Below are 72,089 nucleotides of genomic sequence, written 5' to 3'. Positions count from 1 at the left end.
TAGTGTTTGCGAGGTGGGAGCGCGGCGGTTTAGGGGTTAATATGTTTATTAGAGTGGCAGCGATGTCCGGAGTGGCAGATTAGGGGTTAATAATTTTATTATAGTGTTTGCGATGCGGGAGGGCCTCGGTTTAGGGGTTAATAGGTAGTTTATGGGTGTTAGTGTACTTCTTAGCACTTTAGTTATGAGTTTTATGCTACGGCGTTGTAGTGTAAAACTCATAACTACTGACTTTAGAATGCGTTACGGATCTTGGAGGTAGAGGGTGTACCGCTCACTTTTTGGCCTCCCAGGACAGACTCTTAATACCGGCGCTATGGAAGTCCCATAGAAAAAAGGGTTTACGAAGTTTACGTAAGTCGGTTTGCGGTAAGGCCAAAGAAGTGTGCGATGCCCCTAAACCTGCAAGACTCGTAATACCAGCGGTAGTGAAAATGCAGCGTTAGCACCTGTTAACGCTGCTTTTTCAGCTTAACGCACAACTCGTAATCTAGCCATATGTGTAATAACAAGGTATAATTAATTAGATTGTATATACAATAGAAAATTGAGATTTTAGTTAGAGTTAGTGTAATGGAGGGCTTAAAGGGACAGTTAACACCTGAATTGTTGCTGTTTAAAAAGAAAGATAATCCCTTTATTACCCATTACCTAGTTTTGCATAACCAACACAGTTATATAAATACACTTTTCACCTCTGTAATTATTTTGTATCTAAGCCTCTGCAGACTGCCCCCTTATTTCAGTTCTTTTGACAGACTTGCTTTTTAGCCAATCAGTGCTCACTCCAGGGTAACTTCACGTGCATGAGCTCAATGTTATTTATATGAAACACATGAACTAATGCCCTCTAGTGGTCAAAATGCATTCAGATTAGAGGCAGTCTTCGAGGTCTAAGAAATTAACATATGAACCTTCTAGAATTAGCTTTCAACTAAGAATACCAAGAGTATAAAGCAAACTTGGTGATAAAAGTAAATTGGAAAGTTGTTTAAAATTACATTCCCTATTTAAATCATGAAAGTTTTTTTTGGACTTGACTGTCAATTTAATAGATTAGAGGTGGTTATATGAATGCAGATTCTGCACCAGGCTAGTAGTCGAGTGATTGGTATATATTTTGATTGTTATTTAATTTCTTATGATGGTATTGTGTTGGTTTGATAGTTAGTGGCAGATTATACTCATTGGTCGATAAATAGAATAGTGCTATAGATAATAGGGGAGGGACATTAGAGTGGAATTAGGTCATAGTAACAGTGATAATTAGGCAGTACTTTAGACACTGCAAGTCAAGCAGGGCATGAGGAGACCAAGCAACAGTCTCAGAAACAGTTGAATCCTGGCACTCAAAGAAAACCGGAACAGTAGTAGGTAAAATATCCAAAATTTTATTGTATCCATTAAAAACATGTAAGGCACTTGCTTGGCACCATAAAAGCAAACATAGGAAAAACTGGCAAAAGTGAGAGAGCCTCGGCCCTCCACATCATAGTGTAGAATTGTGAACAACTATGATTATAAATAACAATAGCAAGACCTATCGAGGTGGAAGTCCTATGGATGATGTTGTAATAGTTGACTACCCTCTCTGTGGAATATAACTTATATTGCCTTCTACCTGGTATTGAGAAAAAAAAGGAAAGGGGAGAATTAGGTAACTCTCAATGTTTTAACCTAAGTGAACTAGGAGAAGTCTACCACTCTGAACTGTCTTTTGTAGTGGAATGTAACCAACAATTGTCATTGGCTACAATGATAGGTTTCTGCTCTCACTCGTGACGGGATATTGTCCTGATTTTTGTAATATAATGTACAAATCGTTATCATTACAGGCAAGTTGCTACAACCTGAAACTAACAGCAGTTAGAGGCACAATGTCAGTAACAGTCTCCAGTATGAATAACCCCCTAACAGGTGTACATGTTGGCATACAAAAATAGGCAAACCGGAGTATTTCAGCACTTTAAGTGTTATTGCTGGATTAACCTAATGTAGATTGGGCATGCATGCTAACATATAATACTCATAGTAGTAAATCATAATATATTGCTGATACAGTCTATATAAATCTACACTTATGCCCAATAATAGATTAATAGTCTGCAGAATAAAATACATAGCACAAACCTAGGTATGTATTACACTTTAGGGAGAGTTAAATGGTGGATATAAGAAGTTAGATTATCACTATTGAGAATAGTATATACATGGAAGGTTAAATACATGGTAATATATATATAATGGTAAACTGAGGGACTTTAAGACATGATGTTGAGCACTTAGTAAGGGATAGGCCGTGCTGAATAGAATCGTTCCAACTAGCGAGGATAAGTGCTGTTCATTAATTATTACTAGTTGGGGACAAGGGAAGATGAGCTCTCCTCGCAAGATCCAGGGAGGCAACATTGTTCAGCCTATGCCGCTTCTAAGAGAGCAAAGGTCCAGCGACTCAGCTAGTACAAAGTTCTGCCAGTCTAGATTGTGTATTTGAGCCAGCAGGGTAATGGAAATGATACTCAGCTCCGGTGGTGGGTAATTCAAGAGACTAGCTAATGATTGAGGTGCCACCAAGCTCATAGCACAGATCAGGACTATATCCTTGCCAGATCTCTCATTGATGAAATAGGGAGCCATGAGTACAGGCTCAGAAATCGAGGTCTCTGGTATGATTTTGGGACTTGCTAATATTTGAATACGCTCCATTGTAGTCATTGTCCCTGGACCTTCCACCGGGCGACTGACTGCATCGCACCAAGTGGCAGCCATAAGTTTTAGCTTTCCAGAGATATGCTGTGCTGTTTGAAGTTGTCCCTTGCTGTGCCTTATTGTTACTTGCTGTGGTGTCCCCTCTTTCAGGTCTAAGCAGTATGAGGGCGGCCCAGATTGCCCAGGTACATCCCGTTCTTTTTCCACTTTTAGTAGGTGGTTTTTCAATAGGCCATATGGTGTGGTTGCTGCTTGAAGTTTGGCATAGTGTGGAGCGGTCAGTAAATGTGCTGACCATCTTAGTCTTAAAGTTTTCAAGCAGGGACTGCAAAACGATGTGGAACTCCTCCATATTTTTGATGTTATATGGTAATGTGTCAGCAGATCGTGAGCTGTTATATCCAGGATACCAGGAGGGGTGCCGTGACCTTCAATGTAGGCCGTCGTCTTGAGTAACTTCGGGCTAGCAAAAAAGATTTGTTCCAGCCACCAATAGTTAAAAAACCTTTATTTCTTCATATGGGGTCTTTTGACAAACATACAACGTTTCAGACCTGCTATAGGACCTATAGCAGGTCTGAAACGTTGTATGTTTGTCAAAAGACCCCATATGAAGAAATAAAGGTTTTTTAACTATTGGTGGCTGGAACAAATCTTTTTTGCTACTTGAAGTATTTGCAGGATAAGGCAGATCCTGGGTTCCGTGCCCCACAAGCCACATATCTGTTGGTGCTGTTTTCCACACTTTGCTTTGAGGATTTAACTTCGGGCTAGATCAGGTCCCAGATATGCTATTTAGACGAGCTTGGTACTGTTCGAGGCAGAAAAGACTTAGTAAGATAAATCACATAGTTATAGAGTGGAATGATGTTGTTCATCTGAAATAAGTGGCAGATTATTAGCGGAATACTGGGAGCTTCATTTATTGCGACCAATCATGGCTGCTTCCTAGCCACGCCCCATGGAAAAATATTTTAACTCCAGCTGTAATACAAACACATGCCTGATGAAACAGCGAGTATACACTGAGAAATGCATAGCATGAGGCATTTTGAAAGCTGCAGCCACAAGAAAAAAGGTGAGTCGGGGCCACAGGTAAAGAAATAATACTTAGCTTTTATTGCCATACAGTGATAAAAACACTCTCAGTGTGTTAAAAACAAAAAGAGCTAGGACCGCTGCTGTCCTAGATCTTTTTGTTTTTAACACACTGAGAGTGTTTTTATCACTGTATGGCAATAAAAGCTAAGTATTATTTCTTTACCTGTGGCCCCGACTCGCCTTTTTTCTTGTGGCTGCTGTTGATTTTGCAGACTTACGGAGGTCTGCAGGCGGTTTGTGGGGAGCGCCTTTGTGGTTGCTGTGTTTGGAGCCATTCTATTGGTCACTTCAGGTAGTGACGAAGAAGCCAAGGGGAGGAGATTCTCATGCACATCAAGGAACTGAAGAGACCATGGAGGTTCATTGAGTAGTTGCGGTTGGCGACCGGAGCCCCTAAAGGTACTGTGTTCCTACATTAGTATGAATGTTTATGCTGTGATACCTCCACTGCAGGCGTTGGAATTACAAGTTTGTGTCCGGCTATATTGAGCGCTATTTCAGGACTTATTTGCTTTTGGCATTTTGAAAGCTAGTTATAAAATGCTTTTTAATTGTTTTTAATAACGTATTAATTTTTTTTTAGCTTTTTAAACATTACCGCTTGGAGTCTATATATAGCTTGTGAGAGAAGACTTGTTACAAAGACCACACCACTGGAAAGTGAATTTAGGGACATGTAGTGGTGGGAGTGAATCATGACATACAGTAGATTATCATCCGGAGGTTTGTGTCAGATTATAGTATACGGGTGGATGTCGTCAATGTGCAGAGTATCAGGATAGACGCTAACCAGTGAGCTGAGACACTGGGGGATCTCAGCACACTCTACTTAGCACATTCTGGTGCTAATTGTCTTGTGAATATTATTCTGTGGGTGTTAATGGTGGAGGAGACTTTGATTAAGTTTGCACCAAGAGGCGCACTTTTGTTTTTCACATAAACTTTAGCTGACCTAGCAAAGACAAACTATATTTCCTGGCAAATTAATGGAGTATTTTTGATATAGTTAGTAGCCTTATATTATTATGGTCCATGTTGCTTTTTATTTGGGTGGTGTTATACACTGTATACATTGTAATTAAATGTGGTGGATATATATACATATATTTACAGTGGGGCAAAAAGTATTTAGTCAGCCACCAATTGTGCAAGTTCTCCCACTTAAGAAGATGAGAGAAGCCTGTAATTTTCATCATAGGTATACCTCAACTATGAGAGACAAAATGTGGAAACAAATCCAGACAATCACATTGTCTGATTTGGAAAGAATTTATTTGCATATTATGGTGGAAAATAAGTATTTGGTCAATATCAAAAGTTCATCTCAATACTTTGTTATATATCCTTTGTTGGCAATGACAGAGGTCAATCGTTTTCTGGAAGTCTTCACAAGGTTGTCACACACTGTTGCTGGTATGTTGGCCCATTGCTGCATGCAGATCTCCTCTATAGCAGTGATGTTTTGGGGCTGTTGCTGGGCAACACGGACTTTCAACTCCCTCCAAAGGTTTTCTATGGGGTTGAGATCTGGAGACTGGCTAGGCCACTCCAGGACCTTGAAATGCTTCTTACGAAGCCACTCCTTCGTTGCCCGGGCAGTGTGTTTGGGATCATTGTCATGCTGAAAGACCCAGCCACGTTTCATCTTCAATGCCCTTGCTGATGGAAGGAGGTTTGCACTCAAAATCTCACGATACATGGCCCCATTCATTCTTTCATGTACACAGATCAGTCGTCCTGTTCCCTTTGCAGAGAAACAGCCCCAAAGCATGATGTTGCCACCCCCATGTTTCACAGTAGGTATGGTGTTGTTTGGTTGCAACTCAGTATTCTCTCTCCTCCAAACACGAGTTGTGTTTCTACCAAACAGTTCTACTTTGGTTTCATCTGACCATATGACATTCTCCCAATCCACTTCTGGATCATCCAAATGCTCCCTAGCATACTTCAGACGGGCCCGGATATGTACTGGCTTAAGCAGGGGGACACGTCTGGCACTGCAGGATCTGAGTCCCTGGTGGCGTAGTGTTACTGATGGTAGCCTTTGTTACGTTGGTCCCAGCTCTCTGCAGGTCATTCACTAGGTCTCCCCGTGTGGTTCTGGGATGTTTTTTCACCGTTCTTGTGATCATTTTGACCCCACGGGGTGAGATCTTGCGTGGAGCCCCAAATCAAGGGAGATTATCAGTGGTCTTGTATGTCTTCCATTTTCTAATTATTGCTCCCACAGTTGATTTCTTCACACCAAGCTGCTTGCCTATTGCAGATTCAGTCTTCCCAGCCTGGTGCAGGTCTACAATTTTGTTTCTGGTGTCCTTCGACAGCTCTTTGGTCTTCACCATAGTGGAGTTTGGAGTGTGACTGTTTGAGGTTGTGGACAGGTGTCTTTTATACTGATAACAAGTTCAAACAGATGCCATTAATACAGGTAATGAGTGGAGGACAGCGGAGCCTCTTAAAGAAGAAGATACAGGTCTGTGAGAGCCAGAAATCTTGCTTATTTGTAGGTGACCAAATACTTATTTTCCACCATAATATGCAAATAAATTCTTTCCAAATCAGACAATGTGATTGTCTGGATTTGTTTCCACATTTTGTCTCTCATAGTTGAGGTATACCTATGATGAAAATTACAGGCCTCTCTCATCTTCTTAAGCGGGAGAACTTGCACAATTGGTGGCTGACTAAATACTTTTTTGCCCCACTATATATATATATATTCAATACTGACTGGTCCTAAATAGGCGCCTTCTAATAGTGAGTGTCACAGCTGTAGAATAGTGACATTGGGGCCTATTTACCATGATGCGAGCGAACATGATCCGATATTGCGGATCATGTCCACTGCACATCAATAAAGGCAGACAGCATACGCTCTCAGCATTTATCATTGCTCCGGCAGTTCTGGTGAACTGCTAGTGCAATACCGCCCCCTGCAGATTCGTGGCCAATTGGCCGCTAGCAGGGGGTGTCAATCAACCCGATCGTATTGGATCGGGTTGATTTTCAGCAATGTCTGTCCGCCGTCTCAGAGCAGGCGGACAGGTTATGGAGCAGCGGTCTTTAGACCGCTGCTTCATAACTTGTGTTTCTGGTGAGCCTGAAGGCTTGCCAGAAACACGGGGCATTAAGTTCCATATGGAGCTTGATAAATAGGTCCCTTTGTGTCATTTATTACAAAAAGAGCCTTCTGTTTTCTTGAAAATAATATAAAAGTGCCTTGAAATATCTCAGTTATGCACAAAACATAACATATTGAGCAGATGTGCTTTTAAGCACTATGAAAAAATAAGTTAAATGGCCATTTCCTCATTACTTTTTTAATGCACTTTAAACTGTATGTTGGGCTCTACAGCACCAGCTTAGTATTGACTTCCATCTCATTTTAAAGGGACATAATACTTATATGCTAAATCAGTAAAAAGCTGACATGAAAATATCACCTGAGCATCTCTATGTAAAAAATGAAGATATTTTACCTCACAATTTCCTCAGCTCACCAGAGTAAGTTCTGTGTAAAAAGTTATACTTCAGCTGCTGTCCAGCTGCAGGTAAAAAAATAAAAATAAATTAAGAAATGGACTGCAGCCAATCCGCATCAACAGTGCTGATGTCATGAACTCTTTTACTGTGATCTCATGAGATTTCACTTAATTCTCATGAGATTTCATAGTAAGCTTCCCTAAACTGAATAGGGAAATAACACGAGTGTGCATGAGGCTCACTCCCTTGCAGGTCTCAGGACAGGCAAACTGATTTGCTGCTTAAAGGAACATGAAACCCAATTTTTTTCTTTCATGATTTAGAAAGAGCATACAATTATAAACAACTTTCTAATTTACTTCTATTATCTATTTTGCTTTATTCTCTTGATATTATTTGCTGAAAAACATATCTAGATATGCTTAGTAGCTGCTGATTGGTAGCTGCACATAGATGCCTCCTGGGATTGGTTCACCGTGTGCATTGCTATTTCTTCATTAAAGTATATCTAAAGAATGAAGCAAATTAGGTAATAGAAGTAAATTGGAATGTTGTTTAAAATTGTGTTCTCTACCTTAATCATGAAAGAAAATGTTTGGGTATAGTGTCCCTTTAAAGTCCTTTACAGAGTGGTGTGAATACTTAGGAAATTTTGAGGTAAAATATCATCCTTTTTTACATAGAGATGTTCAGGTGATATTTTCTAGTCAGCTTTTTACAGCTATGCTGCATTACTTTCAAGTGTTTCAAAATTTGGGTAAAATGGCCCTTTAAGTAAATTCATGCTAAGTATTAGAAAGTCAAAAAATTTCAAAAGGAAGACAAACAGTGTATTTTATTTATAAATATGTGCAACTTTATTAGTAATGTGATTATAGAATCCCAATTTAAACTGCAACGTCTGATACTTTTCAATTGCTTGTTGATTCTCTATACAATTTAAGAATAGCTTTACAATAGTGTGCATTTAAGAGTAAAAAAACAAAATTGTTCATACACATTAATATATTAATAAGACAAAGTATGCATGATGATGTAGGACTTAATAAATCTCTTGAAAGCCAAAACTCCTGAAATTTTACTTCTGATCTCTCAGTTTTTGGATGATTTTATCTATTATATAAAAATCTTCTTTGACACCTGAATTTTTTTTTCAATCTATCCTCTATATTCTGGCTCCTATGTGTCATGTAAATTTGTCAAACCCCTGTGATAAGATCTTAAGTTGTTGCGTTGCTAGGCTTAAGATGGACAGTCTACTAAAATGGACACTAATTGACTAGTACAAGATCCTTGCCAAGCATTCACATGTTAAACATACATAATTGTTGTGCTAATAAGCTAATGTAACCACCTCAGGGTACAGATTTTATTTGACATTTTAAAGCTGTGATGTTCAACCTTTTTTTTATAGATCAGGATTAATTCATGAAAAGTAGTCTTTAAAAAGACAAATAGCATTGCTAATAGGCTGGGGCAATAATGCTGCATTTAAAAGGCTACTTTTATTGCCACCGACCCCACACTAAACCAGCCGCGTTAAAAGTTTACTTTGCGTGGAGTTGGCGCGTGAGCGGGGAAAAAAATTGAGCGACCCTTGTAATCTGGCCCATACTGTTTTATATATATACTAGTTGGTAAGCCTGCTTAGAGGGCAGTCTATATGTTGTAAATACAAAAAAATAAAAAATAGAACTACAGAAGAAAAAAAAATACATTATCCAAATTAAAAAAATTAAACCTAATCCCTATGAAAATAAAAAAAAAATAACACTAAAAAAACCTAAACTACCCATTGCCCTGAAAAGTGCATTTGTATGGGCATTGCCCTTAAAAGGGCATTTAATTCTTTTAAGAAAGACCAAAAATACATAATTTATGTAAGAACTTACCTGATAAATTCATTTCTTTCATATTGGCAAGAGTCCATGAGCTAGTGACATATGGGATATACAATCCTACCAGGAGGGGCAAAGTTTCCCAAACCTCAAAATGCCTATAAATACACCCCTCACCACACCCACAATTCAGTTTAACGAATAGCCAAGCAGTGGGGTGATAAAGAAAGGAGTAGAAAGCATCAACAAAGGAAATTTGGAAATAATTGTGCTTTATACAAAAAATCGTAACCACCATAAAAAAGAGGTGGGCCTCATGGACTCTTGCCAATATGAAAGAAATGAATTTATCAGGTAAGTTCTTACATAAATTATGTTTTCTTTCATGTAATTGGCAAGCGTCCATGAGCTAGTGACATATGGGATATCAATACCCAAGATGTGGATCTCCACTCAAGAGTCACTAGAGAGGGAGGGAATAAAATAAAAACAGCCATATTCTGCTGAAAAAATTAGTCCACAACCCAAAAAAATAAGTTTATTTTCATTTTTGAAAGAAAAAAACTTAAAACAAAAGCAGAAGAATCAAACTGAAACAGCTGCCTGAAGAACTTTTCTACCAAAAACTGCTTCCAAAGAAGCAAATACATCAAAACGGTAGAATTTAGTTAATGTATGCAAAGAGGACCAAATCGCTGCTTTGCAAATCTGATCAACTGAAGCTTCATTCTTAAAAGCCCTTGAAGTGGAGACTGATCTAGTAGAATGAGCTGTAATTCTCTGAGGCGGGGCTTGACCCGACTCCAATTAAGCTTGATGAAATAAAAGCTTTAACCAAGATGCCAAGGAAATAGCAGAGGCCTTCTGACCTTTCCTAGGACCAGAAAAGATAACAAATAGACTAGAAGTCTTCCTGAAATCTTTAGTAGCTTCAACATAATATTTCAAAGCTCTCACCACATCCAAAGAATGTAAGGATCTTTCCAAAGGATTCTTAGGATTAGGACACAAGGAAGGGACAACAATTTCTCTACTAATGTTGTTAGAATTCACAACCTTAGGTAAAAATTCAAATGAAGTCCGCAAAACCACCTTATCCTGATGAAAAATCAGAAAAGGAGATTCACAAGAAAGAGCAGATAGCTCAGAAACTCTTCTAGCAGAAGAGATAGCCAAAATGAACAACACCTTCCAAGAAAGTAGTTTAATGTTCAAAGAATGCATAGGTTCAAATGGAGGAGCCTGTAAAGCCTTCAGAACCAAATTAAGACTCCAAGGAGGAGAAATTGATTTAATGACAGGCTTAATACGAACTAAATCCTGTACAAAACAGTGTATATCAGGAAGTATAGCAATATTTCTGTGAAATAAAACAGAAAGAGCTGAGATTTGTCCTTTCAAGGAACTTGCAGACAAAACCTTATCCAAACCATCCTGAAGAAACTGTAAAATTCTAGGAATTCTAAAAGAATGCCAAGAAAATTTATGAGAAGAACACCATGAAATGTAAGTCTTCCAAACTCTATAATAAATCTTTCTAGAGACAGATTTACGAGCTTGTAACATAGTATTAATCACTCAGTCAGAGAAACCTCTATGACTTAGTACTAAGAGTTCAATTTCCATACCTTCAAATTTAATGATTTGAGATCCTGATGGAAAAACAGACCTTGAGATAGTAGGTCTGGCCGTAACGGAAGTGGGCAAGGCGGGCAACTGGACATCCGAACCAGATCCACATACCAAAACCTGTGTGGCCATGCTGGAGCCACCAGCAACACAAATGATTGTTCCATGATGATTTTGGAAATCACTCTTGGAAGGAGAACTAGAGGCGGGAAAATGTAAGCAGGATGATAACACCAAGGAAGGGTCAGTGCATCCACTGCTTCCGCCTGAACATCCCTGGACCTGGACAGGTATCTGGGAAGTTTCTTGTTTAGATGAGAGGCCATGAGATCTATCACTGGAAGACCCCACATCTGAACAATCTGAGAAAAAAACATCTGGATGGAGAGACCACTCCCCTGGATGTAAAGTCTGGCGGCTGAGATAATCCGCCTCCCAATTGTCTACACCTGGGATATGCACCGCAGAGATTAGACAGGGGCTGGATTCCGCCCAAGCAAGTATCTGAGATACTTCTTTCATAGCTTGGGGACTGTGAGTCCCACCCTGATGATTGACATATGCCACTGTTGTGATATTGTCTGTCTGAAAACAAATGAACGGTTCTCTCTTTAACAGAGGCCAAAACTGAAGAGCTCTGAGAATTGCACGGAGTTCTAAAATATTTATTGGTAATCTCGCCTCTTGAGATTTCCAAACCCCTTGTGCTGTCAGAGATCCCCAAACAGCTCCCCAACCTGAAAGACTTGCATCTGTTGTGATCACAGTCCAGGTTGGCCAAACAAAAGAAGCCCCTTGAGCTAAACGATGGTGATCTATCCACCATGTCAGAGAGTGTCGTACATTGGGATTTAAGGATATTAATTGTGATATCTTTGTATAATCCCTGCACCATTGTTTCAGCATACAAAGCTGTAGAGGTCTCATGTGAAAATGAGCAAAGGGGATCGCGTCCGATGCTGCAGTCATGAGACCTAAAACTTCCATGCAAATAGCCACTGAAGGGAATGACTGAGACTGAAGGTGCCGGCAGGCTGCAACCAATTTTAAACGTCTCTTGTCTGTTAGAGACAGAGTCATGGACACTGAATCTATCTGGAAGCCTAAAAAGGTGACCCTTGTCTGAGGAATCAAGAAACTTTTTGGTAAATTGATCCTCCAACCATGTTTCCAAAGAAACAACACTAGTTGATTCGTGTGAGATTCTGCAGAACGTAAAGACTGAGCTAGTACCAAGATATTGTCCAAATAAGGAAACACCGCAATACCCTGTTCTCTGATTACAGAGAGTAGGGCACCCAGAACCTTTGAAAAGATTCTTGGAGCTGTTGCTAGGCCAAATGGAAGAGCAACAAATTGGTAATGCTTGTCTAGAAAAGAGAATCTCAGATAATGTTCTGGATGAATCGGAATATGAAGGTATGCATCCTGCAAGTCTATTGTGGACATATAATGTCCTCGCTGAACAAAAGGCAGAATAGTCCTTATAGTCACCATCTTGAAAGTTGGTACTCTTACATAACGATTCAAAATTTTCAGATCCAGAACTGGTCTGAATAAATTTTCCTTCTTTGGGACAATGAATAGATTTGAATAAAACACCAAACCTTGTTCCAGAAGAGGAACTGGCATGATTACCCCTGAAGACTCCAGGTCTGAAACACACTTCAGGAAAGCCTGAGCTTATACTGGATTTACTGGGATACGTGAGAGTAAAAATCTTCTCACAGGAGGTCTTACTCTGAATCCTATTCGATACCCTTGAGAGACAATGCTCTGAATCCATTGATTTTGGACAGATTTTATCGAAAAATCCTTGAAAAACCTTAATCTGCCCCCTACCAGCTGAGCTGGAATGAGGGCCTCACCTTCATGCGGACTTAGGGGCTGACTTTGGTTTCCTAAAAGGCTTGGATTTATTCCAATTTGAGGAAGGCTTCCAATTGGAAGCAGATTCCTTGGGGAGATGATTGAGTTTTTGTTCCTTATTCTGACGAAAGGAACAAAAACGGTTAGAAGCCTTAGATTTACCCTTAGGTTTTTTATCCTGAGGCAGAAAAACTCCCTTTCCCCCAGTAACAGTTGAAATAATAGAATCCAACTGAGAACCAAATAAATTATTACCTTGGAAAGAAAGAGATAGTAATCTAGATTTAGATGTCATATCAGCATTCCAGGATTTAAGCCACAAAGCTCTTCTAGCTAAAATAGCTAAAGACATGGATCTAACATCAATTTTGATCATATCAAAAATGGCATCACAAATAAAATGATTAGCATATTGCAGTAAGCGAATAATGCTAGATAAGTCAGAATCCAATTCCTGTTGCGCTAAATTCTCCAACCAGAAAGTTGATGCAGCCGCAACATCAGCCAAAGAAATTGCAGGTCTGAGAAGATGACCTGAATATAAATAGGCCTTCCTTAGATAAGATTCAAGCTTCCTATCTAAAGGATCCTTAAAGGAAGTACTATCTTCCATAGGAATAGTGGTACGTTTAGCAAGAGTAGAAATAGCCCCATCAACTTTGGGGATCTTTTCCCAAAACTCTATAGATTTTGCTGGTAAAGGATGCAATTTTTTAAACCTTGAAGAAGGAATAAAAGAAGTACCTGGCTTATTCCATTCCTTAGAAATTATATCAGAAATAGCCTCAGGAATAGGAAAACCCCCTGGAGAAACCATAGGAGGTTTAAAAACAGCATTTAAACGTTTATTAGACTGAACGACAAGAGGACTGGTTACCTCAATATCCAAAGTAATTAACACTTCTTTTAATAAAGAACGCATATACTCAATTTTAAATAAATAAGTAGATTTGTCAGTGTCAATGTCTGAGGAAGGATCTTCTGAATCAGATAGATCCTCATCAGAAGAGGATAAATTATTATGTTGTTGGTCATTTGAAATTTCATCAACTAAATGAGAAGTTTTAAAAGACCTTTTACGTTTATTTGAAGGTGGAAATGCAGACAAAGCCTTCAGAATAGAATCAGAAACAAATTCTTAAAATTTACAGGTATATCATGCACATTAGAAGTTGAAGGACCTGCAACTGGCAATGTACTATTACTGATGGATACACTATCTGCATGTAAAAGTTTATCATGACAACTATTACAAATGACATTCGGCGAGATAATTTCTACAATTTTACAACAAATGCACTTAGCTTTGGTAGAACCGATGTCAGGCAGCAACCAGCAGAAACTTCTGAGGCAGGATCAGATTGAGACATCTTGCAAAATGTAAGAGAAAAAGCAACATATAAAGCAAAATTATCTATTTCCTTATATGACAGTTTCAGGAATGGGAAAAAATGCAAATAGCATAGCCCTCTGATAGAAAAAAGCAAGAGGCAAACAGCAATGGGGTATTGAAATAATGAAAAAGTTTGGCCGGAAATGACCGGAAATGACACATTCGCGTCACTAATGACGCAACAGTGTGAAAGGTATCGGCGTCAAGTATGACGCCGGAAGTGACAAACTTGCGGCAAAAAAATTTTTGCACCAAGAATGACGCAATAAAGTTTAGCATTTGACGCACCCGCGGGCCTAATACCGCCCGCAATTTGTAAGAAGTAGTCAATTGAAAAAAAAAGACTAAACCCCAGATAAGAAATAAATTTCTTTTTAAAAAGTGTTTACATTCCCCAAATATGAAACTGACAGTCTGCAGAAGGAAATACATGAACCTGACTCATGGCAAATATAAGTACAATACATATATTTAGAACTTTATATAAATGCATAAAGTGCCAAACCATAGCTGAGGTGTCTTAAGTAATAAAAAACATACTTACCAAAAAGACACCCATCCACATATAGCAGATAGCCAAAAAAGTACTAAAACAGTTATTAGTAGAGGTAATGGTAAATTGAGAGTATATCGTCGATCTGAAAAGGGAGGTATGAGATGAATCTCTACGACCGATAACAGAGAACCTATGAAAAAGACCCCCGTTAGAGAAATCATCATATTCAATAAGTTATACTCCCTTCATGTTCCTCTGATATCCGCTGTACTCTGAGAGGAATCGGGCTTCAACAATGCTGAGAAGCGCATATCAACGTAGAAATCTTAGCACAAACTTACTTCACCACCTCCATAGGAGGCAAAGTTTGTAAAACTGAATTGTGGGTGTGGTGAGGGGTGTATTTATAGGCATTTTGAGGTTTGGGAAACTTTGCCCCTCCTGGTAGGATTGTATATCCCATATGTCACTAGCTCATGAACTCTTGCCAATTACATGAAAGAAAAACCAAGTTAAAAAATAATATTATTTTTTTTTACCTAACACTAAAGCCCCAAATAGGTACTCACGGTTTCAGAAGTCCGGCGGAGAAGGTCTTCTTCCAGGAGGGTCCATCATCTTCATCCACAGCAAAGGCGGTGCGGAGCGGAAGTCCGGATCGGTCTTCCCAGATGTGGCGATCCTCGGCAGCAGTCCTCGGCAGCGGTGGTCCTCGACAACATGGAGGCTCCTCTTCATCCGATCCTCCGTGGTATACTGAAGAAAGAATGCAAGGTACCACAATCAATTTGGGGTACCTTGCATTCCAATTGGCTGAATTTTTCAAAACAGCCAATAGGATTAGAGCCACTAAAATCCTATTGGCTGTTCAAATAAATATGGGGTACCTTGAATTCTTTCTTCAGTGTGCGGGGGATGATCGCATGAAGAGGAACCTCCACGCCACTGCCAAGGAACACCACCGCCGCCGAGGATCCCCACATCTGGGAAGACCGCTCCGGACCTCTGCTCTGCGCCGCCTTCGCTGTGGATGAAGATGATGGACCCGCCTGGAAGAAGACCTTCTACGCCGCACTTCTGAAACCATGAGTACCTATTTGGGTCTTTAGTGTTAGTTAGTTTTTTTAATTTTGGGGGGTTTGGTGGGTGGGGGGGTTTTACTGTTAGGGGGGACTTTGTTTATTTTTAATGTAAAAGAGCTGTTTAACTTAGGGCAATGCCCTACAAAAAGCCCTTTTAAGGGCTATTGGTAGTTTAGCATTAGATTAGAGGGTGTTTTTATTTTGGGGGAGATTTTTTATTTCATAGGGATTAGGTTTGTTTTATTTTAGATAATGTGTTTATTATTTTTTGTAATGTTAGCCTTTTTTATTTTCTGTAATGTTAGATTAATCTAATGTAATTTTTTTGTATTTTTTATAATGATGTAGTTTATTTTTATTGTAATTAAGGGGTTAATTTAGGGGGTGTTATGTTAGGGGGCTTAGTCACTAAATTAGTTTTTTGAATTGTGGGGGTTGGCGGTGTAGGGGTTAATAGGTCAATTAGGTTTAATGCATTGTGGGGGTTGGCGGTTTAGGGGTTAATAGATGTATTAGGTAGGTTGCAATGTTGGGGTTTGCGGTTTTAGGGGTTAATAATTTTATTAGGTAGTTTTTCTTAATACTTCGTACGGGCGGTTAGGTTTTTTTTTTTAAAATACTTTTTGCGGGCGCTTAGGGTTTTTTTAATACTTATTGCGGGCGGTATTTTTTTTTTAATACTTATTACGTGTGGTTAGGTGTTTTTTTACATACTTATTGCGGGCAGTTTTTTTTTGTTTCTAATGCTCCGTTTGCCTTCGCTGCATCCCGGTGGATTCCGAAAATGGCAGGGTGGTGAAGGAATCCACCCTGTCATTTTCGGAATCCACCTGGATGCAGCTTTGCTGCATCCAGGTGAATTCTTTTGGCTGCGCGCACAGCCAACATTCCTTTGAGGATGCCTGCGCAACTGCCGACGGCGATGGACATTACAAACACAATTATAGTATAGCTATATATGTATACACACATATACATATATACAGTATATACTGTATATATGGAATTGTGGTAGAATACCTTCCTGTTATATACTCAGTGAACATTATTCCCTAATAAAAAAGCTCATTGTTGACACTAAGGGGTTTATGTACTAAATAGCGTAGTGATTGCAAACACTTATAGGACTGGATTCCATGGAATATGACAATACATGAATTAGATTGGTGCTGCTTTAATGAATACAAGCAATAATGTTATAGAAAAATGTTAGTATAATTGTAAATAACGCACAAACTGTTATAAAACAATATTCATTGTTGACTGGATTACATCAAAATATCTTGATATCAGATGTGAAACAGAATATCTATGCACATATACATTGGAAAAAAAATCTTTCACTAAATAAATATTTTAGTATTTAATAGATTTAAATATTAGAATTGCTCCATCTACCTGAGGCATTGAGTTACTGCTTCTGTTGCTCAAGCATAGCTAGGAATGTCAAAGTACAATACCACAATAATGTTACTGATAACTAGAGCTGACAACCACAGGCATGAAAAGTTGAGACATGGCTAATCTCTCTTACTCTCGTTCTTTCTTTCTCTCTCTATATGCCTATATATATTATATACAAAGTGTTTGGAAGGGGTAACACCCCAAAACATTACATACAATAAAGGGTAAAGGCTGCAAAAAGACCTAGGGGCCTATTTATGAAGGCGAGAGCGGACATGAACCGATATTGCGGATCATGTCCGCTGCACATCAATACATGCCGACAGCATACGCTCTCAACATTTATCATTCCACCAGCAGTTCTTGTGAACTGCTGGTGCAATGCCACCACCTGCAGATTTGCGGCCAATCGGCCTCTAGCAGGGGGTGTCAATCAACCCAATTGTATTTGATCGGGTTGATTTCTGTCGATTTCTGTTCACCGCCTCAGAGCAGGCGGACAGGCTATGGAGCAGTGGTCTTTAGACCACTGCTTCATAACTTCAGGCTCGCCGGAAACACGGGGCATCAAGCTCGTACAGAGCTTGATAAATATGCCCCCTAGTGAGTGTTCCCTTGGACAAGAATGATAGATAGATAGATAGATAGATAGATAGATACAATTCTGTATACTGAGGCCATGGTTTATATTCTTATTTGGAATTCAGAGATATATAATTTTTAAATTAAAATATGGGGCATCAAGCTCCATACAGAGCTTGATAAATATGCCCCCTAGTGAGTGTTCCCTTGGACAAGAATGATAGATAGATAGATAGATAGATAGATAGATAGATAGAATTCTGTATACTGAAGCCATGGTTTATATTCTTATTTGGAATTATTATTATTATTATTATCGGTTATTTGTAGAACGCCAACAGATTCCGCTCATTGATGTTTTCAAGAAAAATAAATAAAATGTATGCATTTGTTCTGAATGTGTTGTCATTGTTTTAATATCCAGTATAAAATCCCTTGGTCAGGTTATTCTTTTGGGAGCCTGCAACTTCCCCCACAGAAACAAGAGGACAGGAGTGGTCTGGGTCTGACAGTGACTGACTCAGTCACTAAAATTCTGCCCCTTGTCAAGTGTTACCTGGGTCCATTGGGCCCACTTGGTCCCGTGATTGAGAAGGCCCTCTCCTTGGTTAATAAAAACAAGTGTGACTGAGTCCACATTTTTTGCAATCATTTGAAATAAATAAGGAAAATATTATTTTGAACTATTAGATGCATTTTTGAAAATCCGAAAACGGTGGTTTTGTTTTGTTTTAAAATGACCATGCACTAGTTTTTATTTTGATAATTAATGAGCCCATTTAGACTATTTGTATTGTCACTGTTGTAACTACACTAGATTGACTGTGTATATGTGTATCACTGTGTTAATTATTGAGTGCATAAAGGTCAACGAGTATAAGAGGCTGACATAAGGGGTCAACATCGTTAAATGGCAAACAGTGCTAATGACTTTTAAATAGGGTTTATTAATTCCATTCACTACAAGATTAGTTTGACTTTGTTTGAAATAAAATAGTCAAAATGTTTGTTCTATCAAAATGTCTTGGTTATATTCACCCAAGCTTTCTGAAGCCTTGTCTTTAGTAAACTCAGAATGAATTCACATGAGGTATTGCAACGGCCTAGCGATAGTTTACATTGCAGCTGTAAACTTTACAAACTGGTAGCAACTCCAAATTTGTTATTTATTTAGTTAGGAAACTGAAGACTTTTTATAAAAACTCAAAGTTTAAAAGCATCAAATATTTTGGAAACAGAAACAAAATGTGTAATGTCCACAGTAAAGTCAAAATTAAACTTTCATGATTCAGATAGAGCATGTGATTTAACTCATTTTTCCAATTTACTTCTATTATCACATTTGTTTTGTTCTCTTTTGTATCCTTTGTTGAAGAGTAAACCTAGGTAGGCTGATAGAAACTCGGGAGTGTGCACGTTTCTTTAGCAGTCTATGGCAGCAGTGTTTGTAACTATGTATAACATTGCTATAAACAATGTTACAAACACTGCTGCCAGATGGTTAGAGACACATGCACGCACCTGAGCTCACCTAGGATTACTCTTTAACAAAGGATACCAAAAGAACTAGGCAACATTCATAAAGTAAATTGGAAAGTTGTTTAAAATATCATGCTCTATCCAGTCAATTTAAGCTTAATTTTGCCTTTACTGTCCCTTTAAAATAACAAGCCATATTATACTATTTGCCATTCTGATGGGAAAATGTATTTATTTGTGTGTCACCCTTTTTAAAAATGTTGAAAAATTGTAACATGGTAGATGTCAAGTCAAAATCCAGCACAGTTACCTCCAATACACACACAAAAAAAACAACTTTACAGAGAAATTTGAGTGAATCATAATTGATTTTTTTACAAGTTATATAATTGTGTACATTACAAAATGTCTAAACATTTGTGTATTGCTCAAAACTGAATTCCCTCCATAAATAAGTGCATTAGCCAATTATTTGTGTTCTCTCACTGAATTTAAGCAACACTTAAAGGGACACTGAACCCATTTTTTTTCTTTTGTGATTCAGATAGAGCATGCAATTTTAAGCAACTTTCTAATGTACTCCTATTATCATTTTTTTTTCATTCTCTTGGTATCTTTATTTGAAAATCAAAAATGCAAGTTTAGACACCGGCCCATTTTTGGTGAACAACCTGGGTTGTTCTTGCTGATTGGTGGATAAATTCACCCACCAATAAACATGTGCTGTCCAGTTTATGAATCAAAACTTGGCTGGCTCCTTAGTTTAGATCCTTTCTTTTTCAAATAAAAATAGGAAGAGAACGAAGAAAAATTGATAATAGAAGTAAATACAAAAGTTGCTTAAAATGTCATGCTCTATCTGAATCACAAAAGAAAGAAATTGGGTTCAGTGTCCCTTTAAAGGGACAGTAAAGTAAAAAAAAAATTGTTATGATTTATATATATAGAGCATTCAATTTTAAACTTCCCAATTTAATTCTATTATCAAATTTGTTTCGTTCTTTTGGTATCTTTTATTGAAGAGTAAAACTAGGTAGGCTCATAAAAGCTCAGGAGTATCCATGCATCTTTAGTACTTTATGGCAGCAGTGTTTGGCAACATTGTAATACAAAACTACAAATAATGTTGCCAAACACTGCTGTCATAGAGTACTAAAGACACGTGCACACTCCTGAGCTCTTATGAGCCTACCTAGTTTTACTCTTCAATAAAAGATACCAAGAGAACAAAGCAAATTTGATAACAGAAATAAATTACAAAGTTGTTAAAAATTGCATGCTCTATCTGAATCATGAAAGTTTAATTTTGACTTTACTGTCCCTTTAACCTGTTTTAAAAATAATTTAAAAAGTTTTCTAGTCACTGTTTAAAATATTAACCTATCCATTCCATGTTACTAAACACTAGCAGTTGTCATATGTGATATTAAGAGTCTAACACTTTTTCATACACTACACATTTTCATTTTCTAGAATGTCTTGCGAAACACTTGCAAATTTACCACTTTTTAAAAGCTATAATCTACAAATTCACTGCACAGTGGATTATTTAATTAGTCAGGATTATATTTGGAGCGGATACTAATTTAGAGCTTTTGACTGACACTGGGTAGCTGTGCATAAATATGCTACACTCAGTGTGTAATTGGCAGAAAAAATACAGTACAAGTGTGTGAAAATAAATAGTAGCTTCAAGTGACTTCTTTTTCCTCTTTTAAATGTATTTTCTATTGGTATTTTTGCATTGAGCCTCAGGGAATGCTTAAAGCGAGTTTCCCTGGGCAATTAAGTTTCTTTTTCTCAAACACGATTTTACTCTCGTGTCAGTGCCAATATTTAAGACTATCCACAGTCTGACAGCACTTGCAGCGGATGAGGGAGGGGAAGGCAGTGTGTCTATGTAGCTGTGCACTTTGTGCCCCCCTTGCAGAGCGGGTACTGAACATAAAAAGGCGCCTGTCCCCTGGCGCTACCCCCTCTTCCCCGCCCAGCTGCCCGGCACTGCCGCAGCTACCCCTGGAGGGGGGCAAGAGCGCGTGCGCAGGGCTGGGGGCGCCAGATTTGGCGGGAGGGGGTGTGTCCTATAGGCTTTGTTTGATGGAATCTCTGTTTACACTGACTATTCTTTCATCTCAACCTGTTCCCTCCTACAGGCTCCTCCCCCTGTTTCTTCTCCTCCTTTTCTAGCACTCCTGAAGACAAACTTTTATTCTGGCTGCGCTGGATCACTTAGCGAGAAGCTGAATCACCTTCTTGCATTACCCTCCCCTGACCTTGATCTAAAGATGGCCAGGAGACCCAGGAACAGGTAAAAAAAACATAGATCTTTTTTTTTTTTTTAGTTTTGGTTAAAAAATAAACCTGGATCTTCAGCACACCTGGATTATTCGCTCTGATTCATCTAAAATAACCGGATTTAAAAAAAAAAACCAAAACACTTTGCCTTGTTTCAAAATGATTGCGAGAACTTAATGGAAGTTTTAAAGGTGGCTGATGAAGATAACTGAAGTGGACATCTGGGCACTTAATCGCGTGACTATGACATTTATTTCATTTTTTTTATTTGTGCATTTTATTCTTTATTCTGATCTTGTTTTTTTTTTTGTATATATAATTGTTGTATGTTATAGAGCTGTTTCCAGTGACAGGCAGCATACGTTTGTAATCCTGCACTGGCTGCCGGTGCAATACAAAACCGTAAGCTTGTTTTGGTGGTTTTTTTTAATGTCATTCATTGTGTGATGATGATCTCTGTAATGTGTGTGACAGGGTGCATGGTGCACATTTGTACTTAGATATTACATGTGCTGTCTTGTATATAACTCGATTAGCCAGATCAGAAGAGAGCACTATGTACTGCAGTTTCCTAGCAGCATGGCTTGTAGCTGTCACTTTCTCTGTAGATATATCCGCAGATCAGGTGCACTTGCACACACCACACAGATACAAATGGAACGCTGCATGTTCCATTTTTTGTTTTGCATACCCAAGCATGTCTTTGGCAGATGCCCACATAATCCCACGCGTGGGGTCATGTTATCTGTGCATTGATCTCCATTTACCCATTGCACACGTGGACAATACAGCTTGTCTTTCATTTCACTTGGGACATCTGGGGGACTTTCCTTGCGCTTAAAAATAAACTGATTATGTGTTTTCACTTAGCTTCTCTGTAACAGACATTATAATTGATCATCCCAGGATTCATTTTCTTCATTAACATGAGTGTTCCAGTATCAGGTTGCTATGATCTGGGTACAAATCTGAAGTCTGATACAAATGTATAATTTGCTCGTCAAAGCTGACATGCAATTAAAGCTGACCTTGTGCAGGCACAATGCTTTTTAGCAGACAAAGATGAAATACTGTTTTAGTGCTGTTTAAAAGTTTTATTTCAAATTATTTTTTTTTTTTTAGCTATGAGACAATTGCCAGTCATAATACATTTGTTGATGACCAGCTCCTTTATGACAGATGGGGGGAAAAAAGATACTTTGAATCTAATAATGCACATTTCCAGTTAATGCCTGCAGGAGCTATGGGTGAAATGAGGACAGGTTGCAAATTAAGTTTTTGGGTGGACATAGCCCTATATCTGTTTTGGCTGTTGAGACATTTATAAGGTGTCAGTCTACGGAAATGTCACTTCTGTATGGAAAGATAATGTTTTCATTAAAAAAAAAGTCTCACTTTACAAAGACTGAAATTGAGAAAGTTACACCCAGATTGTAAATGCACTCACGTTATGCTTTTCATAATTTTTGCTTTGAGTAGGTGTTTAAATGTTATTGGTAGAAAAATATATTTATTTTGATTCCATTTATTATTGATTGATTGTGTAGTCTAGATGGACATGCTATAGTTATGTTCCATGAACTCTTGGACGCTGGTAATTATAAGTTAAATACTTTTATAGTTTATTGTTTTAATATCTCAGCAGATACTAGGGAATCACAGGTACCACTGATGTTGAAACATTTTGGCTTCTGTCACAAGTAGTACTGTACTGAAATATTCCTTTAAACTTAAATATATGATTTATAAGCATATTGAAACTGTCACCTAAAACTAATCCACTAACTGTGCCAACCCAGCAATAAGAGTGGTGACAATGCATATAGATAGCTTTGTCTGGTTTGGCTTGTCACTTTAGTTTTTAGCTGGCCGCTGATTCTTTTTTTCACACCTTCAGTAAACTCAGCAGCAACAACATACTCACTTGAACAGTGACATCTCCATATTAGTGTACTTACTGAAAAATGAATTAACTGAGCTCAGGTCAAGTCACAAAGTTCAGACCTTTTTTGAGAGTACTGCTTTTTTTTTTTAACACTGTTGGATTAATTATAAATTTTATATATATATATATATATATATATATATATATATATATATATATATATATATATATATATATATATATATATATATATAATATAAAAAAAATATAACATAAAGTGTAGCCCCAGAATCTGCATAAGTTGGCCTATGGAAAATAGTTGTTGGTTGCCCATCACAGTGGTAGAGATGCTCACACACAAGTGCAATATATATATATATATATATAATATATATATATAATATATATATATATATATATATATATATATATTATATACATACTCTTTGTGTTAGAGGACTCACTGATTGCCAAGCAGTTAAAAAAGGGGTTAATAAAGTGATGGGCAACCAACAACTATTTTCCATAGGCCAACTTATGCAGATTCTGGGGCTACACTTTATATATATATATATATATATATATATATATATATATATATATATATATATATATATATATATATATATATATATATATATATATATATATATATATATATAATTTTTTTATTTTTTTTTTTAAATAAATAATTCCCTTGCAAACCCTTACTCAAGATGTTCAAATCACTGGCTGAGCACCACTGAAGTTCACTGTAAGTCTGTTGTATCCTGTGTGTACAAGTGGCAGAAAAGCTCCTCACCCCTCCCCTTCATTGTAGTATTCTTCCCCTTCACCTCTTAGACCATTGCATAATTGAGTTCCTTCCAAAATTAAAGTTTAGCCCTCACTTCTGCACCTTGTTTAACCACACAATCTTATGAAACACATAGGGTACATTAACCTGCTCCACACTTTTATAGTGGCAATGACTACATTTACATTCTATTGAGTGGCAGAGCCAAAAATCTACTTTCAGTTATCTTTAGTTTGCATCTTTGTAATGATTTTCAAACTATACATTCTCTCTCCTATCAACACAGATGATCTGCTTTTCGTTGAGCAGTTTCATTTAACATCAGCTCTTTCCATACTGGGACATCTGGGTGACTGAGTGTCAAAAAAGTGTAAAAATTGCACAGCCTGAACCAAGTTTCCGGTTGACAGAAAATGCTTTAAGTTCTGTATTATTGATCTGTGCAAAAAACAATTTCTGCATACATCATTAGCATTGTTTTATGCAGAGGAGAATGTTAGGCATTGTATTTTCACTTTATTTTCTTATAGTAAGATACAGATGGTGCCCCCTGACTGCAAAAAATAGTTACAATTAATACTTTCATAAGTTCATATTTGTTCATGTTGTATTTTCAGATTACATATTTTATTAAGACTAATATTTTCCTTTTTACTTGCATGTTTTTATTGGGGAAATCCCTTAGACGTAATTTAGGCTGAGTTAGTAATTTCAAAACAGTAAATGGCGTTTTAGAGTCAGGTCTCAAACAATATTTTGACTATAAAATCAGAGAGCAGTAGCCTGTGTAGAACTTCTGATATCCTAGTAGCCATCCTCATGAATTTGAGATGTTTATAGAGAATGTTTTGTACTAAATGAGTTAATAGCGTCTATCTTGGTTGCTGTGCAGCAGTGTATAGTCAAACTTTCTTTGTCTTTCCTTTTTTTTTTTTTTTTTGACCATGAACTATGGGCGTGTTGGGAATAGTATTTATTTACAAAACAGCATGAGCATTCTGTGGCTTTTGCTCAAATCTATATTAAGGAACATTTAACACCTTCCCTTTTGTTTCTATGGTTGACATTCATCTTAATCTTTAATTCTGTTTCTTCCTAAAAGTAAAGTACTTATTGCAATCTGTTATCATGGCAATACAAAAGATTTTTAACTTGGCTATGGATATTCTTTAGTGCACATATATAGCGGATGTCTCCCTTCTACTCATCTCCTGCCTACACTTTTATTGTATTAGGACATCTTTTTCTGATTCTGTGAAATGTATTTTTTTTTGTCTGCCTGTTGTAGTAACAAATCTCACCATTATGAGTCTCTCTCCTAGTTAGACAGCTTGGTTTACATATATGTAAAGGATATAGTTGGTGATCCATTAAATCTAGCTCTTAATTTGCTTAAACTCATGTATCATCCTTTAAGAAAAGCCACACTAATCAATAAAGTATTGCAGGCTGAAGATATATATAAAGAAATGTCTTTATGAATTAAGAATTATATGTATTTAACTACTCTCACTCACTCACACACACACACACACACACACACACACACACACACTATGTCTGTCTGTGTCTCTCTCTCTCTCACACTCACTCACACACTATGTCTCTGTCTTTCTATGTCACTCACACACACACACTATGTCTCTGTCTTTCTGTGTCTCTCACTCACTCACTCACTCACTCACACACAAACACACACACTATGTCTCTGTCTGTCTGTGTGTCTCTCTCTCTCTCACACTCACTCACTCACACACTATGTCTCTGTCTTTCTATGTCACTCACTCACACACACACACTATGTCTCTGTCTTTCTGTGTCTCTCACTCACTCACACACAAACACACACACTATGTCTCTGTCTGTCTGTGTGTCTCTCTCTCACTCACTCACTCACACACAAACACACACTATCTCTCTCTGTCTCTGTCTGTGTCTCTCACTCACTCACACACACACACACACACACACACACACACACACACACACACACACACACACATAATACAGGGCACACAATTTCCACTCTTTACTAGCCATTAGCGAGTAGAAATTTAATGGTGGCGAGTGAATGTTGTAAGTAGCAAAGGTAGCACATTTGCAAAGTTTGCACTCCTATTGCAGCACTGACAAGCACACATTTCTGGCTATGTGCTAAAAATATTATCTGAAGGGAAATTATATATCCTAGAAAGGGCAAGGATGTTATTCCTCTAGGGCTTTAGGAACACCAGTAGTGCTTAGACTGTTACTTCTAAGAGGGTAAATGGGGCAGGGAGAGAGAGATTGGAGAGGAAAAGTAAAAGTGGGGAAGAAGATAGCTTTACGAGAGAGTTGAGAAAAAAAAATAAAGTAAAAAGATATGAGAGAGGGTAAAGGAAAAAGTGTAAAGAGAAGATATGACCTGAGAGATAAGGGAGAGGGTAAAGATAAAGATTGAAGAGAGGAGGGAGGGGAAAAAGATAGTTAAGAGAGAGAAGTGAAAGATGATGATTATTAAAAGAAAATCTCCCGGTCTGCTATGACCTTCCATGATTATCAGCGCTCTCTCCACTCTCTCTTACTTCAACAACTTCCTATTTCTATCCAGCCATTGTCTTACCCAGAACCACCAAGTTGATGATGCTAACTACTATGCACTTATATTTTTTTTATCTATTACTGTATGTAGCATTATTTAATTTGCTAAGGTATAAAATAATATTAAAAATGTCTGCACAATGTGTTTCACAATTACTAAACATATGCAAAGAGGGGGTGTAGTAGTGGGTGTGGGCAGGTAGTAGGTAGGATCAGAAGTGGCGAGTAACATTTTAGCCTGGCTAGTAGCTTACGACCTGAAATGTTGAGCCCTGTTTATATATATATACACACATACAACACAACCCTTTAATAAACAATTCTAGTATTTCAATTTGCTGTAGGTTTAGCTTTGAACTTGAGTTTTACTGCTTAATTCTAGAGAAAGTGAATAATACAAAAGGCTGGTTTAGCACAAATGTTTTGAGCAGATAAGGTATCTCAGTGCCTGATCATTTAAATGACACACAATATCAAGTTCTTTTCACTCTCCTCAGAAGTTCAGGTTTATTTTGACTTTATTGGTGGAAAGGTTGCCAAATGTGCAATTTGCCACTCATCTGACAGCAGGAGCAGGTCTTAACTTGCACAGTGTTGAGCAGGCTGCCAGGCCCTCGCTGTTGTATCTGTGGATACCAAAAACAGTATAACCTGTTCACAATATCAGGGCAGCAGAATGTCACAGAAAATCTTGTTGTGCAAGATTTTCTGTAAGATCCATGTCTTTTCTTTTTCTTGATGTGCTTTGTAACCAGATAGTTTGAAGAGCTACTCTTCCCCCCCCCCTTATTCATTGTTTCTTTGTTTATAGTCTATACAGCTCAGAGGATGAAGATGATGACATAGAAATGTATGAGCATGACTATGATGGTATACTGTCCAAGGGAAAACGACACCTTGGAAAAACCCGCTGGACACGTGAAGAGGTAAACATTACTGCTGATCATGTACACATGTGCTTTATATGTACCAATCTCATTGTTCGGTGCAGTACTTGAGTTACTTATGTTTGCACAATGATTTCTTAAGGAGCTATAACTTCCTCTGGGTACTCTTAAGTATCCTGGATATTAGTTTGTTTTAGGAAGGTTGCTTGGAGAAAAGGAGGAGTGACTTGTTTCTTAATGTCAGCTGATAAATAACCCATTTGTCTGCATATTTTGTCATGGAATCTGCAATTACGTCTGCAGCAGAGGGGTCATGGTTTATAGCGGTTAATTGGTTATTAAAACCCAGAGGTGACTAGATAGGATAGGGTTTTTAGCTCTGGTTCCAATTGAATTTCCAGCTTCTGTTTCTAGCTATTCTTAAAGTGCACAAAATTGTATGTTCAGCACACTCATCATATACACACACACACGTGTGTGTATGTATATGTGTATATATATATATATGTATATGTGTGTGTGTGTGTGTATATATATATATATATATATATATATATATATATATATATATATATATATATATATATATATATATATATATATATATATATATATATATATATATATATATATATATATATATATATATACGGGCATGGGATAGTTCGCTAGGAAATCCACAGAACAGACACAAACAGGATTTTTTTCAACATCTTTTAATGGTCAAGAAATAGCCAAAATCCATGAAAACATTCATGTTTGTGCCTGCCCTGTGGATTTTCTAGGAGTTACGGATGCCATCCATGGGAATTATCCCATGTCCGTTTATATTTACTTATTGGTGGAGCACCTGGTGACTGATTCATTTGTAGTGTGCCGTTTCCCATACAATCTTATATATATATATATATATAATGTGTATGTATGTGTGTTGCTATGAAGCAACTGATTAAGTTTAATTAATGTCTGCAGCATCTAAGGTAAGTTTATTCTATAACCCTAGCCCAAAGGAATGTAGTAATACTTGCTAACACATTCTGACATTTCAGATCTATTGGGTTTTATTCTGAAGGCAAATATTAATTAATATGGCATTTTTATGTGTTTATTGTTTATATAATTAGCTAGCCTATAACTACTGTAGTTTCAATAATGTAAAACTTTCAAAGATAAAATATTAACTTTGCACAGAGTAAAAAGTATACATAAGACCATAAATGTTACTGAGTGAGTATATTTAGAACAAGGCATACATGAAAAGACAACAGATAAGTGTTACAAACTATACTTGTACTTATGCAGTGGATCCTGCAGTGTTTTAAAAAAACTGGTTAACTTTTTGTTGCAGTGGAATTTATAATAAACGTACAGGTTTACCCCGCTCATACAGCGGGTTAGGGACCGGAGCCCCGCTGTAAAGTGAAAACCGCCTTAAAGTGAAACAAGGCAGTTTTAGCTTTCTTTTCAGTGTTCAAAATCTTAAAAACATGTTTGAACTAACATATACTAGGGGTGCAATAGTGCTACGTTCAGTTTAACACTAGCACAGCAAGTATTCAATAAATGCTGTACCTGTAAAGTAGTGACAATTACTGTAGTAAAATTTGCCAGACTATAGCACTGAGACACAGATTGCACTGCAATGCAGTTAACATAGTGAACTAAGCATAACTAAATGGTGCCAGTCACTTTTCTCGCAATCTCACAATGATTTACAGCACTGTTTCAAAATGCTTGGAGGTTGAACAAAGCGCTGTATTAGCGAATCGCTGTAAAGTGAGGTATACCTGTATACTGTTTAGTAATCTGTGCTAGTTTTATTTTGAAGCAGACCTGGCTTGAACCTGCTTCTCCTCAAGGTGCCTTGTTAGGATAAAATTCACTTATTTAGCATCTCCATAGGATACATGTATGTTTATATCCCTCTCTGTAATAATAGTGTCCAGAACATGTTTCTGGCTCCTGTTTTTTGTCTACTGATTCTTAGATTTGAATGAAATTGTCAGTCCCTGCTATAGAGGCTAATAAAAATGGTTTATTGACCTTTTGAGCAAGCTTATTTAGGGGTAAACGTTTACTCTACATCTTGTAGTTTTGAGTTGTCAACCTCCTTATATTCTACATCTCTGGTATGGCTTCCATAACAATGTTCTCTTAGTCCGTATATAAAAACCCTTTGCAATATATGCATCTACTTTAGCATTACTTAGCATTGCCATTAGCCTTGACAACAATGTTATTTTCTTTGTATGTGCCCTTGTTTGTTACAATGCAGAGCAACCTCATTGACTTTATGATTTAATTTCCTGATGACTATACACAGCAATTTGGGTGATAGGTATATTGGAATGATTGAGGTAGTTTTATAGAGTGATAAGGCCTTTAGATATTCTAAAATATTAAAACCTTCCCTTTTTCATTCAAGATTGAAGCCCCTCCCCCCCTGTATTATGCGTTTCTTAAAATGTGGTTATCATGTCCCTTTCTTTCATAATTCAGATAGAGCATACAATTTTAAACAACATTCCAATTTACTTCTTTCATCAGTTTTGCTTCATTCTCATGGTATTCATTACTGAAGGAGCAGCAATTCACTACTGGGAGCTAGCTGAACACATCGGTAGGAAAATGATAAAAGGTATATATGTGCAGTTACCAATCAACAGCTACCTTTCTGCTCCTGAGCCTACCTAGGTATTCTTTTCAACAAAGGATACCAAGAGAACGAAGCAAATAAGATAATAGAAGTAAATTTTAAAGTTGCTTAAAATCATATACTCTACTGAATCATGAAAGAACATTTTTGAGTTTAATGTTCCTTTTAATAATAGTCAGCCATTCACCATGAATCATCCAGACATTACTAATGTTGCAGTTCTGTAACTATCTGACATACTTTCATATAAAGATCACCATCCTGTTAGGCACACATTTTTGTAAGGGATGGAAACAACTTGTATATTTTTCAGTCAGAAAGGGTTGAAATAATACTGTATCTTCCTTTGTCTCAGGATGAGAAACTCAAGAAATTAGTGGAACAGAATGGCACAGAAGACTGGAAAGTTATTGCCAGTTTCCTTCCTGTAAGTCTTCTTATTTATTTGGAGATGGTGCCAAATTGCCCTTCAAACAGTGCTCCCCTGTTAGTTGAGACAGGAGGATATATATAATTTTTTTTTAAATATCTCCAAAAACAAATAGTTATCCTATAGACAGTTGGGAATGTGAGCTAATTTTCCATAACAAAATGTGTGATCCTGAGGGTAAATTCTGATTTCATTTAAAAATGTAAAAGCAACTCACATTTTTTTTTAAATTTTATTTATATTTCTATGTCAGGAGGAACTGGCAAATAAAGGTAGCTGGTTATTTTAGGGGTTGGTTATAGCATTTTCCCTGAAATTAATTTTGCAAACCATTGTTCTGTCTGTTTGTTTTTTCGGTGGCTTAGAAAACATGTAATTTAAGTTGTTATCTTCCTCAATATGTCACAAGGTTCTTTTCCTCAATGCTGTAGAATATTGCAAGCTATTGTTTATAAAAGTAATAGGTATATATTCTAGTATCCCCTTTTTTTTTTTTTTTTTTAAAGGCCTGATTTCACAAACCGGGTCAGCTACCTTTTTAATCTTTAACTTCTATTTTATTTTGTGCTTGTTTTTTTAATCTGTGCCATGCAACTTTCTCTCTGTTTCACTCTGTATGATCCAGACTGAACAGCATTTTTGAACATTTACTGGATTAGAGAGTCTGGCAATTTGTGTTTTTACCAAACAAAAAGAATGTTTGGATTTTAATTTTATTGAGTGTGACACATTAAATAGCTAACATTCTCCATGAAGACTTCAGAACAGTCATTGATTAAGTATTATCTCTCTCTCTTTTTGTCTCCCTCTTTTTTAACACTTTAAGAACCGAACAGATGTCCAGTGCCAACATCGATGGCAAAAGGTTTTAAACCCAGAACTTATCAAAGGTCCATGGACAAAAGAAGAGGATCAACGGGTAAATTTTCCACCGTGTCTTTTGTTTTCTTTAGCCTCAATTTAAAGTCTGGGTTAAACTGAGGAAGTGACCAATTTAAAATATTTTTAATCATTGCTGTCCTTCTTGATTTTGATTTAAAAATTTATTTAAAAAGTATCTGCCCGCAATTGTGTAAATAAGATAGCAAACTCTTCGTAGTAGTGCACATATTCTGTCAGAAAAAAATGTTTGCAAGAATGCAACTCTATGAAGAACATCCAAATTATTATTTAAGTGCAGTCCAAAATAGGGCAAATTAAATGACTGGTTTTGTGCTTTTTAAAATTATGAGAGAATCATTTTCTTTGTCTCTGTGCTTGTAGGTAATAGAGCTTGTACAAAAGTACGGCCCTAAGCGCTGGTCAGTTATTGCCAAGCACTTAAAAGGGAGAATTGGCAAACAATGTCGAGAAAGATGGCATAACCATCTCAATCCAGAGGTGAAGAAGACTTCTTGGACTGAAGAAGAAGATCGTATTATATATGATGCACACAAGCGTCTTGGAAATAGATGGGCAGAGATTGCAAAGCTCCTTCCTGGAAGGTAGAATCAAGTTTCCACAGCCAAAAATGTGTATTCATTATACTTTGGTGTTGTTCATCCATTAATCAGAGCAGTCTGCATTTTTTGATTAAGTATCTTAGTTCTTTTATTGGTCAGTCACTTATAAAAATGTTTTCCAAGCCTTTATTCAATCTTCTCATTAAATATTTATTGAAATACCACTAATCCACGGGATAAAATCACATACTACATAAAATGTGTTTCTGTTTTATAAAGTGTACAATTACTCAAGGTGGCGTGATTGTTTGAAATGACTGGACAGTTAATACACATAATTATGCTCAACCATTAATCCATGAGAAATGTTTCTCCTAAATTATAATTTTATTGTGCCTTACGTTTAGAAAATTCTGTTATTTTTCAGTTTTCCAAAACTTATAGTTTGTTTTAAGGAAAACATTTCAATACAAATAAATATGTCATAATAGATAACAAATATTCCACACATTTCCTTTGATGTTTTATGCAGAACTGATAATGCCATCAAGAATCATTGGAATTCTACAATGCGTCGTAAGGTTGAGCAGGAAGGGTATCTTCAGGAATCAGCTAAACTCAACCAGCAATCTTTAACACCAAGCTTCCAAAAGAACAGCCACTTGATGGCATTTAGCCACACAACTCCATCTGCGCAGCTTGCACAATCGAGCCAACCTCCAGTGAACAACTACACTTACTACCATATGCCAGAGCAACAAAATGTAAGTATCCCTAGCTCAGTTGCCCCTGTTTAAAAATACACTTTGCTTCCATTTTTGTACACTGCCACATCTAATAATAATCCAGTACTGCTACAGCTGTTTCCAAATAATTTATTGGCAAATCTAAGTGACTTTAAGGGACATTAAACACTTTGAGATGGTAACATAAAATGAAAAAAAAAAAATATATATATATATATATATATATATATATATATATATATATATATATATATATATATATATATATATATATATATATATATATATAAAATCTACAATAAACTTTAATGATTTATTGTGTCCGCTTTTCCATTCTGAAGTTGTGAGCTTTTCAGTTCCAGTTAGAAATGGAAGTGCAGAACACTGTTATATTCCACACAGCCATTGGCTGCACACTCTAGTGACCTATTTATAACTGTCCCTAGTTGGCCACAGCAGAGAAGGTAACCTAAGTTACAACATGGCAGCTCACATTGTTTTACAGACACTAACACTTTACACTTAATTTGTCAATATTTAAACAACTAATGAAAATTAAAAAAATACATTTACATGTTATTCTCAGACTAATCTTTTCTTTGAATGCATCATTCTATTTAGCATTTATTTAGTGTTTAATGTCCCATTAAGTGGACATCAGCCATGTTAAAAGGGAACTTGAAAGGACAAACTATATAAAGACTTTGGGACTAAATATATTTTAAAAAAGTAAGAAAACAACAATTACAGGCTTTTTAACTGTTGATATTTTACATCTCCAGTAAATATCCTAAGTGCTCTCCACAGAAAATGTTGCCAGCAGGGGGGAATTATAAAGTAGCCGTGTGGGGACAGTGTAATATTTTCTTATTATAACCTATTCTGCTATCAAAAGCACAAACTAATTGTATAATTTAACATAAATTTAGTTAATGATAATTTGAGTAATAAAACATAAAAAAATGTTTAAGTAGTCTGGAGATATGGTATTAGTGCCATGCATCGTTGTCCCATTGTTTTGCTCTTTCTTTAGGAACCATTTCTTTATGAGACAAAAAATTAAGCATATAGAAGGCCGTGGGATGCAAATGCAGTTTAGATTACTTGTTATTTTGACAGCAATACTCCATCAATCACACTAAGCTCTTTGAAAAGCTTGTGGCCATATCCCACTCCCACTAAATTTGAATATGTGGAAAAATAATGCAAAAAAGTATGCAAACTTTTTTTTATTATTATTCATTAAATAGTCAAACTTATTTTGCTATTAACTTCTTTGTTAATAGCACTAAGGCTTGACTGTAGCAACATTGTTTTAATGTTTGATGTATTCTGAAAATTACCAGACAGAGATTATACTTGCAGCTTTTCAATACTTTGTAAGTCCCAGACTAATGCAAATGATACACCTAAACACAAACCAGTTAAACTTATAAATGTGTGTGTGTGTGCATGTATGTATGTATGTATGTGTGTGTGTGTGTGTGTGTGTGTGTATATATATATATATATATATATATATATATATATATATATATATATATATATATATAAAAAAAGTCAAATTTCGTCTGGGACCACTGGAAATTTCAAGCCTTGTATGTATTGAGTGGTCTACAAACTATATATATATATATATATATATATATATATATATATATATATATATATATATATATATATATATTCTGTACAAGGATGAGCACTCACTGGATTTAAACACAACTAATCAGTTTATTTGGTAGTGACGTTTTGGGGCATTCACCCCTTCCACAGACGGTCTGAGGAAGGGGTGAATGCCCCGAAACGTCACTACCAAATAAACTGATTAGTTGTGTTTAAATCCAGTGAGTGCTCATCCTTGTACAGATTGAATATTTTGTTAAGCACCCTGGTCTGAGTTTGGGTTGGCGAGTGAGAGTGCACTTATTTGGAGCTTGGCATATATATATATATATATATATATATATATATATATATATATATATATAATGTGTGTGTATATATATCTCGGAATGAATGGATGTCACATTATTGTCCGTGTATATATAACAAGACTTTTTATCTGCTTTTTATAGGCTGCTTACCCTGTAGCACTCCATGTAAATATTGTGAATGTTCCACAACCAGCAACTGCAGCTGTCCAGGTAATTTTAACATTTAAAATTGTGTTTAATATATGAAAATAAAAGTATTGTGTATTTCTTTGCTTAAATGAATCATTTTGCATTAACTCCTGATCATTGCCAGTACATATAAAGTAGAATATTTTGTGATTTCAGTATTCCTTATATTCTGAATAACCAAAACAAAACCTTTTTAGCCTACCGTACTTACTGACCCAAGCTTTTGAACTTTAAAAGAAAGAGTTAATTTGTGGTCTTTGTAAAACACATATTACAGAGAGAGAAAGCTAGGAAAAGGGGAAGTTCTGACTCAGCAAGCATCTTGAAAATATTGCAGGATGTGTATTATTATTTAGATTTTTTTTTTTTAGGTTTGTATTATTATGCTGTGTTTAAAACCGATCTTGTTTGTTTAAGGGACATTAACATCCTTGTTTTAAAGGGACAGTCTACACCTGAATTTTTATTGTTTAAAAAGATAGATAATCCCTTTATTACCCATTCCCCAGTTTTGCATCACCAACACAGTTATATTAATACACTTTTTACCTCTGTCATTACCTTGTATCTAAGCTTCTGCAGACTGCCCCTTAATTTGAGTTGTTTTGACAGACTTGCATTTTAGCTAATGAGTGCCATCTCATATGTAACTCTACGGTGTGAGCACAATGTTATCTATATGGCACACATGAACTAACGTCCTCTAGCTGTCAAATGCTTTGAGATAAGAGGTGGCCTTTAAGGGCTTAGACATTAGCATATGAGTCTTCCTAGGGTTAGCTTTTAATAAAGAATACCAAGAGAACAAAGCAAATTTGTTGATAAAAGTGAATTGGAAAGTTTTTTTATAAAATTGCATGCCCTATCGGAATCATGAAAAGTTAATTTTGATTGGACTGTCCCTTTTAAGTTTGCATAATATATATGAGCAATTAAAAACCTGCATGTAAGCTAAATGTTTTAAAATAATGTAAAACTAATTTTGTTAGTAGCATAATTTTGTATTGCTTTGCAGTCCAGTGACATACACCTTGAACAACCTTTTGAGTATGTTTCTCTAATCTTCTCTGCTATGGTCAGTTAGGGACAAATCTAAATGAGCATCTGTTCTGATGAATTAATGACCGTATAGCACCTTGCAGGTTTGCCAGTGCAGAATATATGTAATTACAGCTGTAAATACTTTAATGAATGCTTAACTTCCAGTTTAATAGTGCCCTCTTTGGTTCATTTGAGTGAACACAGCTCTACACTTAGCGTACTAGAAAAAGTTTAATCTTAAAGTGATTGTAATCTTTATAAACAAAAAAAAAAAGAAAAATAAAACACTTATTGATGTTGCTAAAAACTTTTGTTTTTTAATTTTCCAGAGACACTATAATGACGAAGACCCAGAAAAGGAAAAGCGTATAAAAGAGTTAGAGCTTCTTCTAATGTCTACTGAGAATGAACTTAAAGGGCAACAACAGACACTACCGGTAAGACCGTGCCCTCTTAGTTTTTGTATATTTTTAACTTTATATATGTGACTTTACTAGGAGCAAAATCTATGAAATACAGATAATCTGCAATATTATACATATATAGAAAAATAAATTTCTTAGGTCAGGGCTTGACAAACCCAGGAGCCAGGAAGCCACTGGCTCCTAGAATTTTACCCCTGGCTTCTAAAATTATGGGTTATTCTCCATATATCTATATACAAATAACACTGTCTGGCTCCTACATTTTTAACAGATTTGTCCACCCCTGTCATAGGTGCTTCTTTGGGCACTTTCTATTTATGTAGTTTCTGCTACGTAATTGTCCTCTTCTGTGAGACTGATAATCTGGCCACCTGCTTCCAGTTGTGCACATCTTCTCCCACTTTGCATGGGTACAAACTATACCTTCTTTTAAATTGACTTTATGCTTTTATATGATAAGAAAATATATTCTGACTTGAACCTTTTCAATTTATAGATGTGTTTTGGATATGTGCAGCTATTAGGACACACGTGTGCCGCACACATTTACCATGTAGATGGAATAATGCTGTAACATGAAATAGTAATTGCAGGATGACACAACATAACAGTATTTCATGCAGGATAATACATTGATGAAAGGAAACATCTTGACAACTGTTTCAGTATTGTAAGCTCTTACGATGATGCAACTGCTTTTATCTTGCCACTAGCTATGTGTGAGACACCTTGAGCAATGTCATTAAGTTCCTTTTTCTTATTTAATTTTCATTCTCTCTTCACTCCCACCCTTCTTAAAACACAGAATCATGGGTCAGACTATCCCGTATGGCACAGCACAGCCATTGCTGATAATTCCAGGCCCCATGGCGACAGCGCTCCAGCATCTTGCCTTGGGGAGCACCAGCATCCTACTCCATCCCCACCTATAGATCATGGCTGCCTGCCGGAAGAGAGCGCCTCCCCAGCCAGATGCTTTGGTTTCAACTTGTTTATCCAGATGAAGAATATGCAAGAGTACTCAGAAACACAGATTATAGATTCCGTAAGTAATTTTAGCAATTGTGCGTAAAAAGAGGATCCTGGCATAAGGGCACGTTATACAAATGGGCTGGTAGTTTTTCTTATGCCATTCATCTCTCAAGGAAATACTGTGCTGATGGAAGACGCAGAGCAGTAGCCAATTTTTTAAAGCATATGTCAGTCAAAAATCCTACAAATTAAAGAGGAACCTTGAAAGATTAATTTACCAAGCTGTTGAAATATGAAATGACATTTTCTTAGCACTAATAGAAGTACAATCATTTCTCACTTGTATACGTGTGTACGTTTTGAGCATGTTTCTGATTAACAAATACTTTTGCTATGGGTTATTTATTTGCTTTTTTATTTTTTCACAGAAAAGCTTGCTTTTCCTTTTTTTCCAAAGCTTCATAATGCATTGTGCTTTGTATGCTTATTAATGCTTAATTTATATGTGTAAGGAAGCTTATATTTCTTATATTATTGCTTCCATTCTGTGGGTAAATAACTATACAATTAAAGGGATAGTTTAGTCAAAATTAAACCTTCATGATTCTGATAGAGCATGCAATTTTAAGCAACTTTCTAATCTACTCCTATTAATTTTTCTTCGTTCGCTTGGTATTTTTATTTTCAAATGCTGATTAGTGTCTAAATGTAGCCACCAATAAGCAAGCGCTACCCAGGTGCTGAACCAAAAATGGGCCGGCTCCTAAGCTTATATTCTTGCGTTTTGAAAATAAAAATACCAAGCGAACGAAGAAAAATTGATAATAGGAGTAAATTAGAAAGTTGCTTAAAATTGCAAGCTCTATCTGAATCACAAAACTTTCATTTTGACTAAACTATTCCTTTAAGTATACATTTCTTATTATCTGTGATTGGAAATGTAATGCAGAATTCACAAGGTACAAGTAATGATAGACATAGCCTAATCACATATACATTTTTATCCTCTTACTATTGATTCTTGGTGCATGATGCTGTAAACATGCTGTGCAGTGATGTTAAAGTGAATCCAATACGATCATAGTAATATAAAATATATTATATTTCACAGCTGTGCACAGTCATTAAAATATATCACCACACACCTGTTGTGCAGCCCCCAAACATAGAAAAAGCTATGCGAGCTACAAATGTACCTGGTATGTCATTTCAAGCACTTTGTATTTGAGGTGGCACCTTCCATTGTCTTAAAGTTCCGTGCCTCCCACATTGTTTTTAGGATCCTTCGTCGTGGGGCAAAATCAAGCAGTTTGAAAACCATGAGCAAGCAGATTCCTCACCCAGCAAAACTCCCTCAGGGCAGGCTTCAGAGCCCGAGGAAGGATCAGGCAGCATGTGCAGCTTACGGGGTTACTCCGATACAAGCTTAAGCAATAGCATGTTGTGTCAAGAGTCACCCGCCTCACCCAGCTCCCTAGATACCACAAAATGCACCCCATCGCCGCTGACCTTCCAACGCAAAAAGAGTGGGCCTCTGAACCACTCGGCCAAAGGAGACAGAGGTCTCTTCATCGTGGCTGGCATCAGCAGTTCTACGCCCAAGCGGTCCCCAATCCAAAGCCTGCCATTCTCTCCCTCCCAGGTAGATCTAGACTTCAGCACAGCTGTCACTAATTCTCAGCCGTCAGCAGAGTTTTAACAATCTAGAAACTAATTCTTTGGAACAAATGACTAATTCCTCTCACTTGCTGATTTCACTCGGTGGTTTAATCACTTTGTCAGGTCTTGAGCACCAAGATGATTATCCCAGTAACACTCACTGATACTTTTTATTTTGTGTTAATTATTGTGCTTAGCTCACTTGCTGGTGTGTTCCTGACTTTGCTGTTGCCCTTTTTGGTGTCAGGGTTTTATTTACTAACTTTTCATAGCTTACCTAGCTTTCTTTTACTAACAAATTTCTCTAGCTTGATTGCTGTAATAGCTTGTGTAAATGTGTGTTTGTAAAAACCATTGCATTGCGTCTCAGTCTGTATTAGTATGTCATCTTCTTGCTTTTGTGTTTGCAGTTTTTAAATGCCGCACACGAGAGCCTTGAAATGGATCATCCGTCTCTCACTTCCACACCCTTATGTGCAGCTCACAAGGCTGCAATTACGACACCACTTCACCGAGATCATACGCCAAGACTTCAGAAAGAAAATCATATGTAAGTTATTTATATACATATTTGTTCCTTTTGTTATATATGGTTTTATAGTATATAGAAAACAAAATGAGGGGATTTTGTTGTGGGATACAGTTGGTGTAGTTTTAAAGTTCCACATAATATCACTAATTTATTTTTTATATGCATGTGACACCTTAAGAACATTAATAATGTAATAGAATGATTAAAGGGACATTAAAGGGACAGTCTAGGCCAAAATAAACTTTCATGATTCACATAGGGCATGTAATTTTAAACAATTTTCCAATTTACTTTTATCACCTATTTTGCTTTGTTCTCTTGGTATCTTAGTTGAAAGCTTAACCTAGGAGGTTCATATGCTAATTTCTTAGACCTTGAAGCCCACCTCTTTCAGATTGCATTTTAACAGTTTTTCACCACTAGAGGGTGTTAGTTCACGTATTTCATATAGATAACACTGTGCTTGTGCACGTGAAGTTATCTGGGAGCAGGCACTGATTGGCTAAACTGCAAGTCTGTCAAAAGAACTGAAAAAAGGGGCAGTTTGCAGAGGCTTAGATACAAGATAATCACAGAGGTTAAAAGTATATTATTATAACTGTTAGTTATGCAAAACTGGGAAATGGGTAATAAAGGGATTATCTATCTTTTAAAACAATAAAAAATCTGGTGTAGACTGTCCCTTTAAAGACATTGTAACTGTATAGTATACATCAGCAGTTATGCACCACTTTGTAAAACATCTGCATATATAATAAATGTTTTAAAGAGTTTTAAACTGTAATTTTCAAAAAACTAAATGCATTATTTGGCAGTTTAGGATTATACCCTTAAAGTGTTATGGATCAAATATAAATTAGTTCCAGCAAGTAGGGTCACTGTTCAGAATCCTGCAAAAAACTGTTTCATAGTTAAATTACTGGAAAGCAAACAAAGTAAATAAGTGCATTGCAAAGTTGTATTTTTTTTTTTTTTTAATTTTATGAGAAATTTAAGTTTTTTGATTTTAATGATGACCTTTTACAACATTTTTACTATGGAATGTGTGTGTGTGTATATATATATATATATATATATATATATATATATATATATATATATATATATATATATATATATATATATATATATATATAAAAATCAGCATTTGGAAATAGTGTGCCACTAGAAAACCCTTTAAATTTGAACGTTTATGCTTAAAAAAACACTCAATACACAATTTTGGTTATTTTTCATATCATTCCTAATTGTATACAACAAACTCGGTTAAGAGCCATGATATTGCATGGTATCCAGGCACCCTGGTTGAGAATCACTGATTTAATATATTCACATAGATGTGTGTCGTTACCCAACATTGTTTAATGTATTTTACTTTGCTTTTTAATGCTAAGCCATTATTTTCTCTCTTTTGAAGCCTCAGAACTCCTGCTATAAAAAGATCAATTATGGATAGTTCTCCAAGGACTCCCACCCCATTTAAAAATGCATTAGCTGCTCAGGAATTCAAATATGGACCTCTTAAACTTTCGGTGAGTTACAAATAAAATGCACAATATCATCAAAACATTCAACTATGTCAGTTGGATCAAGGCTAAAAAAAATATCTTACTCTTGCTCTTTTACAGCATCATACACCATTGCACCTTGTAGAAGACTTGCAAGAGGTCATAAAGCAGGAATCTGATGAGTCGGGCATTGTGGCAGAACTCCATGATGATACTTTAATAAAAAAAATTAAACAAGAGGTGAGTGGAGAAACTTATGTAGTGCTTTTTGGTAAAAAAAAAATAAGCAGAAAAGAAAAACAAACAAGTATACGCACGCGCGCGCACACACTCATATATACATACACACACACTCATATATATACACACACACTTATATATATATATATATATATATATATATATATATATATATATATATATATATATACACACACACACACTCATATATATATATATATATACACACACACACACTCATATATATATATATATATACACACACACTCATATATACATACACACACACACACACACTCATATATATATATACATACACACTCATATATATACATACACACACATACATACATACATACATACATACATACATACATACACGCACACATATACATATATTCCGACAAATTCTAATGGTCCTTTATGATAGGGTGATTGTGATTTATAATCATTGGGAAAATAAATGATTCTTTGTAACTATTTATACATGTACGTTTTTTTTTTTTTTGTTTGTTTCAGGTGGAATCTCCAACTGATAAAGTTGGAAGTTTTTTTGGCTCTAGTCACTGGGAAGGAGAGAATCTCCATGCTCAGCTCTTCACACAACCATCTCCTATGGATGATACAGCAGTAAGTGAACCGTCATTTGTAGCAACAGAATTGATACTGGATACAGCAACAATTTGAGCTGGTAGTTGTTATAAATATATGCACAAGTACATCTTTGTATGAGATGCCAAAAAACACTAGACCAATTATAGTTTAAATTCATCCCATAAAGTGTGTCTTAAATTATTATTATTTTTTTTGTAGAATCTTCTTACTAGTTCGTTCCTAATGAAATCTGCATTTGATAAAGAAGATCATATATTTAAAACATTTACCGTATCCAGGAATCGGTCCTTGGCAAGCCCTTTACAGGTAAATATCCCTACGGTTTATTTAATTCACACTTTACATATTCAGTCAGTTATAGTTTGCTTGGTGCGTGATTTAAATTGCAAACATACACTACATAAATATATATTTTTGGACCTTTTCAGTGGTGTACAGTCTTGAGGGCCGATTTATCAAGCTCTGTATGGAGCTTGATGCCCCTTGTTTCCGGTGAGCCTTCAGGCTCGCCAGAAACAGAAATTATGAAGCAGCGGTCTAAAGACCGCCGCTCCATAAATTGTCCGCCTGCTCTGAAGCCGCGGACAGAAATCAACCCGATCGAATACGATCGGGTTGATTGACACCCCCTGCTAGCGGCCGATTGGCTGTGAATCTGCAGAGGGGCGGCATTGCACCAGCAGTTCACAAGGACTGCTTGTGCAATGATAAATGCTGACAGCATACATGATACGCTACATCGTATCTGTCCGCTCGCACTATGATAAATAAACCCCTTGGACTTAATCCCTTTGAGAATAGTTTAATAGAGGGGAAAATAGCATAAGATTTAAAAAATTGCAAAGCTTAACCAGGGCTGTTTTGGCACCTAGTATGTGTTATTTTTTTCCCCATTAAAGGAATAGTTTAGTCAAAATTAAACTTTCATGATTCAGATAGAGCAGGCAATTTTAAGCAACTTTCTAATTTACTCCTATTATCAATTTTCTTAGTTCTCTTGGTATCTTTATTTGAAAAAGCAAGACTGAAAGCTACATTTAGCCACCAATCAGAAAGCGCTAGCCAGGTGCTGAGCCAAAAATGGGCCGGCTCCTAAGCTCACATTCTTGTTTTTTCAAGAGAACGAATAAAAATTTATAATGGGAGTAAATTAGAAAGTTGCTTAAAATTGCAGGCTTTATCTGAATCATGAAAGTTTAATTTTGACTAAACTATCCCTTTAAGCAATCCATTTAACATAATGTAAACATTTGAATGGATAATTCCAGATTGTAAGCTGTTCAGAGCAGGACCCTTTTCCTCCTGTATTCATTAGTTTTTGTAGTCTGTTTTATGTATCTGCATTTCTTTTTACCATGAATCAGTGTTAATGCATAAGGGACATGAAAGCACAAAATTAAACTCCTATGCTACATGCAATGTTAAGAGATTTCAATTGATTTCTTTACTTTGGTCTTTTGGCATACCTAAGTAGGCTCAGGAATACCATGTACTACTACTAGAAGCCAAATGGCGACTAGTGATTCCACACATATTCCTCTTGTCATTGTCTCACCAGCTATGTTCAGCTAGGTCCCAGTAATGTATTGCTTCCCTGGAGTGGACTTTTAACTATGTGTTTATTTTAACCTTTTTGCAGGGGTAACCCAAATAGTTATGCATAAGCAACAGTAAAATAATAAAATGCTCTTACACATTAGAGCATTTTACTTTTACACTTTTATGCCCTTTTGATTTGCTTATGCCCATATCAACCACCCAAAATATATTATTATTATTTCACTTGCATATAAAATATTCTTAAGAGGATATTCTGAATGTCTTTGCATTAAGCCAATGAATCCTTATGTTTCCTATTAAACATTTTTCAGTCCACTGGGCTGTCCTGTGTTTAGATATGTCTTGTTCCCCCCAGCATTTAAAGGGACATGAAACCCAACAATTTTCTTTTTCTTATTTTTCATTATACAAGTAGAGCATGCGATTTTAAACAACTTTCCAATTGACTTTTTTTATCCAATTTGCTTCATTCTCTTGGTATCCTTTTTTGAAGGAGCAGCTATTCACTACTGGGAGCTATCTGAAGACATCTGGTGAACCAATTAAAAGAGGCATTTTTGTGCAGCCACTAATCCGCCGCTATCTCCCAGTAATGCATTGCTGCTCCTGAGCCTACCTAGATATCCTTTTCAACTAAGCATACAAAAAGAATTAAAGGTACAGTCAAGTCCAAAAAAACCTTTCATGTTTCAAATAGGGCATGTAATTTTAAACAACTTTCCAATTTACTTTTATCACCAATTTTGCTTTGTTCTCTTGGTATTCTTAGTTGAAAGCTAAACCTAGGAGGTTCATATGCTAATTTCTTAGACCTTAAAGGCCGCCTCTAATCTAAATGCATTTTGATAGTTTTTCACCACTAGAGCGCATTAGTTCACGTGTTTCATATAGATAACATTGAGCTCATGCACGTGAATTTACCATGGAGTCAGCTCTGATTGGCTAAACTGCAAGTCTGTCAAAAGAACTGAAATAAGGAGGCAGTCTGCTGAGGCTTAGATACAAGGTAATTACAGAGGTAAAACGTGTATAATTATAACTGTGTTGGTTATACAAAACTGGGGAATTGCTAATTAAGGGATTATCTATCTTTTAAAACAACAAAAATTCAGGTGTTGACTGTCCCTTTAAGCCATTTAGATAATAGAAGCAAACTGGAAAGCTGTTTAAAGTCACATGCTCTGTCTGAATAATGTAAGACATTTTTTGGTTCCATGTCCCTTATATATATATATATATATATATATATATATATATATATATATATATATATATATATATATATATATATATATATATATATATATATATATATATATATATATATATATATATATATATATATATATATACCTTTTAATACAAACAGTTTTTTTTATTGGAAAACTATTTTCTCTGCAGTGTGCAATTCCATTTGCAAAGCTACCTCTATAGTAAATGTGTGAGAAAAATAGTGTAGTTGGTTTAAGATGCAAATTAAAATGTATGTGCAGATACATCGCTTTTACCACCTACACTCCAATAACAGCAAAATTCAGATTCGCTTGAAGTTTATCTATCAACTTCCTGCAGTTCCTTTAGTACTTCAAAAATTTTTTTTTTTTTTTTTGTTCTATGTTACAAATACAGAAAATATTAAACCAGTTGTTTTAAAGCTGTAAAGCCAATTAATATACATTTCTTGTACTATAATAGCATTTATGAATTTTAATATATTTTCAATATTTTTCTTTTATTATGCCATCTTTAAAAAAATGTATAAACTATAGAAAAGATGCCCCCTTCCCACTAAAAGTGAGGGGAGTTATCATTAGCTAGTGACCAATCTGTCCCACTTTGAAAAAGCCGTTCAGGCGAAACATGTTAGGGACGTTGGGGTACTGGTGAGGAGTCTTAGGAGCTCCTGTATTTTAGTTTTGCCTTAGTCTACCTTTATAATATGAAGAAACTTAACTTATAGCATTATCAATGTATTTGACCTCTTTATTTCTGTTGCACTTACGACTCTGAGCAAACAGCACATTATAACCATTATTCAGACCGGCTCTAATAACCACCGCAACACGCTATACTTAATGCTGCATAAACTTTGGATTCAGAAATACTTTAAGATGTACTGATATGATCTAATGAACTGTTGTGTTACTAGTATTTCCCAGACTGTAAGATTAACTTAATCACGGGTAGTTATATTATTCTAAACCTTATCGCTACTCAGGTTACGAATCACCTGCAACACAGATACACAGAGATTACTAAGGATATTCTAAACCCGGTTAGTGGTTATTTTGTAGCCAGTGGTAATATTTAAATTACTAGGAGTTTCATAAAGCCTGACTTGATACAAATATAGCTGCCCTTGAATCTATACTGGAAGTGCTTACCTTTAGTATCACTTGGCCAGTTACATAGTTGGTACTTACAACTATTTTGAGCAAACAGCACATTAAAGCCCCTGTTTAAACTGGCTCTAATATTTACCGCATCACCCAGCAGACATATTCACGGTTGCATCACACTAGATCTAGTAGTACTACAAAATGATGCACTAATATAATCTTATGAATTGTGGTGCTACGAGTAAGTTTCTAAACTGTTGGATTGACTCACCCTTTGTGTGTTATAGTATTATAGACCACTGTCACACCAGATCTAGTAGTGCTATAATATGATGCACTAATGTAATCTAATGAATTGTGGTGCTACGAGTATTTTCTAAACTGTTAGATCGACTCACCCCCTGTTTGTTATATTATTATAAACCTTACCGTATTCAGGCTACGAATCCTTTAGAACACAGATACATAGTGATTATTAACTAATGTGATTCCAGATTTTGGGGGTGGCTTTATTTCAGCCAGTGTCAACACTCTAGTTATTAGGAGTCTCACAATATCAGGCTTGTTAAAAATATACCAATATATTGCTGCTCTTGTAATTATACTGTAAGTGCTCACCTTAGTATCTTTTGGTCAGTTACACCTTTTTCAACCAAGCTGTTTGTATTATAGGTACCTTAGAGTGTTTTTATCTATTCACTTCTCCTATTTTAATTTGTGTTTTTTTGAAGTAATAAAGGTTCTATTTTAATGCAGTTGAACCCTTTAACATTTGTTACCTTTTTCCCCCCTGTTGTCTATTCAGCTTCACAGCTGCAAGTTGTATATTATTCGTAAACTCAGTCTATGAACTGACATTCCCCACTTAAACCCCTTGAGTGCTATATATGTAGTCTTTTTCAAAAGTAGGTTTCTTCACCTCTCTTGATATCCTTATAAGTTGTATTCACTACATAGCACCAATTTCCCTTTAAATGATTCCGTCATTGTTAAATTTACCCTGGGGATATTTAGGGACTATTGGGGACACATATTACTTTAAGTAGTGCCATTGGTCTTATTCAATCTCTTATGGGAAGAGGAAGTTAGCAATGTCGCAATAGCCAAAGTCCTAAAGTTAGCGCGCCTGAGTCTTTCACTCACTCGTTCACTTTTTACTTTGAACTTGTAATACCAGTGCTAATCCGACCACCCTAATTGAGTGGTCCGTGTTCAAGCGTGAAAAAAAAATTGGGTGCCACTTGTAATTTGGCCCATCATTTTCAGACGTAAAATGGAGTAAACAAAATAAATACTGAAAATATATTGCAAAGTTGTTGTTTTTTTCTTAAAAAACCAAACAACAAAATTACACATTTTATATTACAATGTTTACTAGCCATTTAAAGATACTTTCTAATACAGAAATAAAATGCTTAAAGGGACAGTATACACCAATTTTCATTTAACTGCATGTAATAGACACAACTATAAAGAATAATATGCACAGATACTGATCTAAAAACCCAGTATAAAACCTTTTCAACATTTACTTAGAAGCTCCCAATTTAGCTCCGTTGATGAGATTAGCCTGGGACACCCACTGAAAATGTCTGACAGCAGACCCCCCCCCCCTTTCCCCTGCATATAAAAAAGAAGCAGTCTTAAAGTCTGTAGACATCAGTATACATCTAAAACGTTGGGGCTTGGTTAGGAGTCTTAAAATGTTATTTAAAAATAAGCAAAGGTATACATTTTTACAAAACCACTCTCAGATGCGCTATATTAATTGATCATCTACAAAACATTTATGCAAAGAAAAATCTATTGTATAATGTCCCTTTTTAAATGCTAAAATAAAATGCTGTAACAAATTGAATGTCCCTTTGTGAGCGTTAAACACAAAGCTAAGGTCCACCAATCACCATTATGTTCATTAATCCTTTTTTCATGCAACAATATTTTAACAGCATAATTCAGCATTTTTTAATAATTCGGAAACAGTGTTGGTAAAAAGAGCTGGAGTTGATGCGATACGTTATCACTAACGCATATTGCATCCCTGCTGGCTCTCTGAGCTGGAGAAGTGTGCATGTGGCCTACGGAAGTATACTATGCAAGTCTTGTCAACAGCTAAAGCTATCTTAACTATATTGTCCTTTTGAAGCTTATTCCCTAAGCATTTTAAAGTAATATTATGACTGACTTTACTAATTGTTCTAATTATTATGGTCCATTAATATTATCTTAAAAGGAACACTTTAAAGGGACATTAAACACTTAATAAATGCTAGCTAGAATGAAGCATTCAAAGAAAAGATTAGTCTGAGAATAACATTTAGATGTATTTTTTTAAAGTTGAATTAGCTGTTTAAATATTGACAAAACAAGTGTAAAGTTTTGCTGTCTATGGGAGCTGCCATGTTGAATTTAGGTTACCTTCTCTGCTGTGGCCAATTAGGGACAGTTATATTCCACACAGCCATTGGCCGCACACTCTAGTGACCTATTTATAAGTATTCTGCACTTCCACTTCTAACAGGATCTGAAAAGCTCACAATTTCAGAGTGGAATTACAGGAAAGGGGGACAAAATAAACAATGAATATAAATAAATATATATATATATATATATATATATATATATATATATATATATACACACACACACATTATCTCACAAAAGTGAGTACACCCCTCACATTTTTGTAAATATTTTATTATATCTTTTCATGTGACAACACTAAAGATATGACACTTTGCTACAATGTAAAGTAGTGAGTGTACAGCCTGTATAACAGTGTACATTTGCTGTCCCCTCAAAATAACTCGACACACAGCCATTAATGTATAAACCGTTGGCAACAAAGTGAGTACACCCCTAATTGGAAATGTCCAAATTGGGCCCAAAGTGTCAATATTTTGTGTGACCACCATTATTTTCCAGCACTGCCTTAACCCTCTTGGAAATTGAGTTCACCAGAGCTTCACAGGTTGCCACTGGAGTCCTCTTTCACTCCTCCATGACGTCATCACGGAGCTGGTGGATGTTAGAAACCTCGCGCTCCCCCACCTTCCGTTTGAGGATGCCCCACAGATGCTCAATAGGGTTTAGGTCTGGAGACATGCTTGGCCAGTCCATCACCTTTACCCTCAGCTTTTTTTAGCAAGGCAGTGGTCGTCTAGGAGGTGTGTTTGGGGTCGTTATTATGTTGGAATACTGCCCTGCGGCCCAGTCTCCAAATGGAATGGATCATGCTCACAGTACATGTTGGCATTCATGGTTCCCTCAATAAACTGTAGCTCCCCAGTGCCGGCAGCACTCATGCAGGCCCAGAACATGACACTCCCACCATCATGCTTGACTGTAGGCAAGACACACTTGTCTTTGTACTCCTCAACTGGTTGCCGCCAAACACGCTTGACACCATCTGAACCAAATAAGTATAACTTTATATAAGTATATGAACCAAATATCTTGGTCTCTTTGGACCACAGGACATGGTTCCAGTAACCCATGTCCTTAGTCTGCTTATCTTCAGCAAACTGTTTGCAGGCTTTCTTGTGCATCATCTTTAGAAGAGGCTTCCTTCTAGGACAACAGCCATGCAGACCAATTTGATGCAATGTGCGGGGTATGGTCTGAGCACTGACAAGCTGGCCCCATACCCCTTTAACCTCTGCAGCAATGCTGGCAGCACTCATATGTCTATTTCCCAAAAAAAACTTTGGATATGAAGCTGAGCATGTGCACTCAACTTCTTTGGTTGACCATGGCGAGGCCTGTTCTGAGTGGAACCTGTCCTGTGAAATCGCTGTATGGTCTTGCCCACCGTGCTGCAGCTCAGTTTCAGGGTCTTGGCAATCTTCTTAAAGCCTAGGCCATCTTTATGTAGAGCAAGAATTATTTGTTTCAGATCCTCAAAGAGTTCTTTTCCATGAGGTCCCATGTGGAACTTTCAGTGACCAGTATGAGAGAGTGTTAGAGTGATAACACTAACACACCTGCTCCCCATTCACACCTGAGACCTTGTAACACTAACAAGTCACATGACACCGGGGAGGGAAAATGGCTAATTGGGCCCAATTTGGACATTTCCACTTAGGGGTGTACTCACTTTTGTTGCCAGCGGTTTAGACATTAACGGCTGTGTATTGAGTTATTTTATGGGGATAGCAAATTTACACTGTTATACCGGCTGTACACTCACTACTTTACATTGTAGTAAAGTGTCATTTCTTCAGTGTTGTCACATGAAAAGGTATATTAAAATATATTTTTTTTTAAAATGAGGGGTGTACTAACTTTTGTGAGATATACTGTGTATGTATGTGTGTGTGTGTGTGTGTATATATATATATATATATATATATATATATATATATATTATATTACCATCTCAAAGTATTTAATGTCCCTTTAACTAGGTGTATAAGTGAAAGAGCCATGCATGTCTTTTCACCCTGAGATTCTTATTCATTTTTTTCAACAAAGCACAATGCTTATTTAAACTGTGCACCTGAGTGCTTAGTTAAACTGCAAAAAGGATAAAAGGTATTAAAGAGCAGTGTTAAGAACCTGCTAAGTGGCTAAGTGAGTGACAAAGGCATTTCTGGTTAGTAAGCAGGTGAATCAGTTATGTTTGTTTTCCATATAATCAGGACAAGTTGCCTAGGAGACCTGACAGGTTAATAGTAGTATTCTGGTTTTGTTAAGATCATGCACTGTAATATACATATACTGTTTTGTTTTAACTGTTCACCTGATTATTTTCATATTATAACATTCACATCGCATTGTGTTAGTCAGTGGAGGTTACCATGTTTGGTTTAGAAGCAGCAGAAAAGTTGCACCAATTCATAGGTGCAATTCATTCTTAGCCGAGCAAGTTGAATGTGTGTTGAAGCTCTAGTGATTTCTACATACATGTACCATCTAGGGTTGCCACATCAGTCATGTTTTCCTGGACCCTTATGAGTTACACATGCTGCAGGGTTAGCAGGAGGAACATGTATGGTGCTTTTCATCAGCATTATTCATGTGATGTCCAGACACACAATACATGTTCAGCCCTGCTTACCCTGCAGCATGTGTAACCCATAAGTGTCCAGGAAAATATGGCTGAAGTGGCAACCCTAGTACCATCCCATATACTGGGCTGGGGTTTTTTGACTCAAGATAGTAAATAAAGCACAGCTTTACTTTTGCTTTTTGTTTGGTTTAAATTGTTTCACATTTCAAAGTTTCATCAACAGGTTATTAATAGTAAAAAAAAAAAGTCTTGCAGTAGAAGTGTAACATTTCAGATTTCGGACTTGTCTTCTGTTTACAGCATTCTTTTTTTTTTTTTTTTTTTTTTCTTCTAACCTTAATTAGACCAGAAGTAAAAATCAAAACCCATAAGTGCGAAGACTTTCAGCCATAATATATTCTGTTCTGTGATGGGAATAAACAGACAATAACTTTATTTGTTTGCAAAACATATAGTAAAATCTGAAATTGTGCACGACTATCTTGCATTTTAACATTAGTCACTAAGACGGTGTACTTTTTGTATAAAGAGTGTAAATCTTTAAACAGACACTCTAGTAAGAATTAAACTTTCATGATTCAGATAGGGCATGCAGTTTTAAACAACTTTCCATTTTAATTTTTTCATTAAATTTGCTTTGTTCTTTTGGTATTCTTTGTTGAAAGCTAAACCATAGGTAAGCTCATCTGCTAATTTCTAAGCCCTTGGAGGCTGCCTCTTATCTGAATGCTTTTGACAGTTTTTCACGGCAAGAGGGCGTTAGTTCATACGTGCCATATAGATAACATTGCGCCCACGCCTGTGGAGTTAATTATGAGATGGCACGGATTGGCTAAAAGGCAAGTCTGTCAAAAGAACTGAGATAAGGCGGCAGTCTGAAGAGGCTTAGATACAAGGTAATCACAGAGGTAAAAAGTATATTAATATAACTGTGTTGGTTATGCAAAACTGGGGAATGGGTAATAAAGGGATTATCTATTTTTCTTTAAACAAAACAATTCTGGAGTAGACTGTCCCTTTAATACTCTGCTGTATCTTCTACCCTAGAGAAGTGACTTGCGTTTAGCATACATTTTTCATTCCTTAGTATGTTGTGTGCCCATCCTGTTTAGCATTTTTTTTAAATTCACTATTATATTGTGTATTTTATAATTTTCATTCTCTTTTTAGTTGCATTGCATCCGATTTTTACTAACCTGCCTTTTCTCTTATTTTTACAGCAACTCAACAGTGCTTGGGAAGCAATGTCTTGTGGCAAAACAGACGATCAAAAAATTATAACTGAGCAGCACCGCAAATACATGAAAAGCTTTTCCACACTTGTGATGTGAAGAAGCAATGGAGATCAAACGAGCATTATTATTCCGTAAACACTTTGCAACTTTGCAATTTTGTTCTACGATGCCTTTGCATGAAACTACGGGATCATTTCATGATTGGGAGAATTTTTGTTGTGGTACAACAGTTGGGAGAAGCACCAAGTGCATTTTGTTCTAGTCTCTGAGCATATTTGTGTTGGATTACATCCAACAAAACTTTTATATATACATATATATATTATTTGGAAAGGACGTTGCGGAAAAGACTACCTTGCCTATATTTATAGGCTTAACTTTGTAAAGTATTTTTTCATAAAAAGAAAATAACTTTTTAAAAAAATTTTTTTTTTTTTTTTTTTAATTTTTTTTTGAGAACAAGCAAACACACCAGTATTGTGTTTTTTTTTTTACTTTTGTTGCTTTGTGTTTTTGTTTTTTAAATTATATATTTGGGGAAATAAGAGCCGGCACTCTACCATTCTGTTATTGATGGACAAAATAAATTGGTACCAAAATTGGTAGCAAGCATTATTACAGGATTCAATATTCAAAAATATGAGAACGTAAAATCAAGCTTGTGAATTCTTAAATTTGTTTTATATTTGAAGTATTGTTGTGATATAGTCCTGAGATCAATTGCTATTTTGTGCGTTAAAAAAAAAAACACAATTTTTTTTTTAATCTTTTTTACAGCTCATTTTCTTGAAAATATTACAGACTGGGAATACATAGTTTTTATATGAGCAAATTATATTTTTTATTGAGTAATTTAATTTTTTTTATATGAAAAGCCAAATAAATAACGTATTTTAATCCTGCTGCTAAGACTATAGCATGTAGACATGCTGGCATTGAGAAAGCACAATATGCGTTTGTACAATGAAAACCACTATGGCAATGTCTGCTTAAATATGCACTAGCATTTCATACTATTATATGTTTTATACATTTTCTTTTTTCTAAAAAAAAAAAAAAAATAATAATAAAGTACTGGGAGAATTTATTTTCATAATGGTGTGCACAGCACCTTCACTTGTTTGGGAGAAGACTGTTAACTGTTTGGTTTTGTTTTTTTTGTGTCTTATTTCTTCATTCCGTCTTCTAGATTTTTTTGTTCTGTACAGTACTGCCTTGCTGTCTAGACTTTCACAAAGATGAGAACACTGTTAAAGACGTGACATTTGCTGCCTTAAAACAATTAGTGCAGCAGTTCTGCACTTATTTTGTACTGCCTTGTAAAATAATAAAGTGTGTTTTTGTATTTTTAAACAAAAATGTGTCTGTATATAAAGTTCTTGTGCTTTCTTTGATTAACATATTTCAGCAGAGTTTGATAATTATTAGATCTGAGTAACACCTTGTTTTCTGCAACCATTTTTCAAAGGTCAAACTTTCCTTATTTAGAGGAGTCCATCTAGATTTGCCTCTGGAGAAGAAAGGGCATGTCACTGTCATTGTGTTAACAAAATCTTCATTGTTTGACTTCAGCAGAAACAATAAGGGCTAGATTACAAGTGCGGCGCAAATGGTTTTGCGTTAGTGCAATCGTGATTTCGCAAGCCATTTTCCTTCCGCTGATATTATATAAGTTCTGCTTCAATCCTTACAGCGATCTAAGAGCTGTGGTAAAATGGATTCAGAAAATAAAAAGTTGCACAAAACACAACAAATATACATAACAAAGTACACTTACACTCATAAACTACACTATTATTAATCCCTTAACCACCATCCCCCCACATCTCAAACACTAAATAATACTATTAACCCCTAAATCGCCATCCCCCCACATCGCAAAGTTATAAACTAACATCTAAACCCTAACACCCCTAACTACCCAAATTAAAATACCCCTAAATAAACTAAAAAAAATCCTATCTACAAATAAAATAAAAAACTTACCTGTAAAATTAAAGAAAAACCTAATCTTACCTTTAAAAAAAAAAAACTACCATTACTGGGGGGAAAAACAACCTACTATTACTGATAAATAAAAAATCCTAACTACAAAAAAAAATATGATTACAAAAACAAAAAAAATTCCTTCCGTTACAAAAAAAAAAAAAATACCATTATGAAAAATAAAAAAACCTACCATTACAAAAATAAAAAACGAAATTACCAAAAAAAAAAAAATTAAACCTATTCTAATACCCCTTAAAAAAAAAAAAACCTATTCTGAGAATGTTACCAATAGTCCTTAAAAGAGTATTTGGATGGGTATTGCACTTAAAATCAGCTCTTTTGCTGCCCAAATAAAAAAAAAAAAACAATCTAAAAATAAATAAAAAAAAAAAAAGCTAAGACTAACCCAAACGTTGATACTCACCAATGATGATGGATGGCGCTCCATCGTCATCCATCTTCATTGTGGGTCCATCTTCTACCATCTTAATCCCGGCGGCGGTCCATCTTCTAACTTTCATACTGGTGGATGTGGCGAGGTCGTCGGCGATGACGGCAGCGACATCGGTAGTCCTCTAAAGACCTTCAACATAGAGGTCCTCTTCATACTGTCTCCAGCCGCACACTAGTGAATGCAAGGTACCCCTTTTATATAGGGGTACCCTTGTATTCCTATTGGCTGATTTTAATCTTCAAATTCAAATCGGCCAATAAAATGAAAGGAAAAAGCTTTCATTCTATTGGCTGATTTAAATTTGAAGATTCAAATCAGCCAATAGGAATGCAAGGGTACCCCTATATAAAAGGTGTACCTTGCATTCACTAATCAGTGTGCAACTGGAAACCGCATGAAGAGGACCTTCGTGTTAAAGGTCTGAAGAGGACCACCAACGTCGCTGCCGACCTTGCTGCCACCATTGGGATTAAGTTAGAAGATGGTCCGCCGCCAGGATGAAGATGGAGCGCCGCCCATCATCATCAGTGAGTATTAACTTTGGGGTTAGTCTAAGGGTTTTTTTTTGGGGGGGTGAGTTATTTTTTTTTAGAGTAGTTTTTTTTTGTTTTTTTTACATTTGGGCAGCAAAAGAGTTGAATGCCCATCCAAATGTCCTTTTCGGGTAATAGGTAGTTTATGATTTTTTTAGTTAGGTATTTCTTTCATGTAATTGGCAAGAGTCCATGAGCTAGTGACGTATGGGATATACAATCCTACCAGGAGGGGCAAAGTTTCCCAAACCTTAAAATGCCTATAAATATACCCCTCACCACACCCACAATTCAGTTTTACAAGCTTTGCCTCCTATGGAGGTGGTGAAGTAAGTTTGTGCTAAGATTTCTACGTTGATATGCGCTTCTCAGCATTGTTGAAGCCTGATTCCTCTCAGAGTATAGCGAATGTCATAGGGACGTGAAGGGAGTATCACTTATTGAATATGATGATTTCCCTAACAGGGGTCTTTTTCATAGGTTCTCTGTTATCGGTCGTAGAGATTCATCTCCTACCTCCCTTTTCAGATCGACGATATACTCTCAAATTACCATTACCTCTACTGATAACTGTTTTAGTACTGGTTTGGCTATCTGCTATATGTGGATGGGTGTCTTTTGGTAAGTATGTTTTTTATTACTTAAGACACCTCAGCTATGGTTTGGCACTTTATGCATTTGTATAAAGTTCTAAATATATGTATTGTACTTATATTTGCCATGAGTCAGGTTCATGTATTTCCTTCTGCAGACTGTCAGTTTCATATTTGGGGAATATAAACATTTTTTAAAAAGAAATTTATTTCTTACCTTGGGTTTTAGTCTTTTTTTCAATTGACTACTTCTTGCAAATTGCGGGCGGTATTAGGCCCACAAGTGCGTCAAATGCTAAACTTTATTGCGTCATTCTTGGCACGAAAATATTTTTGGAGCGAAAAAATACGTCTGACGCAACTTCGTCCTTTCCGGCGTCATACTTGACGTCAAGACCTTTCACACAGTTGCATCATTAGTGATGCAAGTGTGTCATTTCCGGTTATTTTTGGCGCCAAAAAAGTTTGTTACGTTGTGCGTCATACTTGGCGCCAAACTTTTTCATTATTTCAATACCCCATTGATGTTGGCCTCTTCCCTTTTTCTCTATCAGAGGGCTATGTTATTTGCATTTTTTCCCATTCCTGAAACTGACATATAAGGAAATAGATAATTTTGCTTTCTATGTTGTTTTTTCTCTTACATTTTGCAAGATGTCTCAATCTGATCCTGCCTCAGAAGTTTCTGCTGGAACATTGCTACCTGACATCGGTTCTAACAAAGCTAAGTGCATTTGTTGTAAAATTGTAGAAATTATTTCGCCGAAAATCATTTGTAATAGTTGTCATGATAAACTTTTACATGCAGATAGTGTATCCATCAGTAATAGTACATTGCCAGTTGCAGTTCCTTCAACTTCTAATGTACATGATATACCTGTAAATTTTAAAGAATTTGTTTCTGATTCTATCCTGAAGGCTTTGTCTGCATTTCCACCTTCTAATAAACGTAAAAGGTCTTTTAAAACTTCTCATTTAGTTGATGAAATTTCAAATGACCAACAACATAATAATTTATCCTCTTCTGATGAGGATCTAGCTGATACAGAAGATCCTTCCTCAGACATTGACACTGACAAATCTACTTATTTATTTAAAATAGAGTATATGCGTTCTTTATTAAAAGAAGTGTTAATTACTTTGGATATTGAGGTAACCAGTCCTCTTGACGTTCAGTCTAATAAACGTTTAAATGCTGTTTTTAAACCTCCTGTGGTTTCTCCAGGGGTTTTCCTATTCCTGAGGCTATTTCTGATATGATTTCTAAGGAATGGAATAAGCCAGGTACTTCTTTTATTCCTTCTTCAAGGTTTAAAAAATTGTATCCTTTACCAGCAAAATCTATAGAGTTTTGGGGAAAAATCCCCAAAGTTGATGGGGCTTTCTACTCTTGCTAAACGTACCACTATGCCTATGGAAGATAGTACTTCCTTTAAGGATACTTTAGATAGGAAGCTTGAATCTTATCTAAGGAAGGCCTATTTATATTCAGTTCATCTTCTCAGACCTGCAATTTCTTTGGCTGATGTTGCGGCTGCATCAACTTTCTGGTTGGAGAATTTAGCGCAACAGGAATTAGATTCTGACTTATCTAGCATTATTCGCTTACTGCAATATGCTAATCATTTTATTTGTGATGCTATTTTTTACATCAAAATTGATGTTAGATCCATGTCTTTAGCTATATTAGCTAGAAGAGCTTTGTGGCTTAAATCTTGGAATGCTGATATGACATCTAAATCTAGATTGCTATCTCTTTCTTTCCAAGGTAATAATTTATTTGGTTCTCAGTTGGATTCTATTATTTCAACTGTCATTGGGGGAAAGGGAGTTTTTCTGCCTCAGGATAAAAAAAACTAAGGGTAAATCTAAGGCTTCTAACCGTTTTCGTTCCTTTTGTCAGAATAAGGAACAAAAACTCAATCCTCCCCCCAAGGAATCTGCTTCCAATTGGAAGCCTTCCTCAAATTGGAATAAATCCAAGCCATTTTGGAAACCAAAGTCAGCCCCTAAGTCCGCATGAAGGTGCGGCCCTAATTCCAGCTCAGCTGGTAGGGGGCAGATTAAGGTTTTTCAAGGATATTTGGATAAAATCTGTCCAAAATCAATGTATTCAGAGCATTGTCTCTCAAGGGTATCGAATAGGATTCAGAGTAAGACCTCCTGTGAGAAGATCTCACGTATCCCAGCAAATCCAATAAAAGCTCAGGCTTTCCTGAAGTGTGTTTCAGACCTGGAGTCTTCAGGGGTAATCATGCCAGTTCCTCTTCTGGAACAAGGTTTGGTGTTTTATTCAAATCTATTCATTGTCCCAAAGAAGGAAAATTTATTCAGACCAGTTCTGGATCTGAAAATTGTGAATCGTTATGTAAGAGTACCAACTTTCAAGATGGTGACTATAAGGACTATTCTGCCTTTTGTTCAGCAAGGACATTATATGTCCACAATAGACTTGCAGGATGCATACCTTCATATTCCGATTCATCCAGAACATTATCAGTTTCTGAGATTCTCTTTTCTAGACAAGCATTACCAATTTGTTGCTCTTCCATTTGGCCTAGCAACAGCTCCAAGAATATTTTCAAAGGTTCTGGGTGCCCTACTCTCTGTAATCAGAGAACAGGGTATTGCGGTGTTTCCTTATTTGGACGATATCTTGGTACTAGCTCAGTCTTTACATTCTGCAGAATCTCACACGAATCAACTAGTGTTATTTCTTCGGAAACATGGTTGGAGGATCAATTTACCAAAAAGTTTCTTGATTCCTCAGACAAGGGTCACCTTTTTAGGCTTCCAGATAGATTCAGTGTCCATGACTCTGTCTTTAACAGACAAGAGACGTTTAAAATTGGTTGCAGCCTGCTGGCACCTTCAGTCTCAGTCATTCCCTTCAGTGGCTATGTGCATGGAAGTTTTAGGTCTCATGACTGCAGCATAGGACGCGATCCCCTTTGCTCGTTTTTACATGAGACTTCTACAGCTTTGTATGCTAAATCAATGGTGCAGGGATTATACAAATATATCACAATTAATATCCTTAAATCCCAATGTACGACACTCTCTGACATGGTGGATAGATCACCATCGTTTAGTTCAAGGGGCTTCTTTTGTTTGGCCAACCTGGTCTGTGATCACAACAGATGCAAGTTTTTCAGGTTGGGGAGTTGTTTGGGGATCTCTGACAGCACAAGGGGTTTGGAAATCTCAAGAGGCGAGATTACCAATAAATATTTTCGAACTCTGTGCAATTCTCAGGGCTCTTCAGTTTTGGCCTCTGTTAAAGAGAGAACCGTTCATTTGTTTTCAGACAGACAATATCACAACAGTGGCATATGTCAATCATCAGGGTGGGACTCACAGTCCCCAAGCTATGAAAGAAGCATCTCGGATACTTGCTTGGGCGGAATCCAGCTCCTGTCTAATCTCTGCGGTGCATATCCCAGGTGTAGACAATTGGGAGGCGGATTATCTTAGCCACCAGAATTTACATCCAGGGGAGTGGTCTCTCCATCCAGATGTTTTTTTCTCAGATTGTTCAGATGTGGGGTCTTCCAGAGATAGATCTCATAGCCTCTCATCTAAACAAGAAACTTCCCAGATACCTGTCCAGGTCCAGGGATGTTCAGGCGGAAGCAGTGGATGCGCTGACGCTTCCTTGGTGTTATCATCCTGCTAACATTTTCCCGCCTCTAGTTCTCCTTCCAAGAGTGATCTCCAAAATCATCATGGAACAATCGTTTGTGTTGCTGGTGGCGCCAGCATGGCCACACAGGTTTTGGTATGCGTATCCGGTTCGGATGTCCAGTTGTCCGCCTTGGCCACTTCCGTTACGGCCAGACCTACTATCTCAAGGTCCGTTTTTCCATCAGGATCTCAAATCATTAAATTTGAAGGTATGGAAATTGAATGCTTAGTACTAAGTCATAGAGGTTTCTCTGACTCAGTGATTAATACTATGTTACAAGCTCGTAAATCTGTCTCTAGAAAGATTTATTATAGAGTTTGGAAGACTTACATTTCATGGTGTTCTTCTCATAAATTCTCCTGGCATTCTTTTAGAATTCCTAGAATTTTACAGTTTCTTCAGGATGGTTTGGATAAAGGTTTGTCTGCAAGTTCCTTGAAAGGACAAATCTCTGCTCTTTCTGTTTTATTTCACAGAAAGATTGCTATACTTCCTGATATACACTGTTTTGTACAGGCTTTAGTTGGTATTAAGCCTGTCATTAAATCAATTTCTCCTCCTTGGAGTCTAAATTTGGTTCTGAAGGCTTTACGGGCTCCTCCATTTGAACCTATGCATTCTTTGGACATTAAACTACTTTCTTGGAAAGTGTTGTTCCTTTTAGCCATCTCTTCTGCTAGAAGAGTTTCTGAGCTATCTGCTCTTTCTTGTGAGTCTCCTTTTCTGATTTTCATCAGGATAAGGCAGTTTTGCGGACTTCTTTTCAATTTTTACCTAAGGTTGTGACCATCTTTTTTCTGCTATGCGACAATTTGGTTTCAGCGGTAACTATTTAAACTGTATCAAAGCCTTATATACTAATGCTTCTGCAGTGTTGTTGGTGAATGGATACCTACAGAAACTTTTCATATTCTGACAGGCACAAGACAAGGCTGCCCGATTTCACCCCTTCTTTTCAATCTTGCAATTGAACCATTGGCAATTATGTTAAAAAAACATCTAGAAGGAATTCGGCTAGGAGATAAATATCTTAAATTATTACTATACGCAGATGATTTACTACTATTCCTTAATAACCCTGAATCTGAGATTCCTACCCTACTGGAAATAATTAATACATTTGGAACATTTTCGGGATATAAAATAAATGCAGCAAAATCAGATTTATTGTGGTTAACAAAATCTGCTAGTAGTGATTATACCCCACCCTTCAAAGTTGCGGATTCACACATTACGTATTTGGGTATTAAGATTAGCACCGACCCGGCAGAATGGTACTCTCTGAATTTTACTCCACTACTAAATAAAATACAGATAGAGCTCAGAAATTGGGCAAAATTTCCTTTGTCATTGACGGCAAAAATTAATTTGATAAAAATGATTACTTTGCCTAAATTGATGTATTTAATGCAAAATATCCCAATCCCAATGACAAAATCTGATCTTAAGCACTTAAATAGTTCTATCAGATTGTTTATTTGGGGTAGTGGTAAAAAGCGTATAGCTTTACAGAAGATGTCACAGTTAAGACAATACGGGGGCCTAGCGCTACCAAATTTTTGTACTTACAATAAAATATGTTTGGCAAAAGTAGCTATGGACTGGCTTACTGGGGGAAACTATGTGGCGTCATTAGAAATAGAACAAAAATTAGTCTTGCCATACGACCTACAGGCACTATTACATTGCCCGATTAAGAAACTACCATGCATGGTTAAAAATAAACCTACTTTGTTTCATATCATTAAAGCCTGGCAGGGTATTAAGACTAGTATGAACGATAGCCCGCTGATTTCGAATTTAGTTCCTATTTCTGGGAACCCTTGCTTCCCACCAGGAATCAAGAGTCAAATGTTCAATAAATGGGCTATATTAGGACTCAAATATTTATCCCAGTTTAGGGACCCAGAAACTACCCGGGTATATACATTCACAGTGCTTAGAGACCAGTTCCAACTTAACAATACAGAATTTTACGCTTATTTACAAGTCCGGCACTGGTATAACGAAACCATTAAAAATTGCACTAAGGAATGGGTACACCCGGGTATTAAAATGGGGCTTGCTCTTTTTAAGGCGGGTAAACGCTCAATTAGTTATTGGTACCGGATGGTACAAACGGAGGCCGGTGAAATAAATATAGTAGAGATATCTGCAAAATGGGCCACAGATATCCAAAACATGGAGCCATATAAAATAAAACAGAGCATAATTGCGGCAGAACATGCAACTCTTTCAGCATCATGGCGAGAATCACAGTTTAAAATTGTGAATCGCATGTATATACCACCGGCTAGCTTAAATAGATGGTACGGGAACGCTTCAAATCTGTGTCCCCGATGCAGTTCCATCAATGCCGACCTGGTCCACATGTTCTGGAGCTGTCCCAAGATCCAGCAATTCTGGCAGCGAGTACAGTTCTGGCTGAACAGATTATTGAATATACAGATACTCATAGAACTACAGCATATTTTTTTTCTGATTAATTTGAGAGATCTTGGGGAATATGTCTCCAATATTGATTTCATTAATACAGCAATTCTGGGAGGCAGATATCTTATCCTAAAAAATTGGAAAGCCACAAGGGAACCTACAATTAATAATCTAACTTTCTTACTCCATTCACAATATCAAATAGAACAAATGGATAGTCTTAATCAGGGAACTAATTACCAACATAAATTTGAGCATAAATGGCTAGAATTTATCAGGAGATACAGAAATAATATATAAACACAATCGAAATTTTCCCTTTACTAAATTTTTTTTTTTTTTTTTTTTCCCTCTTTCCCCCTGAGCATCGTGTCCTAACCCCCCCCCCCCCCTATCTTATTGAGGATGGTTTACAGAATATGGTATAGTATAGGTAAGATTAGTGAAACGCTAAAATAATCTTTGGTAGTAATATTTAGTTTAAATATATAAGAATTCTTATTTTCTCAATGCCTTCATAATATAATGTCTAGAAAATGTTGAGGTTCGTTTTTTTTTTTTTTTTTTCCATCAAGTATGTGTTCTACATGAATAGAACTAATATTATATTGTTAAGCTAACTATATAATAGGAGATATGGATGATATTGTTCTGTAAGTTATTATTATGTTTATGTGGAAACAACATGTTTATTCTGTTTACGTTTTGCGAACCACAAACAATAAAAACAAAATTATAAACAAGGTTGTGAATTCTAACAACATTAATAGAGAAATTGTTGTCCCTTCCTTGTGTCCTAATCCTAAGAATTCTTTGGAAAGATCCTTACATTCTTTGGATGTGGTAAGAGCTTTGAAATATTATGTGGAAGCTACTAAAGATTTCAGGAAGACTTCCAGTCTATTTGTTTTATTTTCTGGTCCTAGGAAAGGTCAGAAGGCTTCTGCTATTTCCTTAGCTTCTGATTCATCAAGCTTATTTGGAGTCGGGTCAGGCCCGCCTCAAAGAATTACAGCTCATTCTACTAGATCAGTCTCCACTTCGTGGGCTTTTAAGAATGAAGCTTCAGTTGATCAGATTTGCAAAGCGGCAACTTGGTCCTCTTTGCATACATTTACTAAATTCTACCATTTTTATGTATTTGCTTCTTCGGAAGCAGTTTTTGGTAGAAAAGTTCTTCAGGCAGCTGTTTCAGTTTGATTCTTCTGCTTTTGATTTAAGTTTTTTTCTTTCAATTATGAAAATAAACTTATTTTTTTGGGTTGTGGATTAATTTTTTCAGCGGAAAATTTCCTTTGTTGATGCTTTCTACTCCTTTCTTTATCACCCCACTGCTTGGCTATTCGTTAAACTGAATTGTGGGTGTGGTGAGGGGTGTATTTATAGGCATTTTGAGGTTTGGGAAACTTTGCCCCTCCTGGTAAGATTGTTTATCCCATACGTCACTAGCTCATGGACTCTTGCCAATATGAAAGAAATGAATTTATCAGGTAAGTTCTTACATAAATTATGTTTTTTTATTTTGGGTGGTGGTGGGTGGTAATGTTAGGGGGTTAGTGTTTTTTGTAAACGAAATAGCTGAACACTTTAGGGCAAAAGGCTCTTTAAGGGCTATTGTTAGTTTATTTTTAGAATACGATTTTTTATTTTGGGGTGAGTTTTTTTTGTTGATTTTTTTTAAGGGATATTCAAATAGGGTTATTTTTTATTTATTTTTGGTAATTTCATTTTTTCTTTAATGGTAGGGCTTTTTATTTTTCACAATGTTTTTTTTTTTTTTTGTAATAGTAGGATTTTTTATTTTTCAGTAATGGTAGGATGTTCATAGCAGGTGTTTGTCTTGGAGAGTGATTTCTGTCAGTACAGAATAATTAAACAAATGCAGAGTGCAAAAACAAGCTAAAGTCAAATACTAAGTCAGTCCAAACAAGGAGTTAATAAAGAAGCATAATCAGGGAAAGCAAATGTCAAGCCAGTATATCCACAAAAAAATGGCCAGAGTAAGAAGTACAATAATTCAATACACAAGCAGCCTAATGCTGCAAACACAGAGCTAATGGAGACTACTACATTTAAGGTCCAATTGATCTTTTAGGCCTCCTTAAAGGTACAGACTGCAGGAAGGACCAGACAAATTCCTGTTATGACACAACCCAACAAAGCAGTAAGTAAATTATGCACTTTTTATTGGACGTAAAATGTCCTCTTGTTTAGAACACTCTCAGATAGAAGTATGACTCTATAGACAGAGAATACATCTAAACTTCTCATTATAATAAATTGCTAAGAATGACTTGATAGCTCTGCAACAAAGTAATGTAGGGGAAGATTTTGTTGTGAAAGCTCTTTTTAAAATTAAATTCTCCTGAAACTAGACCAACCCTGAAAGGACAGAATGGCATTGCATGTTCTAAAACTCTCTATGTAGAGCTATATTATTATTATTATTAATATTATTATTATTATTATTATTATTATTATTATTAAAAATTGGGGGGAAAAAAGTTTACAGTGGAGTTTAAGTTCTTCCTCAAACTCTTAGTAGAAATTTAAAGCATATGTTGCATGTAAGCACAAGTAGAACTATGACTGCCACCTTACCTTGTAGTTTTGTGTTAACCTTTTTTTGGACGGAGGGCAAAAAGGTTACATTAAATGAATTACATTTCCATTAACCTGAGTATGACTTTTCTATGCTTATTTGAGTTAGAATATTAACTTTATGTAAGTTATTTTGCCATTTAATGTCTCTAGTTTTTAAAAAGATATGTCACACATACAAATAAATGTCCATAACTACTTGTAGATAAATGGTCAAGGTTATTCAAACCCTGAATTAGCCAAGAAGCCCCGAATGTTCACAAACTACTATGCTGTCTATGAACTAAGTTTTCTGCAAAGTTTTTGTTTTTACTCCTGTATGAGTTTTAAGATGTAACTATTACAAAATATTTACGACATAAATTTATTTTAAATTTGGGAATTTTAACATAGAAATGAGATACCATATTTTCTGATTCATATGGAAAATGAATGAGCCTTAGCTTTTAGTATTTTTTGCAACAAAGAATAGAGAAGCATACTGTTAAACCATAACAGACACGGTGTAAATGTATTTACAAGCAAACTCTCTTGTGTAAATTATTTTCACTGTACATTTTTTTTAAATTTAGCTCAGAAGCAAAATACTCTGTGCTAGTTATTCACTTCTAAGTTTTTGCACATAGAAAACCATACTCATGGTCCATCATAGGCAAGCTGTATGCAGATCATTTCCATTAGAGACTTAGGCCATGCATTTTTAGTTCTCAAACTATTTTTTCTGCTTTTGTGGAAGTTTTACCTATACTATAAATGTTTTTTTACAGTATACCTATTGATACGGAAACCTATAATTTATTTTATTTGAAGATTCATTGGGAAGAGACTTTTTAATATATCATGCATGATATGGACTTTTTTTTAGGATATTTGATCCAAATTATTTTTTAAGTTCATTGCAAAGAAGGGTGTTAATAAAAATAAAAAAATATATTTTTATATTAATATATTTTCTTTTTCTGTCCCTATTTAGAAACTATATTAAATAGATACGAGTTGTCGGATTAAGCCCTTTGGGGCGCACACATGAAAACAAGTATTTAAGGATTTTCTTGTTTTTATGTGTTGCTAATATAAATCTTATTAGCACAGGCTATTGTAATCTGTTGCTAGATTATGATGTGGAACTAAACAGTAGATTATTTTATTTCTTTTATTATTGTTTTCTCTTGGTTGAAAAAGCAGGAATGTAAGCTTACGAGCCGGCCCATCTTTGGTTCAGCACATGGGTACAGCTTGCTGATTGGTGGCAAAATGTAGCTACCAATCAGCAAGCACTATCCAGGGTGCTGAACCAAAGATGGGCTGGCTCGCAAGCTTACATTCCTGCTTTTTCAAATAAAGATATCAAAAGAATGAAGAAAAATTGATAATTGGAGTAAATTAGAAAGTTGCTTAAAATTGCATGCTCTATCTGAATCATGAAAGAAAAAAAATAGGTTCAGTATCCCTTTAATGTATCTAGGAGGAGGAATCCTGAACAGTCCAAATTTATAAACAAGGCTGCCAGATCTGTCTTTGCTCAAGCCTTTTGGGGCTAGTGTTTCTCTTTTTCTGATGTGTATAACCCTCTCTCCTACTATATGTCTCTGCTGTTCAAGTATTGTTCATCTCAGCAACTTGGATCTTGGTTAAGGACATATCTATAGTAGGCATTTAGATTTGTGTGTTTTATTTTTATATTATTTTTATATTAGTAATGTTTTCTAAAAGTTTATTTCTGTATGGTGTGGTTGAACGACCTACATATTAAAATTTACAACTACTCTGTAGAAGGTATATAATGTATTCTGTTGCATAAAGTCTGAATTTCAAAAGATCTCCCATTGGTGGTTGGTTGATTTAGACCTAGTGTAGCTGTGTATGCATGTCACACAATTATGTCTATTGCATTTAAATCAAATTTTGGTAGTGTTTTGTACACAGTTCCTTTAGTATATTTTAACTTAATGGGGGCTAATATTAACTTAAGGTTTCTGTTTTTTGTATAGATAATTTTAGGGCCATCCCTAGTTATATCCTTTAATACTTCATCTTTTTTTATTTCTAAAATTAACCAGTGTTTATTGATATATATGATTGTCATATATATGGCATAATGTGGTGCAAAACTGGTCCCCATGGTAGTCCCACTTATATTTTAATAAAATAAAATTGCATTAAAGCAATCAAATTTTGGCCCCAATAATGAATGTTATGTTAAAGGGACATGAAACCCAATTTTTTTTCTTTCATGATTTAGAAAGAGCATGTCATTTTAAACAACTTTCTAATTTACTTCTATTATCTAATTTGCTTCATTCTCTTGATATCACTTGCTGAAAAGCATATCTAGATATGCTCAGTAGCTGCTGATTGGTTGCTGCACATAAAGGCCTTGTGTGATTGGCTCACACATGTACATTGCTATTTCTTCAACAAAGGATATCTAAAGAATTGAGCAAATTAGATAATAGAAGTAAATTGGAAAGTTGTTTAAAATTGCATGCCCTATCTGAATCATGAAAGTTTAATTTTGACTAGACTGTCCCTTTAAGTTTGATTTTAATGCATGAGTGCTCTCTTATGTCTTATCACAGTTATCCTCTCATCCAAATGGTTGAAATAAAGTTTAAAGCATGTTTTGTATCTGTTAAATGTGATCTTGCTGAACTACTAACATTAAGTTGAAAGAACAAAATCTATAAATTCTTGCAAATTTGGAATTAAGAAATATATCCCAATTATGGGCTTGACCAGGGAGTGTAGTGTATTTGTATGAATTTTTTAGTAAAAAAAAAAATAAGAGTTTCTTTTAATAAAAATTAAAATTGAGATCAGATTTTAGTACATGAAAGGAACACTTATTTAAAATGTTAGTTTTCCATTAAAATACTGTTTATATTATTTAACCTTCAGACTTCCATAGAGACTCGCAGGGTATTGTCACAGAACTTAGGCCAAATCTAAAATGGCGGTCGCAATCGAGGTATACCTATAGCTGTCATTACGAGAACATGCCAGTGCCCAACCTACCACTAAATCTAAAGAAACTATGCTGACATCTATAATGAGCCTTTAACAGCTACATATTGCAGGATTATATACTGATACAGGAATACCTGCCACAGAAAAAAATCAGCAAAATTCAGACACCTTATAGCCCTTTGATATACAAGCAGGCTATAAATAATTTTACTACAGACCTTTGTAGGACTTATTCACATGGTAGAAGCCCCAGTCAATCGCTTGCTGCAGCATTGCTTTGCCCCTGTCTAATCCACCAAACACCGATATACTTAAAAATATAGATCCCTGTGACTGGTATCAACTTTTACTGGAATATCTATCTCTCTTATAATTTGCTGAATATAATTTAACAACTAGAGCACATTGATCCTTAGTGCAAAGAAACACAGCTACCTCCTGCACTTCAAAGGGGCACTCATGTCTTCACGCAAGATTAACAAAAAGGACAAAACCATAAAACCAATGCCGAATACCCCTGTTCCTGTTAATAACTATTTTAAACCCCTTGAGCAGGCAATCCATGACAATACGCCTGACTTACAGACCTCTGAAGAACATATGACCCACATGGCGGAAACACTTTCGAAGGATCAGTACATGTATCTTACTAAAGCAGATTTAGCGTGACTTCCCAGTCATTCCCAGTCAGATTGGTGCAGACAATCATCAAATGTGTCAAAGATGAGGTAGCATCCATCAGATCTGATCTGAGCAAAATAGGCTTCCGCGTAGAAGCTTTAGAAGATGAAAGAGAAATCTTTGCTACTGATCTTGAAAAAGTATCTCAACAGATAAAGTCACATGACACATCTATAGAAGAACTACAAGATAAACTCGAGTATCGGAGCTGAAGGAATAACCTCCATATCAGAGGAATCCCAGAAGACATCACAGCTGATAATCTAGAAGTATATCTTATGGACCTCTTCAAAGCTTTAACCGAAGAAGACCCTTCATAAGACCCTTCATACCTTGACAACATCTGGAGAAGATAGAGAGGGAGGTTGTAGATTAAGTTTCTCGCATAACTCTAGGATGTCTCTGGGGTGCTTGCATATATACCTTGTGCCTACTTTTAGCACCATGAGGTGTGTAGGAAAGCCCCAATGATAGGAAATGCTATGATCTCTGAGTATCTTCGTTAGTGGGTGGTATTCCTTTCTTTTTGTAGTGTGCGAGAGGAAAGAGCAGTAAAGATTTGTATCTGATGTCCTTGGAAGGTGAATTTTGGTTTCTTTCTGGCTTGTTGGAGTATGTGTCCTTTAATCGGGTATTGTAATATTTTTATAAAATCCTGACTGTACCCTCCCCTCAACGACCCCTCCCCTACGGGAGGACAAAAGGCTTATTGGGGAAACGGGCATGGAAGGCACAGAGAAGGCAGGAGCATGAACATCAGAGGAGGGAACCCATGAACGCTCCTCTGGACCGTAGCCCCTCCAGGGAACTAAATACTGTACGCGGCACCTGGACATATGAGAGTCAATAATGCTGCTGACCTCATATTCTTCATGGTTGTCAACAGAGATAGGACAGGGACGAGGTAACACAGTGGTAAACTGATTACAAACCAATGGTTTCAAGAGGGAGACATGAAAAACATCGGAGATGCGCATTGCAGGAGGAAGGTCACGAGCATAGGCCACAGGATTGACCCGTCGGAGTATTCAAAAAGGACCAACATAACGGGGAGTCAGTTTATTGGAAGGCACACAAAAGGCTCAAGTTGTGGGAGGACAGCCAAACCCTCTCACCAACCTGGTAGGAAGGTGCGGGCAGATGCCTACAATCAGCCTGGAACTTTTGCCGCTGCATAGAACAATGAAGGCAATCCTGAATCTGCACCCACGTGGAACGGAGTTGCCGGAGATGCTCCTCCAAAGCCGGAATACCCTGAGACATGAATAAATCGGGCAACAAGGATGGTTGAAACCCATAATTTGCCATGAACGGGGATAACTGGCAGGAAGCATTAATAGCACTATTACGAGCGAACTCTGCCCAAGGTAACAGTTCAGACCAATTATTGTGGTGATCTGAGACATAGCAATGGAGGAACTGTTCCAGAGTTTGATTAGACCGTTCCACAGCCCCATTGGATTGAGGGAGATATGCCGAGGAGAAGGAAAGCTGGATCCCCATTTCAGTACAAAAGGAACGCCAAAATCTGGAGTCAAACTGGCTACCCCAGTCTTCTTGGGTAACCCATGTAAATGGTAGACCTCCCGGGCAAAAATTGAAGCAAGCTCCTGAGCGATAGGCAGCCTCTTCAAGGGAATGCAATGTGACATTTTAGAAAAACGGTCAACCACCATTAGGATAACAGTATTGCCATTGGAAACAGGGAGCTCGACAATGAAGTCCATGCAAAGATGTGTCCAAGGACGCTCACCATTAGCAATAGGTTGAAGAAGACCCACAGGAAGACATCAAGGAGTCTTATTCTGTGCACAAACTGAGCAACATGCGCAGCAACATCAGAACGAAGACCTGGCCACCAGAATTGTCGAGTGACAGACCAAATCATTTGGTTCTTGCCCGGGTGACCTGCGGCTTTAGGATAGTGGTAAGTGTGCAAAAGTTTAATTCGAAGATTCTCAGGAACAAAACACTTACCACTAGGTTTCTCAGGAGGTGCATTCCCCCAAGGGAGAAGTCAATTTAGTACGTATGGTAGCCAAAATATGGTCAGAAGGTATAACTGGAATAGGTACAGACTCCTCCTTGGACAGAGGCAAAAATTGTTGAGAGAGGGCATCAGCCATAACATTCTTACTACCAGGCAGGTAGGAGACCACATAATTAAACTGAGACAAAAATAGCGCCCATCTGGCCTGTTGGGGCAAAAAACATTTTGCTTCGGATAGATAAGTTAAATTCTTGTGGTCAGTAAGAATGAGCACTGGTACGCTAATACCCTCGAGAAAATGCCTCCATTTCTTAAGTGCCAAAATTATGGCCAGTAATTCCCTGTCGCCAATTTCATAATTGCACTCCGCTGGAGACAATTTCTTGGAGAAGAAACCGCACGGATGCAAGGAACAGTCAGGCATAGGACGTTGAGACAAGAGGGCATCTACTCCAGTCTCAGATGCATCAACCTCAAGAACGAAAGGCAGGACAGGGTTAGGATGAGCCAGAACTGGAGCGGCAGCAAAGGCAGTCTTAAGACTATCAAAAACCTTAATGGCAGTAGGTGACCAATGGAGTGGATCATTCTCTTTACGGGTCATGTCTGTGATAGGTTTGACCAAGGAAGAAAAGTTTTTAATAAACTTTCTATAGTAATTTGTGAATCCCAAAAAAACGTTGAATAGACCGAAGACCAACTGAGCAAGGCCACTGCAGAACTGCAGTCAACTTGTCAAGATCCATTGAGAACCCTGCAATGGAAATAACATATCCTAGGAAGGTTACTTGAATCTGATGAACTCACATTTCTCGAGTTTATAAAACAGGCCGTTCTCACGTAGTCTCCGAAGAACCCGTGTAACATCAGAACGATGAGCCTCAAGTGTGGGTAAGTGTATGAGGATGTCGTCTAAGTACACCAGAACACACTGCTGCAACATATCTCGTATGACATCATTAATAAATTCCTGGAAAACAGCAGGAGCATTACATAGGCCAAAGGGCATGATGCATGGTCTTAATTCGCCACCCTTTTTCTTCACAAAGAAGAAGCCAGCCCCTGCAGGAGAGCAGGATTCGCGATTGATTCCCCGCGACAGAGCATCGCCAACCTACTCCTCCATAGCACAATTCTCTGCAACAGACAGAGGGTAAACCCGGCCCCGAGGAGGAATGGCTCCGGGTTGCAGGTCTATGGCACAATCGTAAGACTGGTGAGGAGGCAACGTACCGGCAGCACACACCTTGTCAAAAACATCTAGGATCTCTCTGTACTCCTCTGGCAATTGAGATACCAAAGAAGTGCACAAGACTTTGACTGGTTTCCGAAGACAAGTGGAAATACATTGCGGATACTATGACAAAATTTCGGACCTGCGCCAGTCGAGACTGGGATTGTGCTTTTGGAGCCAGGGATAACCCAGAACAACTGGAAAATGCAGAGAGTGTATCCCCTGGAACTGGAGGGTTTAAAAAATGGAGAGCCCCAACAGCCATGGATAACGGAGCGGTTTCATGATTAACGAGTGCGGGCTGAAGGGGCCTGCCATCAATGGCCTCAATAGCAAGCGGAACGGACTGAGGCAAAACAGGAATGGAGGGCTTTGATACAAAAGCACTGTCAATTAAATAGCCTGCAGCACCGGAGTCAACGAGAGCCTGGGTGACTATGGAGGAGTCCACCCAGGAAAGGACAATTGTGACCAAAGGTTTCTAGTTTAGCGGTTCCGGGGACGAGAATAAACCACCCAAGGTCTGCCCCAACAGGACCTTAGGTGCGAGTGTTTCCCGGCCATATAGGACAAGACTTTAAAAGGTGGCCCTGTAACCCACAATAGAGGCAGAGGCCCTCCCTCCCCCTAAAGACCCTCTCCGCCGCGGAGAGATGCGTAAATCCCAACTGCATCGGCTCAGCAGTACCTGGTGACTCAGGACCAGGAGGCATGGGAGGAGAGGGAGGCATGGGTGGGAACCAACATGCAGGAGACAACAGAACAGGAGGCTTCCGCAAGAGCTTCTTGAAAGAGGGCCTCTCACTGAGTCTGATGTCAATTAGGATCAAAAAAGACACCAATGCCTTGAGATCCTCTGGTAAATCTCTGGCAGCAACTTCGTC

The 72,089-nt window shown here is 36.6% G+C and overlaps 1 protein-coding gene across 2 annotated transcripts; it reads left to right on the top strand.

Annotated features, from left to right (window-relative positions):
• The first annotated feature begins 21,291 nt into the window (after positions 1 to 21,291).
• MYB (MYB proto-oncogene, transcription factor) lies at positions 21,292 to 53,516 on the top strand. Of its 2 annotated transcripts, XM_053709156.1 has the most exons (16): positions 21,292 to 21,373; positions 27,433 to 27,547; positions 30,520 to 30,591; positions 31,421 to 31,513; positions 31,858 to 32,078; positions 32,569 to 32,800; positions 34,861 to 34,929; positions 36,279 to 36,386; positions 37,180 to 37,419; positions 38,626 to 38,988; positions 39,416 to 39,555; positions 40,955 to 41,069; positions 41,166 to 41,285; positions 41,805 to 41,915; positions 42,099 to 42,206; positions 52,031 to 53,516. In XM_053709156.1, exons 1-16 carry the CDS (start codon positions 21,351 to 21,353, stop codon positions 52,139 to 52,141), a joined length of 2,241 nt encoding a protein of 746 aa, XP_053565131.1. In that variant the 5' UTR covers positions 21,292 to 21,350; the 3' UTR covers positions 52,142 to 53,516. The 2 variants fall into 2 exon arrangements, with proteins under 2 accessions (XP_053565131.1, XP_053565133.1); XM_053709158.1 differs by lacking the exon at positions 38,626 to 38,988.
• The last annotated feature ends 18,573 nt before the right edge of the window (positions 53,517 to 72,089 follow it).

The sequence above is a fragment of the Bombina bombina genome, chromosome 4 (genome assembly GCF_027579735.1).
Source record: "Bombina bombina isolate aBomBom1 chromosome 4, aBomBom1.pri, whole genome shotgun sequence".
NCBI classification, from domain to species: Eukaryota; Metazoa; Chordata; class Amphibia; order Anura; family Bombinatoridae; genus Bombina; species Bombina bombina.
Note: the sequence above shows the minus strand (reverse complement) of the source record. Positions and strands in the feature narration are given on the sequence as shown.

Bases quoted from the DNA above. Each gene is read 5' to 3' on its own strand.
- MYB (XM_053709156.1), top strand. From the start codon at position 21,351: ATGGCCAGGAGACCCAGGAACAG. The intron at 21,374-27,432 runs GTAAAAAAAACA...CTTTGTTTATAG, and splicing joins GCCAGGAGACCCAGGAACAG to TCTATACAGCTCAGAGGATG. The intron at 30,592-31,420 runs GTAAGTCTTCTT...TAACACTTTAAG, and splicing joins TTATTGCCAGTTTCCTTCCT to AACCGAACAGATGTCCAGTG.